At 35.1% G+C, this 72089-nt stretch overlaps 1 protein-coding gene across 1 annotated transcript; it reads right to left on the reverse strand.

Annotated features, from left to right (window-relative positions):
- Nucleotides 1-14608: 14608 nt before the first annotated feature.
- On the reverse strand, nucleotides 14609-47106 carry LOC149898716 (zwei Ig domain protein zig-8-like). The gene is made up of 6 exons (XM_090114823.1): nucleotides 47031-47106; nucleotides 31960-32171; nucleotides 29473-29686; nucleotides 21291-21468; nucleotides 15221-15357; nucleotides 14609-14691 (listed from the first exon to the last, which is right to left on the reverse strand). Exons 1-6 carry the CDS (start codon nucleotides 47104-47106, stop codon nucleotides 14609-14611), a joined length of 900 nt encoding a protein of 299 aa, XP_089970949.1.
- Between the last annotated feature and the right edge of the window lie 24983 nt (nucleotides 47107-72089).

The following is a 72089-nucleotide window of genomic DNA, read 5'->3' on the forward strand; positions in this document are numbered from 1 at the left end:
CGTACACACATTATTTGGGAAAACTTTATAAAAACTATTATGTACCTTATTTTATTATTGACGACTTACGTTTTTATCTTGGTATAGAGTGAATATTATTTTACTTACCTTTGTAACTTTTCTCGAAATGGCCATAGCAGCATGCTGAAAATCTGCTATTAAAATTCGTGGAACCAATAATATTATCTGCATAATTTATATATAATATATATATATATATATATATATATATGTCGGAGTATTGATTTATTCAGTTGGTCGCCACGCCATCTATTGGTAAAGTTGTGAGTATTTTTAATATTGACGCAGTAAGACTTGAAGTTTTAACGAATGAATTTATGACAATGACAAGTGACATTGACATTTTCCTTGAGTCAGTAGTTTGGCTGGTTGGGGGGTGTCAGTTCGACCGACACTTGCCGCCCGACAGCCAACCGCGCCAGTTGTGCGCACTGATTCTTTCTTTATTATTCACGATCATGGCGGACGTTGAAATTAATCGCGAGGAATCTCCGAAAGCAGCGGTGGGATCTGACCATCATTCCTCCAGTGTATTTAACCGACACCCTGCTACTACGAGCGAGACATATTTCCGTGAATCGGCGAACCAATCCGCCGCCTCCACCAACAAGCTGGCGATGATCGATCGACTGGAGACAGCGTGAGCGAGGTGAACGAGATCGAAGTCGTCATGTCAGGTATCTCTGACGATCAGGTACGAACAGATTTATTAAAAAAAATACCCCCACGGACTTTGTAACATTAGATAGACACGTTGCTACCTACCCTCAAATTAATAAAAATAATAAACGACCTTCAACTTCGAGCTCTTTTTGTAGTGACTTTAAGCAGCGTTAAATTGAAACAAATGACCATGTTATGTGCCACAATTGCGGCAAAATGGGGCACTATAAGCGAAGTTGTAAATTCCGTCCGCACACTAAGGTTTCACATTCGGAAACGTTTTAATTAAAATGTTCCCCGCCTGTCGATAAAAATGTTCAGTGCACTTATTGTCGCAAATTGGGGCATACAGAGCAGGTGTGTTTCTCCAAACAACGAGACGAAAAATTAAAAAAAAAAAAAACAATGATACAAAGTCCGTTAATATGTGTGTGTCTAGTCAGAATCGCCGCTTATTAAAATTATTGTTGTAAGATTGCAATTACAAGCCGTCATAGATAGTGGATCTAACTGCTCGCTCATTCGTAAACCTATTGCTGACATTATGACCGGTGTACGAGATTTTTTTTTATTTACGCGTTTAACTGGTATTGGTTCCACTTTCACTCATTCTCTTTCCCGTATTTCTTTGCCTATTGATATCGATGATGTTAAAAAAAAAAAATTTGATGTTTTTACGCGACTCGGGGTAAACTTAATAATTAAAAATAAAGGCGTTCACGTTTCTCGCGATGTTCGTGCGCACGTTTGTGCTTTGCAAAGTGCCGATATAGAAGCAATCGATACCTACCTTACAGACATCCAAGATATCGCTTGTTTACGTGCTATTATTGAAAATTTTAATGAGAACTTCGTAAAGGGGAACTCTCAGACGGTCGTAACAACAGGTGAGATGGAAATTAGATTATAAGATCAGAACAAAATAGTGCAGCGTCAACCTTATCGCCTGGCCCCCGCGGAACGCAAGGCCATGATTGACATAATAGTTGACATCCAGTCTAAAAACATTATCAGCGAGAGTACGTCACCATTTTCAAGCCCGGCGATCCTCGTGAAGAAGAAGGATGGCTCTGACAGGTTGTGTATTGATTTTCGTGAGTTGAATTCGAATACCGTGCGCAATATGTGTGTCATGAAAAGCTGAGTAAATATCCTATGAGTTTACCAGAAATGTCTAATCAATTTGATGATTTGTAATAAGAGTGAGTTTTATTTTTCTAATCGGCTTTAAACATTAATAATTAAATATTGAGTTATGTTAAAATAAAATGAGTAGTCGCCAAAGTAAACGGCATTTGTTGAGATACACGATTGTATTTATTATGTTGACGGTTGCGATATGATGATTTTCCAATATTTTTGTTGTTGGTGTTTTGGTTAGTAGAAATGTTTACAATTTATTTTGTTGATCAATGCTAATAAAGGATCGCATCTCTAGACGCTTGTTTCTTTTTCCTTTCCTAAGAGGAGCTGATGGCGTAAATTTAGCATTGGAAGCTCCGCGCTTCGTGCGAAAGTTTAGCGTTGGAAGCCCTGCGCTTCACGCGTAAATTAAACATTGGAAGCTTCGCGCTTCGTGTGTTGGCCTTACATTGGAAGCTCCGCGCTTCATGTGTTGGCACTACATTGGAAGCTTTGCGCTTCATGTATTGGCTCTATTTACATTGGTATTACATTGGAAGCTCCGCGCTTCGTGTGTTGGCTCTATGTACATTGGAAGCTCCGCGCTTCATGTGTTTGCTCTAAATACATTGGAAGCTCCGCGCTTCGTGTGTTTGCTCTAACTACATTGGAAGCTCCGCGCTTCATGTATTGGCTCTATCTACATTGGAAGCTTCGCGCTTCGTGTGTTGACTTTACATTGGAAGCTCCGCGCTTCATGTGTTTGCTCTAAATACATTGGAAGCTCCGCGCTTCGTGTGTTTGCTCTAACTACATTGGAAGCTCCGCGCTTCATGTATTGGCTCTATCTACGTTGGAAGCTCCGCGCTTCATGTGTTGGCTGAATCTACATTGGAAGCTCCGCGCTTCATGTGTTGGCTCTATCTACATTGGAAGCTCCGCGCTTCATGTGTTGACTCTACATGGGAAGCTCCGCGCTTCATGTGTTGACTGTACATGGGAAACTTCGCGCTTTGTGTAGGTTCTACGTTACAAACTTTGACGCAAAGTTGTGATCAGAGCTAAATAGGCTTAGAAATCGCGCGAGAACGCGCTTATTGTCAGAATGGCCGTGTCGGAGTATTGATTTATTCAGTTGGTCGCCACGCCATCTATTGGTAAAGTTGTGAGTATTTTTAATATTGACGCAGTAAGACTTGAAGTTTTAACGAATGAATTTATGACAATGACAAGTGACATTGACATTTTCCTTGAGTCAGTAGTTTGGCTGGTTGGGGGGTGTCAGTTCGACCGACACTTGCCGCCCGACAGCCAACCGCGCCAGTTGTGCGCACTGATTCTTTCTTTATTATTCACGATCATGGCGGACGTTGAAATTAATCGCGAGGAATCTCCGAAATATATATATATACCTTATAACAAATAATAACTTTCAAATGAATCCCAAGCTCATCAAAATAAGTTCAGCAGTTTCAAGTTTTTAAAAATGCAATAGATATTTTAAAAAATGTTATAACTATAGGTGTAAAATAAAAAACAGAATGCAATGAAATGTTTTATTTCCTTGTTATTGTTATCACTTTAGTACAATGTAAGATTAATATAGGCATAAAGAAATTCCTTCCATGGAATATATTGTTGAAATTTTATATTACAATTTACAGTTAATTTTTACAAACATACCTACACTTAAACTTATAAATCTTCGGTTGTAAAAATACAAAATATACAACTACTATTTTACAAAACCTAATCGAAATGAGTCTGGATTTGTAGATGTATGAAGGAAATGAAATATATTATTATACAATATTTAGATAAATTATTTACAATATTTTGTTGTTGTGCATAATTGTTACAGAAGAAAACGCCTTTACAATTCTCAATTAGAAAAAAACGAGCTTAATATCAATAATACGACCTATTTAAGGTCCAGATCTTTACTATAAACATAAATTATTTAACCTTTTTAATGAACTTAAAAATGACCTTTATGTATACCTGGGTTCATACACATAACAACTTTCTGTTTGGCAGGACACAGAAGATAAATCCCCCCTATATAAGAACAATGATCGCTTTCAGATGATACCTAAAATAAGTGATAGTCCCTTTGGTACAGATATTGTCAATACAGTGATTATCTCCTGAATATATCTAGTGATAAATGAAGACATAAAAAGCCTCTGCTTTCAGAGTCCCTCTTATATAAATAAATCTATGGCTTGAAAAACTCAAACATTGAAACAGACGTACAAAGCATCTGTCCCAAAAGGACAAAAAACAACAATTTCTAACTTTTACAAACAAATATCACATACATTTAATAAGAATTTGCTCAAGCAATCCTGGCTAGTGAAATTCGCAAATAATGCTCGACAAACTTTATCTGCACAGATTGTTTGTGCAGTTAAGTTTGTCCAACTAACATAGCGTGGAGGAACTTTGAATGTCCAACGCTGTGACTTCTAGCGTAATGAAAGCATTTGCTGGTTTTTCACTTGAATATTAGAACTTCTGTATGTTATGTTCTCCTGGTACCTAGATGTATGATAGTACGATGACCTTTCGTTATATTTTGTTAAAGTAGGAAAGATCGAGTTCGCGTTACAAGCTTCTGAACTTAATGCTTTCCTGGTAGTTTTCGTATTTAAATTTTGTTTTACTTATTGCACCAAAGGTTTTCAGGATCATTAATTTAACTGCTGTAGGAGATAATAACAGTTTCCGGAAAATGTAATTGGGAATAATACCTTCTTGAATTATTTTTTTATTTCTCACAAAGAATAAATTTACATTTCATCAAATAGTAAAACACAATTTAACAAATTTTCACAAATTGTATTAAAATAACAATACTTAAATAATAAATAGCAAACAATGAAATTGTTGTGGACTGTATAATTTTGTTGGGTTCGTGGTCGAAATAAAACCCTTCCTTCGACATACATAAGTACATATATTTTCTCTTTACAATTACAATTCCTAATCACTATTACTTATTAACTACTTGTCTGTAATAAGCACTTGCTCGAACTGATCACTATTAGTACTTATTCGCTACTGGTCTGGAGTAAGCACTTGCTCGAACTGAACTCCATTAGAAAATTTGTGCTATTTATATGCGTCGCCGGCGGGGAGATTCAAAGCGGCCGCCCGGCGGCGAGGCACAAAGCGGCGGCGGCATCCAAAAGGCGGCGAGACTCAAAGCGGCGGCGGCATCCAAAAGGCGGCGAGACTCAAAGCGGCGGCGGCATCCAAAAGCGGCGGCGGCTGTCTTGCATTTGCCGCCTAGGCCACGCCTCCTCCACGTGTAAACGCAATACACGTGGCGTACTAAGTACAGCGCGATAGGCGAAACCGCGGTGCGCCTCGTCGAAACCGCGGTGCGCCTCTCTTCCACGTGCAGCGTTAATATTCCGCCCCATACACGTGGAGCCGCTGCGCGGGGAGCCCCGTTACCGCCTGCGTGTGCTCGTCCTTTACAGTCCTCCCCCCGGCGTAGCTTGCGTAGCCTCCTTCATCACGACGAGCTTGCTGACGGGGCGTCTGAAGATCCCGCTCTTTGTCTTCACTTCGGCTACCCGCACAGCGTCGTCCGGCCCGGCGTGAACGCGCACCACGACCCCCATGGGCCATGTGTTGCGCGGCAAGACGTGGTCCACGATGATGACCACGTCACCTTCCTCGAGGCGTCGCGTGTCCTTTCGCGCCTCCCCCCGTGGCACGAGCGTCGGTAGGTACTCCTTGATCCATCTGCGCCAGAAGTGGTCGGCGAGCGCCTGGCTGGCGCGCCAGGTCCGTCGGTCTGCTTCGTCGCACGGCCCCGTCGTCGGCAGTCCCGTTGAGGAGCCCAACAGGAAGTGGTTGGGCGTGAGGGCTTCGGGGTCGTCTGGGCTCACGCTTACGTGAGTCAGCGGCCTCGCGTTCACCGCGAACTCCGCCTCGGTGAGTAGAGTCCGCAGCACCTCTTCTGGCGGCGCCTTCTCCCGTAGTGTCGCGCCGAGCGCGGTTTTCACCGACCGCACCAGCCGCTCCCATGCACCGCCTTGATGCGGCGCACCCGGCGGTATGTAGCGCCACTCCATCCGGTGGCGCAGCGCTTCTTCTTGTAGCGCCGGCGCCCACTCGTTGTACGCCTTCTTCAGTTCTTGATCGGCGCCCCTGAAGTTTGTTCCGTTGTCCGAATACATCAGACGAGGCCACCCTCTGCGCGCTGCCATCCTTCTCAGCGCCATGATGGCTGAGTCCGTTGACAGAGATGCGACGAGCTCCAGGTGCACGGCGCGCGATGTCAGGCATGTGAACAGCGCGCCCCATCTCTTCTCTCTTCTTCGTCCGATCTTGACCATCATTGGCCCGAAGTAGTCGACCCCGCAGTTGGTGAAGGGTCGGTGGAACGGGTCGAGGCGAGCGCGCGGCAAGTCCCCTTTGGCTGGGACCTGCGGCATGGCTCGGCGTACTCGGCACAGCGCGCAGTTCTTCTCCACGGCGCGCACTGTGGGCCGCAGGTGGATGACCCAGTAGCGCTGCCTCAGGTCGTTGGTGACGCGCTCGCGGTTGGCGTGTCCGGCGGCACAATGTTCCTGTAACACTATTAGTCTGGTTATTCTGTGCCGGCCGTCGAGGATTACCGGCTTCTTCATTGTGTCGGGTGCCGTGGCTGCGTTTATGCGGCCCCTTACTCTCAGCACGCCGTCTTCCATTACCGGGTCCAATTTGTACAGTCTACTGGATCTGCTGATGGGGCGCGCGTCCTTGATTCGCTTTATGTCTTCTCCAAAGCTGTCGTTCTGTGCGCGCTGTACCAGCAGTCGTTCGGCTTGCTCTAGGTGGCGACATTCTAGTCTCGTCGCCGTGTGTCTGATGCGTATGTCGATGAATGCGAGCACCCTTGCTGTTGCTCCCACCAGTGTGCGGAATTTGGAGAAGCGCTCTGGATCCGGCAGCCATTCCATCTTCCGTGGCAGCTCGCTTACATGCAGTACATCAGCCTCATCCGTAGTTTCTCGAAGTTCCTTCTCCGTGGGCCACTGGTCCTCCGTCTTTGTCAGGAATTCTGGACCCTGGAACCATCGATCATGTCCCGTGGTGAAACTTAGGCGGGTGGCGTCGTCGGCAACGTTTTCATGAGTCGGCAGCCACCGCCACTCTTCCCTTTGTGTTAGTTCTCCAATCTCACCGAGGCGATGCGCGACGAACGGCGTGTATCTCTTTGCATCGTTGCGCACCCAGTGCACCACCGTCGATGAGTCTGTCCAAAACCAAGTACGAGATATGTCATACCTGTGCTCTCTTCTTATATGATCGGCGAGTCTGGCGCCGATCACCGCCGCCTGCAGCTCTAGGCGCGGGATTGTCTGCGCGCGCCGTGGTGCCACCTTCGCTTTCGCCGAGACGAGTCTCACTTGTACGCTGCCGTCCGTTCGCCGCATACGCCAGTACGCCACGGCTGCATACGCTTGTTCACTGGCGTCGCATAGCACGTGCAGCTCGATGTCTTCGACGTTGTCCCTTGCGTAGCATCGCGGCAAACGTAGCGCGCCGACCGCTTCCAGCTGCGCCAGCCAGCCCGCAAACTGCTCGCCCTCTTCTTCAGGTATTGGTTCGTCCCATGAAATCTGGAGGCGCCACAGGCTCTGCAATATGATTTTAGCACGGATGGTGAAATAACTTAAGAGGCCTAGTGGGTCATAAATTGACATTACCGCACTTAATGCTTCGCGCTTGGTTGGCGGGCGCCTGCGATCTCGCACCTCCACCGGTACCCTGTTCATCGCTGTGTTGAATCCTAGCGCGTCCTGCTCGGCGTCCCAAATTAGCCCGAGGATCTTCGGGGCTGGCTGCGCTCCTCCCAGCTGCGTTGGTGTGCTGGCGTGCAGTTCTCGTGGCACGTCCCTCAGCACGCTCCTGTCGCTGGCGTTCCATCCCCGTAGCTTGAAGCCTGCCGCCGCGTGCACTGTCCGTATTTCTTCGATTGCTTGTTTGGCTTCCTCTGCGTCGGCGTAGCTCACCACCAGATCGTCCATGTAGTGGCTCTTCGTTATCGCTTCTAATGCCATTGGATATTGTTCTGCGTGCTGCTGCGCATTATGATTACGGATGTAATGCGCCATGAACGGAGAGCTCGCTGCACCAAATATCATGGACGTCATCTTGTAGTGCTGTGGTGGCGTGTCGCGTCGGCTTCCCCTCCATAAAAACTGCTGCGCTGGCTGGTCTTCGGGTCTTATTTTTACTTGTAGGAACATCTCCTCTATATCTGCCGTGACTGCCACTGCCTTTTCCCTGAATCGAAATAATATACCCGGCAGTGATAGTAGCAAGTCTGGGCCCTCAAGCAGTTCGTCATTTAAACAAGTCCCGTGGCTTTTGGCTGCCGCATCAAAAACCAATCGCTGCTTCCCTGGCTTGTTGGGATTGGTCACAGCGAAATGCGGCAGGTACCAGCACACGCTGCTCTCGCCTTCACTACCGTCGCATGGAACCGCATACCTTTTCTCAAATAAGTTGTTCATCTGCTTGGTGTACTCGGCTGCGAATTCCGGCGCGGCGTCCATCTTGGCTTCAATCTTCAGAAGTCTCCGCAGCGCGGCATTGTAGCTCGGCGGCATGCGGACATTATCTCTCTTCCATGGCAGGCCGATTTCATACCCGCCCGGCGTCTTCTTCGTAGTCATCTCGACGATTGACGTCGCTCGTCGGTCGGCTTCACCTATGCGCGGTCTACTGGCTATGTTCAATGATTCTATCTTGAAGTGTTCTTCCACCAGGTTGTGTAGCCGTAGGTCCGCTTGCTGCTGTTCTCGGACATGAAGCACGTAGTCCCTTTCGACGATCATTCGACGCGGCGTTGTCCCATGTATCACCCAGCCGAGATTTGTCTTGGAGGCGGCAGGTTCGTCGGCGCCGCCCGTCCGAAGCTCTCTTGACACGATGTGCTCCCAGTGGTCAGTACCCACCAGGACACCCGCGCGTGCTTGTTCGTAACATACCTCATGTTCCGGTATGTCGCGCAGGTGTCTGTACCGAAGCAGGGAACCCGGGATGGACTGCTGATGCAACTGCAGCTTCTTCATCGTGCGGGCGCGCAGGTCGTGTAGTGTCCCGTCGCTCTGCCCCCGCAGCTGCACAGTCACCAGTCGACTTCCTTCTTCAATCTGCTCCATGTTCGCCCCGTGGATGCGGAGCGGCGTGGCGGGACCTTCGGCGCCGATCTGTCGCGCCAGGTCCTCATCAATGAGGGTGATGGTGGAGCCCTCATCGAGCAGTGCGTGCGTCGATACCTCCCCCCGTGGGCCGACGACGGTGACTGGACACATCTTCAGCAGGACGGCGCGGGGCGGTGCGGTTGCGCGGTCAGCAACCGCCATGACGGTTTCTTCGGTCGACGCAGCAGGCTCTTCTCTTCTTACGTCGTGCAGTGATGAATGATGCGGGCGGCGGCACTGGTTCACGCCGCATGGTTTCGCTCGACAGTAGATGCGCCGATGTCTCTTCGTGGCGCACTTGAAGCAGGCGCCCTTTTCCCTCACCAGCGCCCACCGCTCATCCACCGACAGCTTGGCGTAGCGCGGGCAGGCAACCATGGTGTGGTCGCGCCCGCAGCACAGGCAGAAGTCTTCTTTCTTCTCTTCTTTCTTCTCTTCTTTCTTCTCTTCTTTCTTCTCCTCTTCATCACCACTGCTGGAAACTATGGCGTATACTGCCGACTTCCTTCTTGGTGGAGCAGGTCGCACTGCCGCTGCTGCCGCTGCTGCCGTGGTGTCTCTGCGCGCTGGCGCAGTGCTGCTCGTCGGCGCGTATGTATAGCGGAGCGCCTGGTCCGCCTCTCTCATCAGGAAGCGGGACAGCACCACAATTTCCGGATCTGCCGTTCCTTCCTGTGAATATGCATAGTCGCACCATCTGGACCGCAGGTGCGGACTTAGTTTGTCCAATATCTCCCTTGCTAGCATAGGATTGTATAAATACCCTTTCCTATCTATGGTTTGAAGTATGCATACCACGTTCTGTACCTTCACAGCGAAGCTGTTGATGTCCTTGGCCGCTGCTCCAGGTCGCGGCAGCTTCCTCAGGTCCTCCATGGCCCTGTCGATAATTATCTCGGGCCTCCCGAAGCACTGCTCCAAGGTTTTCATGACTGCTTCAGGTGATGAAGCAGTGTGAAGCAGCGCTGCCACGGCGTCCCTTGCTTCCCCCTTCAGGCATGTACGCAGCCGCTGGATGTTTTCTGCGTCGGACACTTGGTACATGCTGCTTGTGTCCCGGTAGGCTGCTCGGAACGGCAGCCACTCTTCGATCGCACCTGAAAATATAGGAAGGTCCGCGTGGCGTAGGCGCGGTCGCGCCATCTTCTCTAGGGACGCCGCCAGCTGCTCTATTCCTGTCTCCGGTCTTCAACTTCCACAGCGTCACCCTGGCTGCGGGTTACCACCATGCCTAAAGAGGTGACGCACCGCAGGCTTATACCGGCAGACTCGTTCCGCTGACCAGCACCCCTGATTCCCGGCGCGTACCACTAGGTCACCACTGGCGGCCCGTGTCTGCCCGTAAAAAACCTTACGACTCACCTTATTGGACTAGTACCAACAGCGCGGCCCCGTCGGTAGGTACCTGACTCACCTGGTGACGATCAAAAACACCAGCAGGCTAGTACCAACGTTACCGGTTTGCCGATATTCGTCCCTCGAAGGTGAGCTCGTTGCCGATGTGTACCTCTCTTCGGCAGGATCTGGTCTTCCACGTGCAGCGTTTCTTCCTTGAAGTATCCGGCGCTCGTTAGATCACACGTTGTTATCCGGCGATCGAAGGGTCACACGTTGTTATCCGGCGATCGAAGGACCACACGTTGTTGTGGACTGTATAATTTTGTTGGGTTCGTGGTCGAAATAAAACCCTTCCTTCGACATACATAAGTACATATATTTTCTCTTTACAATTACAATTCCTAATCACTATTACTTATTAACTACTTGTCTGTAATAAGCACTTGCTCGAACTGATCACTATTAGTACTTATTCGCTACTGGTCTGGAGTAAGCACTTGCTCGAACTGAACTCCATTAGAAAATTTGTGCTATTTATATGCGTCGCCGGCGGGGAGATTCAAAGCGGCCGCCCGGCGGCGAGGCACAAAGCGGCGGCGGCATCCAAAAGGCGGCGAGACTCAAAGCGGCGGCGGCATCCAAAAGGCGGCGAGACTCAAAGCGGCGGCGGCATCCAAAAGCGGCGGCGGCTGTCTTGCATTTGCCGCCTAGGCCACGCCTCCTCCACGTGTAAACGCAATACACGTGGCGTACTAAGTACAGCGCGATAGGCGAAACCGCGGTGCGCCTCGTCGAAACCGCGGTGCGCCTCTCTTCCACGTGCAGCGTTAATATTCCGCCCCATACACGTGGAGCCGCTGCGCGGGGAGCCCCGTTACCGCCTGCGTGTGCTCGTCCTTTACAGAAATATTAAAACAAAAAAGAACATTGCCTGTATTGCTGTTGGTATTAAATAAAGAAAAATTAAAATAGTGACTTATGATCATCGTTTACAGTCTGTTTATATAACAATAAAAACTTTCAGTTAGTTCTAGTGTTAAACATACACAAACTATCATACAAATCTTACTTACGATATAATTATATACACTTATATTGTTGTTTTGTAAACAAATTTACGTTTATTTTACAATTTTTATTAATCAAAGTTTTATAACAAGTTGTAGAGTGATTTTAATACATAATAAGTAAATTAACATTTTTTAAAGTTGAAGATATTTTAAAAATCTTTTACAACCCATTTGTGTTTAAATTTAGACATTGTATATTATGAGAAATAAACACAAATTGCATTGTTATAAATTAATAGATAGGTACATCATAAGTATAGTGCATTAAGGGAATTATGAATTTATTTTAATTCTGAAAAGTTTGATATCCATTTCATGTTATATCCTTATACTAGCTTTCCGCCCGCAGCTTCGCCCGCGCAGTCAAAGAAAAACCCGCATAGTTCCCCGTCCCGTGGGATTTCCAGGATAAAACCTATCCTATGTCCCGGGGCCAAAAAGTAGCCTATGTCCTTTCTCGGGTATCAAAATATCTCTATACCAAATTTCATGCAAATTGGTTCAGTAGTTAAGGCGTGATTGAGTAACAGACAGAGAGACAGAGTTACTTTCGCATTTATAATATTAGTATGGATTACACCATAGGTTCAATGCAAACAATACTATTTCCATACAGGTGAAAAAGGTATTATTAAATACACGGAACATCATAATAATATGGTCTTTCTGTGTAATCCACCAATATATTGAAAGTAACATTATTAGAGTAACAAGAATCAGTATGAATTGTATAGAAAACCAAAATTTTTGGAAGTATCCTGCCATTCACAATTACCTCAATGCATAATATATAATATAAACAACAATAAATATATATTAGCACAATCGCACACAAATTAAAAATTCCACACAAAGATATTATTCAATTGAAACGTTATTTCCTCAGTTGGAAAAAGCTGTAGAATTTAATATAAATTATATTACATTTGGAGTTTTTTAAAGCGGTATTATTTACGACTTCCGCCATATTATTATGTTCATGTAACTGAAATGAAATCAAGGTTTTGTGCCTCAAATTTATTTTATAAATATTGCAATATAATGAGATCAGATGAAGCCAACAAATAAGGTTTAACTAATGAGGCTTTGAAAATAATTACACATTAATTGCAGTAATTTTGTAAATATATTTAATTAAATAAATTAGATTTAGTATCCGAATGTGGTGCTTCATAATAATGATCACAAAATGGAGTAAGTTAAACAATAAAGACGAAACTGCAATTTCAAATTTTACAATTAATGTGTAATTTATCTTTTGTGTGTTCATAGAGCATGTAAATATTGGTCTTGAAACCATTATATTATTAGTAAAAAGGTGTAGGTAGGTTACCATCAATACAAAATACGATCTCCAAAAACGGCACACACGCACACACGATAACGTCCAAGTAACATGACATGATTGAACTATCGGCACTAATAACACACCGAGACATTTTTAAAGTGAAAACTTCTTTAGCGGCGTTGAGCACTTTTTCTGTAATGGGTATAAAATCTTAAACTCGCGTCAGGACACGTGATCTGATCGAAAAAGCGTAAGACGGATGGATATCAAACATGCTCAACGTTAATAATCAAGTTTTCACTTCTGCCGGCACTCCCCCAGTGCAACCCGTCTTTTTTTATTATAATATCATTGACCTGAAACCACTCTTAAAAATCAAGAAATGGCATCCTCTAAGAAATTTAATGAAATTAATTGCATTGATAATACTAAATATCATCCAGCATTAATAGCCAGTAATTCAATAAGGATGCTAATATTATTACTAACTAGCTTTCCGCCCGCGGCTTCGCCCGCGTTTTCAAAAAAATCCCGTTCCCGTAGGATTTTCGGGATAAAACCTATCCTATGTCCTTTCTCGGGTATCAAAATATCTCCATACCAAATTTCAAGCAAATTGGTTCAGTAGTTTAGGCGTGATTGAGTAACAGACAGACAGACAGAGTTACTTTCGCATTTATATTTATAATATTAGTATGGATTAAGCAAGAACACTTTTTCATTAACTCCATAATTTGTAGCACTCATTAGTAAAACCTCATTCTTGTAAATGTACTGAAAGAAACACGTCAGCCATCTTTTTCCAAATGTTATTCGTAAAGTTAGCGTATCTTTATTTAATGTTTCCTTTAAACTTAACCGACAAAGACGCAAACTTACATTTAAGTTAAGATATAGGATCGAAGCTCTTTGTGGTAAGTTTTAAAACCTGAATGGATTGTGTAAAACATGCTTTATATTTTATTTAGCCGTTTGTGTATTCGATGCTTTACTTCTCTAGTCTAGTAGAAGTTATGTTTTGAAGTTTAGCATGAAAGGATTTCAAATTGGTTTTATTTTGACTGTTAAATTTTTAAAACAAAACATGTACTGCGCTTTTCAGTTATGATAAAAACAGTTTTGATTTTACTTCAAGGCGGAATCACGGATATGGCGTAGAGACAGACGCGGGTTCGATTCCGCCTCCTGCTCACTCACTGTTTTTTCTATTCTTTAAAAATTCCTCATCCTTTTAGTAATCGAAATAATTATAATTTTCTTGTATTCAGAAATACTCATAGTTATTTGATACAATATCTTCAATTTAAACATTACTTCATTAGAAAATACTTCAATACTTGATTCTTATTTAAAACTTGCTTTTTACAAGCATACTACAAGTTTTTAACTCGTGAACAGATGCTTGAAGAATTTATTCACTTATGTTAACAGAAAGAGGAAATGAAAAACTTTTGCAGCTTGCAACTCGATATGTAAATAATAGTTTCATATTGAAATTATATTTCTTCTGTGAGATTTTACAGAGTTAAGAAATATTCTATTATTAAACAAATTAATACACTCAAATGTTATTATCACCAACACGACATTTCAACTTTAAAAGTAGAGGCTGCTATAAACATATTGTTTAAAAGCCCGTAAATAAATGAATTAGTTTTAAAGTGTTCTAATAAATCCCTCAAATGCTATCACAAACTGCTTTTTCCATAGACACTAGATTCGACACAATTTTTTTTACCCAAGAAACATAAAATTGTCCCAAAATATCACGTAAAACCCATTTTAAAACTAAAAAAGTAGTTCTCAAACGGAACCTAACCACCAAAGAGCTCCAATCAATACAATCTATCTACGACTATTTATACACAGCGCGTACATTACGCGCTTAACAAACGTCAGCTGATACATACAAAGAACAAAACAAGCGATGGATGTAACATCGACGCGTTGCCGCGCTGCATCGCTAGAGGATTCTCGCCTGTAAGGATTTGAATAATGGTACCAAAATCGGTTTAGTTGGCATAGAAGCGCTTTTAGGTACGTATTTGCTTAGATTATTGCGATATGAGATGGAATATATTTAAGGGATTATCCGTTTACTTGGTATGTTGTGATATTCCGGAGGTACATGTGAGATGCTTAGTATTAATTTTGAATTAAACTATTTGGTTATAGCAATACTTCAAGCTGATATTAAATGTTTGATATTATAAAAACTCTATTACACTATAAAATGACGACAAAAAGATATAAAATAAATTATATAAGACTGCTGATAGATAAATCATAGCAGAACTAGATTAAAGCTTTGATTAGTATAATCTAATATATAAAGAAATTTAACTGTTGATAATATTATTGAGATCAAATAAGGATTAAATCTCCATCTCATAGCTAACAAAACCAGATAAAAACTGTTATTTCCAAAAAATCTCAATTGAAATACGAGTCTCATAATTAAAAATTTGTATTAAAAACAAATTAAATAATAAAAACACCATAATTACCTCTCAACACATGAACAGAAACAGCTGACGCGGCAACGTCAGCGAGCGAACATGTATAGTTCCCAGAATCGTTTCTATTAGCGTTAGCTATATAAAGTCTGGAGAGAGCTCCGTTCGCTGTGGCTTCCGTCTTCACACTGAAAGGAAAGGCAGGTTACAAGGCTATAAAAATCATAAATTTACAAGTACCCACATAAATATATAATTTCCAGAATCATTTTTACTAGCGTTAGCTATATATATACACTATGCAGTCTGGAGAGTAAAGGTTATTGCGGGTAGTTCGAAATTTATGAGGCAAATATGGATAAACAATTCTTCGAGATAGCAGTATTCATATTTTAAATAAGGGAAAATAATGACCACTTGTGTTTTCCAACATTGGCTAACAATTAACTTTTCACAACAAAGTCAAAAATGTGGTAAAGACATGATTTTAATATTGCTATTTATTATTATTCATTGATTGCTTCAACTATTTTTATTATAAAAAGAGTTAATATTTTACACGAACAGAACCACGGTCTCCTTATAATATTATAACACATCATATTCATACTTGAGGTAGCATTTAGCTACTATTATGTATTCTGTGCTTGAGGTTTATAAATTTTTTGAAATATATGACAAGTACGAACAACAAACTTAAACCAACCTCAACACACTCGTGAACACGTGCTAAATCTTCATCTATGTCGGCTTAATCTCCCCAATTACCAAACAAGGGCACTTAACACCCCGTAAATTTAATCTGGATCATTAGCAGAAGGGTTAATTCCATTGGGTACTTTTCATATTTATTCAATAAGCAGGTTTTAGACTATGATTCTGGGCATATACGGTCGTTTCAGCTGACGCGATTACGCGCCCGCGCGCGCCGTCTACATTAAACGCTTCTAAATACATATATTATTATAATGTACATACGGAACGCCTGGCAGATGTGTAACATCGACATATTTTTTAGGACGAATTTAGTAAGAACACAACGACTATTAGAATATAATAATAACTTATTTTATTGTATTATTATTATATAGACTATGTATATGTACATAACATACAATTGGCTACATCAGCCACCTGTAAGCACAGGACAGGGCAATATTGACCCACACTATTGAGCTAGCAGCCGTTGTAGCCGAAATCGGCATGGAGCAATTATTATTATAATATAGCATGGCAAAGCGTCGCCACGGCATGCGTCTCCAAGCTAGAAATCGGTTTTACATGCGCTTATATGTTTAAAAAAACTGAAACATTGCTCATTCGCCGTCAAATGAGAGGGAGATTCTGTACGAACTTAAAAGCGTACCCACGTTCGTACGAGTTGCGCGTGTGACAAAAGGTAACCTTTGAAAAATACCCTGTATTGCCTACATGCGTTTCCAAAAACGCTCTTTAAACGCGCGTATAAAACGCTAGTCTATAACCGCTCTAACAGTCTGTCAGAGTTTTATTTACTTAGGCGTAGTCTCTAGACGATTGTTATACATATTTATCGTTCAACTTTTAAGGCTTTTAAAATGTTGGCGAGTTGAAATAATGGAACGATTATTGTTATTTATTATTGGGTTTCTATTTAAATGGATATGAAAAAGTTGATTGCATTTTATAACGTACGTTTATAAATTTGAATACACACCATTTTTTAATAATTGAATTTTTAGGGTGCGTTTATGACTTTTTAATTTAAGCAAAATCTAACTTTAGTAGTATTTTTTTTTCATTTTCTATATTGTTATTACGTATCTTATGGTGTTAAGTATTAATAATATATTAAAGTCTTATTACACTTGAAGAAGTATGATGTAATCCATCCAAAATTGTAAGTCTTCTACTAAACTTAAAATATAAACAATGAAACCCCACATACATTTAATTATCCACCCATGTTGATATTACTTGTGTCTCTCATCCCGCTTTTCCGTAGAAACTTTGAACAAAATATTTTCCACACTGTAAAGTCGAATTGCTTTGCATGTTAATTCCTTGGATATTAGAATGAATATTTTAATGCAAATACGCGATATGCATATTTTGGGGTGCTAGTTTAATATTTAGATAGTGAATTATTTATAAAAGCAATTGGAATTTGAAGTGCAAAAACGATATATTATAACAAAATCCTAATTAATATTATAAATACGAAAGCATCTCTATCTGTTTGTCTTGAACCAATTTGGATGAAATTTGGTATAAAGCTTGATACCTTCCTTATTTCATTATTCACTTACGATAGATAATCCGGAAATCCTACGGGAACGAGAACTATGCGGATTTTCCTATGACTACACGGGCGAAGTCGCAGGCGGAAAGCTAGATGTATCAGGAAAATTCTAAAATATTATTATCAATCACAACAGATCTTATTACATCTAACTAATCTTTATGTATAAAAAACTCCTTTAAAACGAATAAATTCCGAAATAACGAAGGCTTGCCCGCGTTTTCAAAGAAAAACCCGCATAGTTCCCGTTCCCGTGGGATTTCTGGGATATAACCTATCCTATGTGTTTATCCAAGTTAACCTCTATATGTGTGCTAAATTTCATGTTAATTGGTTCCATAGTATTTGCGTGAAAGTGTAACAAACATACCTACACACACACATCCATCCTCACAAACTTTCGCATTTATAATATTAGCAAGAAGTGGCGTTACATCTTAATTTTTTCCGTCTGGTCCCCTTTCGCGTTGCGTAATAAGGAACTTCGTTCCAATATAAACATCATCACTTTAATATACCTTTTAATTTATCACAAAATACTCCCAAACTGGTGTTAAAAACATAATTGTCCCAAAGGGGTTTTCACGGAAAATGATCCAGATTTTAATTTACGAGGTATTAACAACCCCTATTTGTTATAATTGCCAAGATAAATGGGGGTGCGTCCTAATTAACTTTAAGATGCAAATAAACATTACGGACCTTAATTAAAGATGTCGGAATATTGTTTTTTCCTTTCCAATTAGCTTCTATCCGTTATTTATTGTGTCTATTTACGTTTGTTATTAGTCTTGACAGTGTATCTATTTAAATAAAAGAAACTCGTGTAAGTATTTAGTTCTTTTTATAAGAGAACAGAGAATTGTATCAACTTTTCTTGATATATTTGGATTTATTTTACTTTTGGTCAAGAAATTAAATTTGAAAAATTTACATGATACATATTAACAAAACGAATGGCATATAATTTCAAAAAGTAATTAAAGATAATAATAAAACCAACATAAAATATACCTATGTGTTTATATTATATCAACTAAGCTTGATATAACTCTATATACATATTTAAAATTATCTAACAGCTATACAGCTATTATGTCGTGGTCATTACCACTTCATCATTTGCAGATGTTATCGTTTGAGATGCTTCATCTAACCCTTCTGGTGTAAATTCATATTATATATGGTTAAATTTATATATTAGTTGAGTAAAACGTAAGAAATAAAATAGTCTAGGATTATAAGATTTCTGTTCACGACTCTGTTCGCGTTTAGTTTCAAATCTGAAAGAATGTGATACGAATTTACTTCACCATTTTGTCTCTAAAAATGTACATTTTATCTACACTAAGGAACCGTGGTAAAAAACTTAATGTTTAACCACCTTTATATTATATTGGGCTGTAGGTATATTTTATTGTTTATATTTGTGTTATGATTATTTGAGAGTCTGAATAGTATGAAATAAAAATTAAATAATTATTTAAAACAATCACACGTGAAAATCGATCAGCGTAACGTAAAAAGATCTACATAATTTTTTTGTTTACAATCCAAATTTTCGTTCGTTATTTGTTTATTTTCACGGATAAAAGTTACACTTTATAATATTATAACAAAACAATAATTATTAAAAAACCTGGCACACCTGTATTCATATCATTATTTCCTAAACACCTTTATAGAAACTTTCCTTACCTCATAACACAAAACTCTACGTCATAAGTAGCTTTTACATGTAAACAGAAAACCATTATATTTTACAATCTGGTTGTAATATTTTATGTATACGATAAATATACAGAAACACCCCGACATTATTAAGGAATTTTCGTATTTTCTCAGAGAATTTCGAATGACTAAGTTTCTGGAAAACGCTATTTCACAAACATAGAGTCATCGTTTTAAAATGTATTCTTACAACTGAGAAAGTTAGCTTTTAAAATAAATTTATGCTATTTTATTTTATTCTGTACGAAAATAGCGTTGGCGAATTTAAACATCGGTGTTTTGTTTCAGTAAATATATTTAACGTTGAAATATATTAAACAACTGAAGAAATAATTTTAAGGATAAATGTATTAAAAAATAAACCTGGTCAATATAACAATATTATTAAAAACCAGAAATATAAGTAGGTATGTATTTCTCATTTAGTTATTACAGTAATTTGTACCATACCCGGTGTTATACATTTTCTATTTTCTATGACTATTCAGACGCCGTCCAAAAGAAGTCCATTTGAATAAATAAATCTTAAATTTGAATAAAAAAAGAGCCTATTACAGAAAACGCCTTGCCTTGAGAAATAGCGTTTTGTCCTATCACAGATAACAGATAATGTAAACCCTGATCGTAAAATAGGACAGTAAAATAAATACTCTTATGAGCCCTCTTCACAATGGGCAGCGTTGGCCCAACAAATGATCGTCGATGTTTGCCGCCATCACGGCGATTATGAATAAACATCTACAATGACGGCCGATCATACACATAGGCCCTCTACAGTATCGTGATTGCTTACTCGCCCAACGCTGTCCATTGTGAAGAGGGACCATTACGTTCATTTACAAATCTATTAAAGAATCTGGCTGATTATTATCATGTCATTATATTGATAGTGATCAAGGGAGATTAGGAAATTACGATCTTTAAACAAATAAATTCAACATTAAAATAGTTTCCAATCAAAATACGTAGTAGTAAAAGTAATTTTAAGAGAAAACCTATGTCAGGAGAACCCGCTTTTCCCCAATTTAAAGTAGCAGTATCTGCATGAAAATCTCAATTAACTGTTTATTACCAAACATTAATATTATAAAACAAATACAAAAAATAAGACATTAAAGAAGGTTGTCTTCATGTTATTCAAAGAATTTTCATTTCGGTCTAAATAAGCCTTGCCACCTTGTTTAAGTAATGAATAATGAATGAACAACTCAGAGTATTATAGGAAAAGAATGGCCGAATAAATTCCCTTTGAGTGAGTTCTATTTTGCGTAAATTAACTAGAATTACAAACAATTATTGGAATGAGGTTTCCGTTTTGTGTTCGCGTGGAGTAAATTTCTTTATAAAAGCTGTGTTTCGTGAAAATATCTAGGTTACTCTATTTCTACGTATTGAAGTTTCCGCTGAATTTACTTGGACTGAGAAAGAAATATCGAGACTTTTGATAAAGAAATAACAAACTTAATTGACGCAAAATAATCGCAATTAAGCTTAATTAAACTCAAAGAATCGCAAAAATAAATAACGAGAAAGTAAAAGAAAGGTCTGAATATAAACAATATCGAAAAAAAATAGTTTATTATTGAGAATCTAAAAGGTTTGAAGCTGTTGTGCTGGTAACATCTTAAATAATGTGTATTTTACTTCATTCATTTTATTTCATTTTTGTGAAAAGTTTACTTTAGCCAATATTTTTTAAAACGCAAGTGGTTCTTTTGTTTATTAAAGATCCCTATAATATTTCAACGAAACCATTTTCTATATCTATTTCTTAAGAAAGTATAAAATACCGCATTAAATTCCTAGAATTTTTACGTATGGATACGGTGTAGCGTAAATCAACTTTAATTCGTGCCGAAACTCAAGCTCCACATAAAAAAAAACGTTGTGTGGTTTTATGAAACCACGGTAAAAGTGAAACTGTTCGAACGGTTCCGAACACTGCTTTGTGTAGCGCATGTCGCGTGACGGTCGGCTGCCGAGTAGGTATACCTACTCGGCAGCCGCGATACACGCGACATGCGCTACACAGACCAAACAGTTTGAGACGATGTAATAAAAGTTTCACTTTAAAAATAATCAATAAGATATAAGGTAAAGTTAACTTACCTAACCCCCCCTCTCTTCGTATCATAGTTCAGTAACCTCCCCCCATGCTTCCAGTTCACCTGTCTTGTCGGTTGTGGCACCTCACTGACGATACAACGCAGTTCTATTATAGAACCTTCTTTGTAGAACTTGTCTTGTAGGGGTCGACCACGCTCGTCTATGATCTCGACTTTTGGCACTGTTGAAGAGAATATATTATGTGAATTATTAATGTGAACTAGCTGTGCCCCACGGTTTCTCCCGCCTTGCACCGCACCTGTTGGTCTTAGCGTGATGGTATAAATAGCCTATAGCCTTTCTCGATAAATGGGCTATCTATCACCGAAATAATTTTTAAAATCGGACCAATAGGTTCCTAAGATAAGCACGTTCAAACAAACTCTTAGTGGCCCTGCCTTCCAAGCCAGAGGTCGTGGGTTCGATTCCCACCCGGGGCAAATATTTGTGTGATGAACATAGATGTCTGCTCTGTGTCTGGGTGTTATCTATTTAAGTATTTATTTAAAATTATATATGTATGTTTATCAGCCATCTAGTTTCCATAACACAAGCGAAAGCCTTAGTATGGGATCAGATCGTGCCGTGTGTGAAAAATATAATATTTGAAGATGCATTATTGTATCCTTTTTTTAGTAGTTAAAATATTCATATTATGAAATATATGTAGATATGTATTGTTATCAATATTATGTGGGAATTTCACAAAATTTGAAACGTAATTGGCATGGTTATATTTAACATCTATGAACGGTCTGTTATTAACTCTTGTATATATTTAATTTAATTTTATTCCAAACTAGCGGTCCGCCCCGGCTTCGCCCGTGGTACATATTTACGTTTTCTCTACATAAAAACCATCCTCGTACTTCACGGAATATAATAAAAAAAGAATTATCGAAATCGGTTCAGCCGTTCGCGAGTTATGCGCTTACCAACACATTTTGCGATTCATTTTTATATATAAGACTAGCGGTCCGCCCCGGCTTCGCCCGTGGTACATATTTACGTTTTCTCTACATACAAACCATCCTCGTACTTCAAGGAATATAATAAAAAAAGAATTATCGAAATCGGTTCAGCCGTTCCCGAGTTATGCGCTTACCAACACATTTTGCGATTCATTTTTATACAGGGTGTCCCAAAAAGTAGTGATGAACGGAAGCTGGGAGGTAGAGGACCAAGAGGGCTATCCGAATCACCCCCATGTGTGTTATACGATTTTTCGTACTTTCGGAGTTATGACGTTTTTTTCGATTTTTCATCTATCGCCGAGTACGATCAGATTTTTATTTATGGTGACGTGAATTATTGCGCTAGATGCTTGATTTTTTTTGTGTGCTAAGCTGAAAGATAGGCCAATTCAGTATGGTAACATTTACTATCGTTAGATCTTCGAATGGAATAAAAAAAAAGAATTAAATGCCAAGGAAGATAAAATTACCCAGTATGTTCATAACTTCAAGGGCCCATAAAAAATAAAATCACATAAAAAAGGTTTTCCATTTGGCTTTTAAAAACTTGCTCTATCGATCAGGTAGCTACCCTAAAAATTTCGTTTTATTATTCAGAAGGCTTCAATCGAAAAATTGAAATCTAAATGTGGTAAGTGCAAAATTTTTATTAACATGATGATCATTAAAACCAATAAATAGGTGGTTAATTACCAGAATTTTTTTTAAAATAGCCCCGCTGTTGCTCAATGCAAGTGCGACATCACCGTAAAAAGTTGTCTTTTAAATGTCTGAATGCTCTTTTATCACTTTTAATGGTTTCTTCTGCTACTATGAATTTCCGGGTTATTTCGTTCAAATTGTGGCATTCTCTCAAGTAGCCGAGGTCTTTTTAGTGTCCCATTGAAATAAATGAATGGGGTTTAGGTCGAGGGACCGTGGAGGCCAGGCTTTAAAGCAGGCGTCACCGGCGCATGCGCAGGCTGCAACGACCAATCCATCTTTCAGGGTATTTTTGCCCTTTAGCCTGGCCTCCACGGTCTCCGGACATAAACCCTATTGATTTTTTTCCGTGGGGATACTACAAAGACGAGAGACTGCCACAATTTGGACGAAATAACCTGGAAATTCATAGTAGCAGAAGAAACCATTAAAAGTGATAAAAGAGCATTCAGACATTTAAAAGACAACTTTTTACGGTGATGTCGCACTTGCATTGAGCAACAGCGGGGCTATTTTAAAAAAAATTCTGGTAATTAACCACCTATTTATTGGTTTTAATGATCATCATGTTAATAAAAATTTTGCACTTACCACATTTAGATTTCAATTTTTCGATTGAAGCCTTCTGAATAATAAAATGAAATTTTTAGGGTAGCTACCTGATCGATAGAGCAAGTTTTTAAAAGCCAAATAGAAAACCTTTTTTATGTGATTTTATTTTTTTATGGGCCCTTGAAGTTATGAACATACTGGGTAATTTTATCTTTCTTGGCATTTAATTCTTTTTTTATTTCATTCGAAAATCTAACGATAGTAAATGTTACTATACTGAATTGGCCTATCTTTCAGCTTAGCACACAAAAAAAATCAAGCATCTAGCGCAATAATTCACGTCACCATAAATAAAAATCTGATCGTACTCGGCGATAGATGAAAAATTGAAAAAAACGTCATAACTCCGAAAGTACGAAAAATCGCATAACATACATGGGGGTGATTCGGATAGCCCTCTAAGTCCTCTACCTCCCAGCTTCCGTTCATCACTACTTTTTGGGACACCCTGTATATAAGATTGAGTCACATTAAATTATTCAAGCTTAATTCGTCACACAATACTTATAATTAGATAATCATACATTTGAATCCATATAAAATAACATCAAATTGTTTGAATTTGAACGTGGATCGAATGTTAATTATCGTAATAGATAATAATAATCGATTATAATGAGCTTTATTTATTAATTGCTCGTAAGTGTCTTTATGTAATAAATATGTCAGTCAAAATAACAAATACAAGCAGTTTTTTATATATTTTTTGTTATTATAATATAATTTCAATCACCATAATATATACATAGATAACAATAAGTACAAGTTATCAGACAGGCAGCCAGCCAGGAATTATGTGTATGTCAATAAAGACACAAATTAAGTTTTTGCTCACCATGCAGTTTCAAATTCTCAACCCTTAAATGCTATGTTTAACCATTGAACACCTACAGAATTCACATAAAACCTAGCATTGCAAGCTGTACTAGTCTAGAAACTGCATTAAATTGAAGTCACGTCTGTCTCACGAAATACGTGTGAGGATCCTTTTAAAGAAATATTTTATCCAAAGAAAATGGTAATACATTCTGGTTTCGCTTCACTGCTATTGTGTAGGACGTCAATATTCGTGGTGAGGGCATTGTATGGAAAATTAAATTAATACGCCAATGTTGAATCTCTGTGAACATTTTCTTTCTAAATTTAAATTTTAACAATATGGTTGCCGTCAGTTTTTATATTGTGTACATAAAATATGTATGTTTATTTTATATTATAGTAAAGAAAATAAAGACCGCATTTTAGTGTTAAACGAAATTTGTTTGGACAATGCCTTTTCCTAAATATTTGTAAGCTATATCTTAAAATATCATTTATCTGCCAATGTGTAGGAGTAAAATTCGATCCATCTATCTTAAAAACATTACTGATTTATTCATAGATGGGTATATGCAGATGCATTTGAATTATTTAGACATCAAGATACATAAATTATGTATACCGAACATAGTGAATACAAATTTATATATCCACGGACGAGTCCCAATCAACTACAAATCTAATTCCCACAAAAGCCTCGAAACCGAAGCCCTACATCAAAACCTATCACTTGATGAAATCAGAATTTTACTAGCACACATATATGGGAATATATGTTAGGTTAGGCTTAAAGGCTTATCTGTGTGACGTAAATGCGTAATTAAAGACAGCCCGGATTACATTCGGGTGTCCATGAGTTCCAATTGATCCGGGACAGTTGGGAGCCGGTTAACTTTAATCCGGGTGACAGTTTTTATTGAACTTTCCCGGATATTTGTTCATGGTGGGATTTGTAGTTTGTCGCTTTCTTGTTAAGAGATGCGATTAATAAAGTTTTTGTCTTGTAGGTAATATTGTTTTCGATGAATTAAATACACTTTTCAAGCTACAATTTTAATGGATTCTTAACTCATTATATCTTCGATTATAAGTAATATAAATTATACTTTGGTCGTATTTTTAACTGTGAATGTCTTTTAAAACCTTGTTATTATGAATGAATCGAGTTTAAAATCGTTAATTGCATTTTTATACGAATAAAAAAACACTTGTGTTTTTTAACACATTAAATATTGTTTGATGTTATTATAAATTTTCTAAACACATAACACTACACAAGGTATAAATATTTGATATTTCATATTAAATTAACGAATTCTCTACGTGAAAATTTCTGGAAATATGCATTTACGCTTTGAATGTGAAAATTTTATTATCGTAATATTTTAATTACATTTATTAGTTTAATTAGTGACGTGAAATTGATATCGTATTCTGTTTAACGTGGTAATATGATTATCGGTATTTAATGTTTTTGGTGTATACAGATTTATACAAAATCGAAAGAAAATCTATACTAATAGTATAATGTGGAAAGATTTATATTCTTAATGCTTCTATTAAACTCAAAATTAACGAGGATAAAGAATCTATTTCAATGAATTTTCAAATTATATCGTTTACTTCTTTTATATGCCTATGTTGCCGAAACAAAACTCAATCAAAATACGTCCAGCAGTTTTGCTTGAAATCCCAACAGATATTAATTCTATAGTTTTATTATATGAATAGATTAAATTAGTCTATACATATAAAAATGAAACCCGTATCGCGTTGTCACGGCATCACGCGTGAACGGGTGGCCCGATTTCGATAATTATTTTTTTATTATATTATTCCTTGAAGTACAAGGTATTTACGTTTTCTCTACATCAATTTTTAATAATAACGCTTAGCCTTCTTTCTTCTTTTCATTTATTGTGCGCATATAACGGCTGGTCTTAAAAATAGCATTAGAGCCACATATTGCAAATAGCATTGGAATAAAAGAATTCCTATGGTATAATAGTAAGAACGTGACTAAGAAATAAGCTGTGGGTGAATTCTCGAGTTATGTCAGAAATCGAGTATTTAACTTACTAGGTATATTACTTCACTACATCCATACTAATATTATAAATGCGAAAGTAACTCTGTCTGTCTGTCTGTTACTCAATCACGCCTTAACTAATGAACCAATTTGCATGAAATTTGGTATAGAGATATTTTGATATCCAAGAAAGGACATAGGCTACTTTTTATCCCGTGAAATAGGATAGGTTTTATCCCGGAAACCCCACGGGAACGGGAACTATGCGGGATTTTCTTTGACTGCGCGGGCGAAGCTGCGGGTGGAAAGCTAGTAGTATTTAAAACAAAGTCGCTTTCTCTGTCCCTATGTCCCTTTGTATGTTTAAATCTTTAAAACTACGCAACGGATTTTGATGCGGTTTTTTTAATAAATAGAATTAGACAAAGCGGGCGAAGCTGCGGGCGAACAGCTAGTAATGCAGCTTTGAACACTATAGACATTTAAAAAGTCATTCTATTTTATTGCAACGTATCAATAATCCATTTCAAAAGTATCACGTTAAACCTAAAAACTACGATCAAAAACAATTTTTACACTTCCAATATAGTAGGGAGGGATAAACGAAAATCAATAGAAACACCCTATTTGAAAATCGTCGGCTTATAAGCTTATATCGGTACCAATGGGCAGGAAAAAATATAATATTATATATAGCTTTAACTATATTTCGTGTTAGTGTTAGTAATTTTATTTATTTTGTAACAAATCGTATTTTGGACTCAATTCAATTGCATACAATATATTTTGATAGTGTTTTGTTTTATTTTGTACTGTGTAGTGTTGATTTTGAGTAAATTATAAATACTATGTCCAGAATTGAAATGCCGATCTCTTTTCTTAACCTATCCTTAGTTAAAGTAATACAGTTTTTTGAACAGGATGTTATTTAACAAGGCAATACATTACACATAGTAAAACAAAACACGACTCTACTATATTTTAACCTATATTTCCGATACCAATTTTTAAAAGCGTTCTTAAACACCTTATAATATTATGTTTCTACGTATATGAGAGTTACTTCTCTTGACAACACTATTTTTTGTGAAGTCGTAAATTTTTATATGAAGCCACAGCTCATACGGGGTGATGTTAGTGGCCAGTAAAAGTCATAAAATGTTGTATAACCTCCGTTTACGACTCGTAAATTGAATAAACCTAGTGCATATAATTGCTGGTATAATCTCGGTTAGGGAATTTTATATTTATATGAATAATATTGCTTCCCGTTTAAAAAAAATATTATATTATTATGCCGATTATTTTGAGAGAGTGAAACGAAACGTAAAATTTCCTTAAGAGCCTATTTTTGCTTGTTTAAATTTTGATGTTTACATGTTATGACTTTTAATAAATTAGTTCTTAAAAATGAGATTCTATTTAGGTATGTAGAACTTAAAAAACATTTAATATATTAAAACAGTTTATATGGTTAACAATTAACTAAGGTAGATTTTTAAAATACATATTGAAATACCCTTTCTTGTGTTTTTCAAACGAAAATGAATTTTTCATGTCGTCGACATCGTTAATTATTACTATTATTATCTACTGAGCAGTAATAAGAATGGACGCATCATTTATGACCCATAAAGAGTACCTATTAATGACTTTTCAGATATTATTTCATCACTATATTATGTTACTAGCAATCCGCCTGCGGCTTCGCCCGCGTTTTCAAAAAAAAACCCGCATAGTTCCCGTTCCCGTGGGATTTCCGGGATAAAACCTAGCCTATGTCACTCAGAAATGATGTAGCTTTCCAACAGTGAAAGAATTTTTCAAATCTGCCAAGTAGTTTCGGAGCCTATTCAATTCATACAAACAAACAAACAAAAAATCAAACCTTTCCTCTTTATAATATTTGTATAGATGAGTAATGAAAAGTGACTCTGATCTAGTTTATTATCGTGTTTTTAATTGAGCAGCTTCTTCCTTTATTTAACTAAAAAGGTTAAAAATATTTTTAATGCTGTAATCATTTTACAAAGTCCAAAGATGTACTTTCATTTGAACTTGAAGTCCAACACTTACGTCATTATATCAAATATTTTATAACATGTTTATCATAATATAATATCACTTTATTAATTACTCTCATTAGGATTCTGTACGGAAAAAAATATTAAAAAGCCAACTGCAATATGGAGCATCCCTTATAAAGCTCGAAAAGTCTCTCAGCTTAATAACGCTGACATCTTTAATAAAATTATATGATGTGCTAAGTGCTTATTACTCTAATTGCCTCGTACGTGGTCGTAATAATATCCGTTAAAATTTATTTGCAGGTGGATCTGACTCTTATGAAGTTAGCAGCGGAATTTAAAATAATGTAGCTTATTAATTTTGCTTGTAACACATATTAATTACAAAATTTAAGCTCCTGAGACTCTTTATAAATGTGTGAGTATTATGAGTTATATCTTAATAATTTTAAACATTACAATTTATGAATGAATGGTGTCTGTTAAACTTTTATACAAACACGGTTGATTGCATAATGCGTAATATCAATGGGCGGATCGTGAGAAATTTCTTATACCTACGTATATTGACACTTTATAAAAATTAAATTTTATAGTTAACTACCACGCTATTGGTCCGATTCGAATGAAATTTACAGATAAAGCTTACAGCATAAACATTTTACAATTAAGTTTCACCGCAGATATAGATTATACATACCATCAAATTAGATTAGAGGCAACCCAAGCAAAACCATTTACTAAACTAGCTAGTTTAGCAAGTGGTTTTACTTTTGTTGCGGTGTTGTTGTTGTAATTGTTTGCTAAATTAGCAATCCCTACCAACTACTCTTAAATGAAAACGTCAAAACGACGTAAATTTAATACGTAACGTTAACTGTATGAGCTCGCGCTAGTTGTTCAGCTGTTCAAAGGCGAGTGAATAGAATCGCGAGTTGGTGGAGTACGTGTGTAGTAAGTATAGGTAACAAAAGCCTAGCAACCTAGTATTACCTAGCCACTAATACTAGCTTCATACTCACCAACTACACTCAAATGCACGCGTCGAACGAGCGGCGGGTGCGTGGATATCTGACACTCGTAGTATCCCTCGTCTCTCTCGCTCACGTACTGTATGAGCAGGCGCCAGTCGTTCGGCTGCTCGAAGGCGAGTGAATAGCGAGAGTCAGCGGAGTATGTGTGCCGACCAAAGGAGAGTAGGTGTAAGTCTTCGCCTTTCCGACGTACCCAGGATATCTGATGAGATATTGTTATTTATAACTCTGTTGCGCATAAAATTAAAAAAAAAAAAACAGTTTGACAACAATCGAAAAATACAACATCCACTTAACAAAAAGGTATGGTACCTAGGACAAAGTAAAGAAAAAGTGTTAAGCTGGCGGCCTTATTCTGGTAACGCTAAGGTTTAGTAGCTATTTGAAAAGAGATATAATATAGAGCAGTGTATGATATTTAAATGGAACAGAAATAAGATCTGTAACTCAATCGAGACACATTTTTTAGGTTATAATTAGGATTAAATGTTCCTATTACTTTAATAATTTTCAAAATAAAAAGTGGCTCCAAATATCGATGTAATTGTAAGAAAAAGCTTACAGTACGTTCATTAATTGACGTCAAGAAAAACAATAAAATTCGCATCCCATTTTTGCACCATATTTCAGCAAATACAATAAACCCAACATGAGGCGATATATCATTCCATAAACTCAATACCAAACAAACACTAAATTAAAACGAGCATTTATCATCATAACTGGCTTTACAAAATATCACAGTACTGGTTTCATCCAGTTTACACCATAAATATAGAGACGTATTGGCTCCAATCCAAATTCCATTGTATGAAGCGATTATTCTTCTGTTTACATGTGGACACTGCTTGATGTATTAAGTAATAAACGTCTTTAGGAGTATTTAGTTGGCTTCCAACCAAGAGCAAAGCGGGCTTGTTTCCGCTAAGACACTATGCAATTTTCGTGGTTAGAAAATGCCAAAGAATGTTGTCAATTTTATAAAATTCTTCTCCTGGGTTTTGTGTTACTATCGATTTTAATATATTCAGAAGAGTTAGATGATAGGTCAAGTGTAGGTCTTTAGTATTAAGGAACTTTTCTTTTACAATATAAGGGCAAAATATATTTTATTTAAAGCCGGTTATTATTGAAGATGATTCACTTTTTTATTTTGTTTATGTTCTTATTGTACGAAGAAGAGTCAATCTACAAATTATAAGGAAATCTACATACTGCCTTTAAATAGACATCTATTCATTACCTGAATGCCGAATCTCTATTATCTATAGCAATAGATATAATGGAACCCAAACTCCATTGCTTTACATGCATTAGCTCTTTATACTGTCACTGTATTTAATTGCACATTTCAAAGTCAGAATCTACATCTTGGTAAGCTATCCATTACGTCACATATCCAGTGACGCATTTCATGGATAGAATATTTGATTTCACAGATTGAATAGTCTATAAGATCCATAACAAGGCTTTGTGGAGAGATCTAGTGTGCAGATTTCGCTTTGGAAATCGCTATATGTCGGCTATTCATATGTATTTGTATGAATAGAATGTTTTATTTTCTGTCCACCTGATGACAATTTCTATCGAAGAAAACTTTTCTGAATAATTTAATTTTCCTAAAATGGAAACCTGGGAAAATAGAAACTCTATAATCCATCTCTGTACCAAATTTCCTAATGAACCAATCAGATGTTGTTGGGTAAAAAAGAAAAAGACATCATCTATACATGATTTCAAACATACACGTACATAATATTAGAAGGATAGGTTTGATTAAAAAACACGTAATTATTTCTTTAAGATTTCGATCACCACCTTCTTCGATATTTCAACTCAAAACTGACATTTCTATTCTAAACCCGCAATTAAAGACATGGAACAATTCTCGGCCGTGAATAAAACCGATAGCTGCATTGAGTTAACCACAGCGTAAAACCGCTCATTCAGCTACACGGGCGGTTTCCCATGATTGCATTCATATCGTCGAGCCACATGTTCGTTATGAGGGTGCGGGTTGAGAAAAAGACCCCGTGTGGGTCGCAGTTACGTTGCTGATGAGACTGCTTTTAATTAATCGATTAAAAGCAGAATTTATTTAATCGATCATATTAGAATTATTGTTTGAAATATTGTAAGAAAGTTTTATGAGTAATGTGCAAATAGAAAATCTAGGAAATCTTACTAAAAGTTTGGAAATAAGGGGAATAAACTGGGAGGTATTTAAATAATTCTATATTATTATCACTGTCTTGTACTATTCAAATTAATGTGATATCAATTTGTACAAATTTTAAATAATTTAACGATAGACAAAACAGATTATGATTATGAACTTTACCCTAATTCTCATTCTGATATTGGCCCTGATTCTGATCATTACCCTGATTTTAACTTGGCCCTGATTCTGATGATATTTTTTATTATTATTTATAATGGTAATAATTATAATGATTGATTATAAATTCTACGTACCGTCTTCTCTCCCAAGTCATGAACTCTGCAATGCAGATGCACACGACTCCCCAACTGCGCTGTGACGTTATTCGTCGAGGCATCGTCTTCGAAGAACGGTAGCGGTTCAGACGTCGTCGTTGAAACGTCCTCCTCAGGGTCCTCGTATATTTCCGTGAACACTTCGTGCCAGAACGGCCCGTTGATTATCTTGCTGTCACCGGTTTTGAAGTCTGTAACAAAAGGAATAATTATAAGTAACCGTCTATATGGCCTGGTATATTTCCTAATTCCTTCCAAATAACTGGGTATACTTTATACTATGCGAGTATTATAAATAAGACAGACGTAATAAAAGTAAGAGTACAGTGTTATGGACTGGCTGCAGGTAGAAATTTTCAAAAGGGCCTACGTGGTGGCTCTATAAAGTTCCCTATTTTAATCGTCTTCCTTCTCTATCTAGAGTCTTCCTTATGAATAATGCTACACTCAAAAAGGAACAGGAACATTTATTTATTCAATAAGACTTCTTCTAGAAGCACTTTTGAAGCGTCATAACAGTTTTAACATTTACCACTGATTCGGAAAGTAGTATCTATGGAGAAGAAACCACATGAAACTCCATTGCTGTAGACATTCCTCCTGTGGTAAGCTAATAAAGTATTTAATTCTATAATTCGATGGAACAAGGATTTCTTGTTAATAATTATCCGAAAAATTAATTATCTTTTCTATATTTTTTAATCTAAAGAGATTAATGTACATGAAAATTCGAATTTTGTTGTGGCCACTTTGATCTTAACAAAAATGCCTTTCTCGTTAAAAATATCCGCACCCATATCAATATTTGTAAGAGATTTTTTAATTAAAATTGCTCTTTCGACAAATACAAAGCTGTAACGGCTGTTATTCCTAGAACTTTGTATTGAATAACTATTGATTTAGTATGTATTAATGTACCTATTTATACAATCCGATACGACTACGAAGTCGGATATTCACTTGATGTTTTTAAATCAGTTGTTGTTTCAAAAAGTCATCATTTGGCGGCTAATTAACTTTAAAATCATGTTAAATCAATTTATGAATGAAGTCATGTTATGAAACACATAACTAGCCACATATTTTATTCAAAGTAAACATAAAGAGAGCAACATCTATATATATTATATAATAGTATCTGCATTTAAAATTAACAGTACCATAAATCAAACAAGAATTTTTAAAAACAATACAGTTGTGGGATGTTAATTATTCGCTCGATCTCTGTTCAATCATTTGAATTAGAAGAACCTTGTATTATTTTTCCAATCCATGTGAGACTTATAAAAGAAATATTGGAAACTAATTACAATACACCAGCAGTTGATATATTGAAGACTGTTACATTCTAATCAATGCAAATTGAATGCCCATATGATATAACATTATTTCTAAAGAATAGTAATAGAATATATTTGAATGCAACTACATTGTACCTTTTAGAACAATTAAGTATTGTGCATAATTCAAATATTGGTAATACATGCTTCAAAAGGCTCCTCTGTACTACCAGTTTTACATTACATTGCCAAAAACAAGAAAATAAACCCTTAAACAAACGCTTCATGTTCCTCCTATTTACTCAAATCATAATATCTCCAAACAATACAAGAATTTCATTAAATGTTACAGACTTGTTTGCCATTTATATAATGCAGAGAAAAAGATTTCCAAAACCCTTCGCAATATTAAAGCAGAAGTAAATACAATGTCACAACTTTACCAAACCAAATTGGAGACTTTCAAACTGTAATTGTAACAGACGACACTGGCAAGGAAATTGAGAATAGCAATACCAACTGATATTATGAAAAGAGCATTTAAGGAATGCTGTCAGCTATTAGGCTGCTCACAGACTACGCGTTTCGACGTTCGGAGCGCGGAGAATTTGTAGTAGACAACTTCGTGGGGTTGGAATTTAATTGGTCTGGTATTAATTATTATCATCAATCATCAATGTGATCTTTTGAAAAATGTGCTTTTAAAGTAAGAATCGATATCTACACTATTTCAAACTTTCAATAAAAAATCAATCCAGGTAGATAAAATAAATCTAATAGCCTCATCTTTAAATACTGACACAGTACATTTTTAATTGTTGATTTTGGTCTAAATACTTAATCAACTTCACACATAAATGATATAAAAACTGTAATATTAAACACATGATTAATTTATGCTTCCTCGTACGTTTTCAACGCTCGCATCTAAAACTCCTTATTCAAAATGTTTAAAGTTATTTCGTAAATGTACTACACTGTCATATAAAAGTTGAATATTTGTTAGAGATAAAAGTATGCGTACCTCGTTATCAGATGAACAAATTCAAAGCAACTGTTCCCATTCCGGTTGTTACACGAAATTCTACTGTGACATTGTTCTTGTTATTATTAAAATATCTTGCAGACATTCTTTAAACAGAGTATATTAGGAACACGGAAGTCGTACGACACACGTGTCCTTACGAGAAATGCTTGGAGCTAACTACCCTTTATTTGACTTCTGTTTCCACATTTTTTGTTATAAAATTTGTAACAAATACTGGTTCGTAGAAAACTTTAGGTGAAGTGTCGTCTTCAAAATTGAATAAGTTAGTTTTGTATTTTCAAAAATTGTACAATTTAGTTCAGTCTATGTTTAAATGAAGACTTTGAATGTCAAAGAATAATAATATTAATTCCTATTCACTTTAAAATAAAGAAGTATTTCTTTAATTTATTTCAAACACAGCGTAGTAATAAGAAAGAATCGGAATGAACTTGAAATAAAATTTATTGCTGATTATTCCAACGTCAGTTAACATTGTTTGAATAAAAATTCTTCTTATATTTTGAAATATATTTATTTGGACATTGATACCACAGTTGATACAGATCTCATGAATGTCTTAGTTTAGATTTGATTTTTGTGTGTTGGATGGTTATTGATGTAAAATTCTTAACCGATTTCGAAAAGGATTGGCTGATAGAGAGTTATATTATTTTCCCGTGATATTTATAACCTTTTGGCTTTTGCCTTATAAACAATTTTTGCCTAAACTTGATTACAGCCTCTAGGCATATTTTAAATTAAACTTTAGCTTATCTTGACCACGTCTGATCTTTCCTTTTCATACCATCATTAAAAATAAACATGAAAATACGAGCCAGCAATATTTTATCTGAAACATTTTGGACGAGTATCAAAAATATAAAAGTTTGGAATTCGTGTCAAACTTAGTCATGGAAGTGTGAATGCATTCGAAATCATAACATTTATAGATTTTATTCGTAACACTTTGAAACTTAAGCAAGTCATATAAAGTGTGAGTAAAAGATGTGTACATTTCATCCCTGGCATAACATTTTGTAAATTTTCGGAATAAAAACTGTATATTAAACACTTGACCGTAATTTGAAGCTTACTTCATTGAGAGAAGGTACCTAGCTTTTTCCGCCTATTTTTCCCTCTCTTTCCGTTGTATATATGCTATCTCTCTCGCACACCTCTCCACCAGGTGGCGGGGCGCACGATAATGTCGGGCGCTGGATGTTTTTCATTGGCGTCTAGCTTCCGCCGCGAGAAGGTTGTCTACAAGACTACAACCTTGGTGCTATTAAGTATTAAGTACTGCTTAAAGCAAGTGCTAAAAGTGTTAAAAAGTGTATCCCGTCGGATCGGTACAGTGAGTTATTTTTACATCTATTCTAATAATATTTTACTTAAAAATGAGTAAAAATCTTTAAAGTCAACGGTATAATCGTTGGACTTTATTTAAAATGCTGAGGTTTTTAATGAATCCTTCAGCAATAGTTTATTTTTCAATATGCTTAAATACTTAATAGCATGAATAAAGATATTTAAAATTAACGATACAACCGTTACATTTTACTTGAAATAGTAACTTTTCTTTTGAAATATTTCATTATGCAATATGTACTCATTAATATTTGAATTTTTAATACTGTGAGTAAAGCTATTTTAACGGTGTTACCGTTCGGCTTTACTCGAATCGTTAATATTACTTTTGTGATTATTTGATATTACTAGATATATCAAATACCCTCTCTTGTATATAGATATTTTTAATATTTTATTTCATTTTTAATAATGTGTTTTTATTACAAGGGTACAAGTGAATTTTTCGTGGAAAAATTACAATTAATACTTAGTATGGATATGAGCCAACTCAAAGCTTTACAGGCATACAATCCATTGCTACGACTTTATTACATTGTCGTTATCGCTAGGAACGGTTCGGAATTCCTATCATAGTTTATTACTAAAAATTATCGAACGAGATGAGTCAGCTCCAAGAAGTCACGACATGTCAGAACATGTTGTGATTTTATTTTATAAATCGTACGGGAGTTACCGCTCAACTGAATAATGATGGAATTCGCTCATGTATAGTAGATACGTACCATGAATGTTCCACACATTCAAAACTATCCGTAGTCTATACGTGTCCTTTTATGAGTATTATTCTGATCCGTTTTTATGTGAAAATAGACATATTACACACGGCTAATTTGATTGAAAATTACGTTTCCTATGTTCAAATGATGCAACTTTTTTGTTAAAACGAGTAAGTACCAAAATTTTACAATTAAATTCTTTGGTTTACTGAACTTGTGCTGAAAGGGTTATCGTATAATAATTATCGAGATATCTTAATATAAATTAGATTTAGATACACTTATTTCAAAGGATTTACAATTCACTTCTAACGTTTTAGAATAATATTATAAACTTGTACACCTTGACAAAAAGTAAAAAATTGCGGGTGAGTGGAGATTATTTTGTGCAATTAAATATAACGTCCTACGACGGTATGGTTGCGTTCGTAAGGAATGTTAACGGATATAAAGCAACTAAATGTTACATCGATTGCATGAACAAAAATAAATATGAATCGAAGTTCATTTTAAAATTTAGTGAATTGATTTGAATTATGAATTTATTAAATGTCGCTAACATTGGAAAATAAGTTAAAGGACCTTGTTAATTGCTATATTATTTAAATGATTATTTACTGCTATTTTTATATTAGCACTAAGGTGTATTCTTGCTCGAAGCAGAATACATAAATGCGGCCACTACTCCTCGCAGGGGTTAGCCAGGTCAAATTCACCCTCGCAGGGTGTCTCTTAAGCATTTTTTGGCAGGCCCTACTTATTTCTAGTTACAAACATCCCTCGCGCAGCTGTCGCTCGCAGGGAAATGGTGCAAATATATATCGGCCCTCGCGGGGCTTTGATTACAATCGTCCCTCACGGAAAAGATGGTGCGAATATATATCAGCCCTCGCGGGGCTTTGATTACAACCGTCCCTCATGGAGAAATGGTGCAAATATATATCAGCCCTCGCGGGGCTTTGATTACAACAGTACCTCACGGAGACATGGTGCAAATATATATCAGCCTTCGCGGGGCTTTGATAACAACCGTCCCCACGGGGAAATGGTGCAAATATATATCAGCCCTCGCGGGGCTTTAATGGCGATTGGTGCAAATATACAAAGGATTGATCATTAAAATGATCATAGATATTTGCTTTTGTCAACGAGGACCCACGAAAGAAGTTTTGGATATGACCGTATCGGATCTTCACTCTTCTAAGGTAGGTAGAAAAAGGTTTTGAAATCTACTTCACAGTGGGCAGTATAGTAAATGACCTAATAAATACAATAAAGGTTAGATACGTCAAATAATGGGCGCATGAAATTGATACTTCGTATCCTAAAAGTTTACGCTTCAGGAATCAGGAAACCACCATTGGTTTACCAATTATGGAAATTGGAATTGAACAAATTGTATTTACCAATGCAAAGCCTAATCACAACAAAGGAAGGCGAGTCGGATCAAATATCATCTCGCAGATGATTTGTGGCGGTGGTTTCGAGGATTGTCACCAAGCCTTGTGTCAACGGTATGTTTGGTATCGTAATTAAATGGCACTAGCCGACCAATTTACATATACAAACATCGGAAGAGATTTTTTAATCGCAAAGCGATTGAATGTAACAAATGACGATTGATTACGTATAGTTGACCTCTCATAGGCCTATTTTAGTTGCCCGGTCTTGTAGGCAATTTATTTGACTCGTTTTTCAACCCATTTGACCTCATTATTGCACCCATGAGATTTTTCTTCGGGGCTCAAACAATAAATCGCTGAGGGATTAGGATAATCGTTTGTTAGACAAGTTTTTTGTCATCCCACCAGGATTATTATATTGTATAATAAAGTTATATACAACTATTAACGTAAAACGTTTAAGTACTCAACGAATGCTGAGAATACTGACTGTTGAGTTACATAGGATAGAGGATAAATAACGGAAAGTCAATCTTTCCAAACAAAAGCCTCTTATTATTAGATATTACTTGGAACCCCTACCCTTAACGAGAAAGCTCTGCCAAATGACTTCTCATTTCTTTGCTTTGAGGGGGGGGGGGGGGGGCAATAAATGAAATGTACAGGCTATACGGCTTTTAAAATATAAGTCTGGTAAGCGAACTAAACTTTGCTGGTTTAGTTCTTGCTATCCGTGCCTGCTTCTCGTGTTTACGGGTGAATTAAGTTTATCAATAGTCATAAATGCAATGCTATTCAGAGGATATACTGCATTTAAAACATGACAAAGTCTGGTAAGCGAACTAAACTTTGCTAGTTTAGTTCTTGCTATATCGCTGTCCGTGGCTGCCTCGCGTGTTTACGGATGAATAAAGTAATGTCCTGTCTTCGCATCCACAGCTAACTGTCCTATACTGTCATAATCTTAACACAGATTCATTCGACATAGCTCCCCACGAGCTCAGTTCTTCATTTTTGCACTCGCACAACTGTGGACAACACAAGAGCAATGCCTCCATTGGTAGCAGTTACAATCAAGGGATAACTAACCTTAGGCTAGCCATATTACGGATGTTGGAACAACCGACTATATTCAGGGCAATTTTCTTTGTTCAGTGTAACGTTTAGACTGTCGTAGCATTCCTACGGAACAAAGATGGGATCAGATCTGCATCCTTAATGCAGTTAATCGAAAGGAGATACTTTCAGACGACGATAGTATTCAAAACCCACCATATTCCTTAACATAATATTGCATAGTTAAGCTTATAATCTCTCTTGCCATTACCCTGCAGCAGAATTCCTTGGCGATAATTTATCCTCGTTAGAACGAGCGAGGGTTGTTACGATAATATGAGAAATCCTAGTCAGTTAGAGACCTGAACGACGCGATAGAGTACCGCTATTTCAGTAGTAGTAACACCTAGAAGGGTGAAGGTATTCTGGAAAGCGGAACTGAAGGCCCGGTCAGCAGCATCAGCCACCTAATAGACAGTGTTCAGTGCTGCACCACTATAATCTGCAAAATGACTCTGACGGTATGAAAATGTGGAGTACATTTTCAAAATATCAAATGATATAGTTGGAATAAAAATCCTATTTGCCTCCGTCTATCCAAAAGACATACGGAGTAGCTAGTAGTAGTTGGTTGAATTAGAATAAAGTAACTATAGTTAAAATCCTTTGTTACTGACTGGATAAATTTGGCTCTTTTCCTATCTGACGTTCATATAGCTGTTGACTGCCTAGTGTTGTGCACAAACACTATTATTATAAACTAGCGGTCCGCCCCGGCTTCGCTCGTGGTACTTACGTTTTCTCTACATAAAAACCATCCTCGTACTTCAAGGAATATAATAAAAGAATTATCGAAATCGGTTCAGCCGTTCTCGAGTTATGCGCTTACCAACACATTTTGCGATTCATTTTTATATATAAGAAGATAAGTCACGTTATGTAGTCCCGAGGCTTTCGGTATATAAGTTCTTATGTAAATCATAATTATATCTTAAAACCGAATTGATTAAAAGTAACGTACTTGGCTGTAGTAATTGCAGTTTTGGGACACAGATAAGCTCCTTATCATTTTAGTCTCTTAAGAGTTAAGTTCAGTATATTTGTTTCCAGTACAGAGTTTATGACCTATCAGTTTTAAATAAATAATTCATGCATTGTACTGAAAGTACTAGCCATGTTTAGATTATGATTGGTGGCGTTGGCTCTAAACATTAATAGATACCGCACGGTTTGGTTTGATGTTAAAAATCTGTATTATAATTAAAACCGTTTACCTGTTTTGATATTTTATTGCCTTATTCAAGGGGTGACCTTTTAAATTTATTTCTGACCCCAAAAGTAAGGACCAAGTTCTCTTCTTGTCCGCTTGTAGCAGGTTGGGTTAAAACTGTGTGAGTTGAGACAGGTGGTAATTCTATGTAAAGATGATTCAATTGTGCTTCTACAGAGTTCTAATTGAATAAATAAAGGTTTGAGTTTGAGGTATTTTTGCCTCGTCGGGATCAGCTGTTGCTTCATTTTGTAAGTAACATCTAAATGCGTAATTGAAAGTCGTTACTGGCGCTTTCGCAGATTTACGCTAAAGATAGTGAAAATTGTAGTAACTTTAACTTTTCAAGCCCAAAAGGTTAACTAAGGTACGCTTGAACCAATCTCATAAGTTCTAATACTTTTAATCATTATGATTAACTTTTTGGTTCTTATTTGATTAACTTTTTGGTTCTTATTTGATTAACTTTTCATCTGGGATTGTTAATATATTATATAATATAAAAATTTGTGTGATTTATTGGTAGGTATACTATCTGCACACCTTACTCTTTCAAATAAAGAAATAAGTAATTACTTATGTATTCAAATTCACATTGGCGTCCATATATTGTACACCAGGTGGGTAACAAACAGGTCTCAATGAAGTAAGCTTCAAATTACGGTCAAGTGTTTAATAGCTGTGTTTTACCTGAAAATAAAACACATATTAAATACTTACCTATATTTGAAGCTTACACTTAACGTCCACCTGTTGTGGATTTCGACTCAATGAAAAACATCCAGCGCCCGACATTATCGTGCGCCCCGCCACCTGGTGGAGAGGTGTGCGAGAGAGATAGCATATATACAACGGAAAGAGAGGGAAAAATAGGCGGAAAAAGCTAGGTACCTTCTCTCAATGAAGTAAGCTTCAAATATAGGTAAGTATTTAATATGTGTTTTATTTTCAGGTAAAACACAGCTATTATAGTAGCTCAGTAGTAGTTATAGATAATACAAAGATTCCTAGTCTTTAAATGTTTAGCCACAAAATAGCTTTTGAAGGAAGTCCAGTTGAATAAATAAAAACAAATAACAGGACATTAAACACTTGACCGTAATTTGAAGCTTACTTCATTAAGCTTACTTCATTGAGAAGGCACCTAGCTTTTTCCGCCTATTTTTCCCTCTCTTTCTGTTGTATGTATGCTATCTCTCTCGCACACCTCTCCACCAGGTGGCGGGGCGCACGATAATGTCGGGCGCTGGATGTTTTTCATTGGCGTCTAGCTTCCGCCGCGAGAAGGTTGTCTACAAGACTACAACCTTGGTGCTATTAAGTATTAAGTATTGCTTAAAGCAAGTGCTAAAAGTGTTAAAAAGTGTATCCCGTCGGATCGGTACAGTGAGTTATTTTTACATCTATTCTAATAATATTTTACTTAAAAATGAGTAAAAATCTTTAAAGTCAACGGTATAATCGTTGGACTTTATTTAAAATGCTGAGGTTTTTAATGAATCCTTCAGCAATAGTTTATTTTTCAATATGCTTAAATACTTAATAGCATGAATAAAGATATTTAAAATTAACGATACAACCGTTACATTTTACTTGAAATAGTAACTTTTCTTTTGAAATATTTCATTATGCAATATGTACTAATTAATATTTGAATTTTTAATACTGTGAGTAAAGCTTTTTTAACGGTGTTACCGTTCGGCTTTACTCGAATCGTTAATATTACTTTTGTGATTATTTGATATTACTAGATATATCAAATACCCTCTCTTGTATATAGATATTTTTAATATTTTATTTCATTTTTAATAATGTGTTTTTATTACAAGGTTACAAGTGAATTTTTCGTGGAAAAATTACAATTAATACTTAGTATGGATATGAGCCAACTCAAAGCTTTACAGGCATACAATCCATTGCTACGACTTTATTACATTGTCGTTATCGCTAGGAACGGTTCGGAATTCCTATCATAGTTTATTACTAAAAATTATCGAACGAGATGAGTCAGCTCCAAGAAGTCACGACATGTCAGAACATGTTGTGATATGTCACAATGTTAGTCTGCATACTCCTCCGAAACGGGTGGACCGATTCTCATGAAATTTTCTGTGCATATCGGATAAGTCTGAGAATCGGCCAACATCTATTTTTCATATGTACCACGGGCGAAGCCGGGGCGGACCGCTAGTTATTTTATAAATCGTACGGGAGTTACCGCTCAACTGAATAATGATGGAATTCGCTCATGTATAGTAGATACGTACCATGAATGTACCACACATTCAAAACTATCCGTAGTCTATACGTGTCCTTTTATGAGTATTATTCTGATCCGTTTTTATGTGAAAATAGACATATTACACACGGCTAATTTGATTGAAAATTACGTTTCCTATGTTTCAAATGATGCAACTTTTTTGTTAAACGAGTAAGTACCAAAATTTTACAATTAAATTCTTTGGTTTACTGAACTTGTGCTGAAAGGGTTATCGTATAATAATTATCGAGATACCTTAATATAAATAAGATTTAGATACATTTATTTCAAAGGATTTACAATTCACTTCTAACGTTTTAGAATAATATTATAAACTTGTACACCTTGACAAAAAGTAAAAAATTGCGGGTGAGTGGAGATTATTTTGTTCAATTAAAATATAACGTCCTACGACGGTATGGTTGCGTTCGTAAGGAATGTTAACGGATATAAAGCAACTAAATGTTACATCGATTGCATGAACAAAAATAAATATGAATCGAAGTTCATTTTAAAATTTAGTGAATTGATTTGAATTATGAATTTATTAAATAGTTAGTTAACATAATAATTAATTACCATGGTCAAATCAATTCTTATTAATTCATCCTGGACAGTTGTCGCTAACATTGGAAAATAAGTTAAAGGACCTTGTTAATTGCTATATTATTTAAATGATTATTTACTGCTAATTTTATATTAGCACTAAGGTGTATTCTTGCTCGAAGCAGAATACATAAATGTGGCCACTACTCCTCGCAGGGGTTAGCCAGGTCAAATCCACCCTCGCAGGGTGTCTCTTAAGCATTTTTTGGCAGGCCCTACTTATTTCTAGTTACAAACATCCCTCGCGCAGCTGTCGCTCGCAGGGAAATGGTGCAAATATATATCGGCCCTCGCGGGGCTTTGATTACAACCGTCCCTCACGGAAAAGATGGTGCAAATATATATCAGCCCTCGCGGGGCTTTGATTACAACCGTCCCTCACGGAGAAATGGTGCAAATATATATCAGCCCTCGCGGGGCTTTGACTACAACAGTACCTCACGGAGACATGGTGCAAATATATATCAGCCCTCGCGGGGCTTTGACTACAACAGTACCTCACGGAGATATGGTGCAAATATATATCAGCCCTCGCGGGGCTTTGATGGCGATTGGTGCAAATATACAAAGGATTGATCATTAAAATGATCATAGATATTTGCTTTCGTCAACGAGGACCCACGAAAGAAGTTTTGGATATGACCGTATCGGATCTTCACTCTTCTAAGGTAGGCAGAAAAAGGTTTTGAAATCTACTTCACAGTGGGCAGTGTAGTAATAAGACCTAATAAATACAATAAAGGTTAGAGACATCAAATAATGGGCGCATGAAATTGATACTTCGTATCCTAAAAGTTTACGCTTCAGGAATCAGGAAACCACCATTGGTTTACCAATTATGGAAATTGGAATTGAACAAATCGTATTTACCAATGTAAAGCCTATTCACAACAAAGGAAGGCGAGTCGGATCAAATATCATCTCGCAGATGATTTGTGGCGGTGGTTTCGAGGATTGTCACCAAGCCTTGTGTCAACGGTATGTTTGGTATCGTCATTCAATGGCACTAGCCGACCAATTTTCATATAAAAACATCGGAAGAGATTTTTTAATCGCAAAGCGATTGAATGTAACAAATGACGATTGATTACGTATATTTGACCTCTCATAGGCCTATTTTAGTTGCTCGGTCTTGTAGGCAATTTATTTGACTCGTTTTTCAACCCATTTGACCTCATTATTGCACCCATGAGATTTTTCTTCAGGGCTCAAACAATAAATCGCTGAGGGATTAGGATAATCGTTTGTTTGACAAGTTTCTTGACATCCCACCAGGATTATTATATTGTATAATAAAGTTATATACAACTACGTAAAACGTTTAAGTACTCAACGAATACTGAGAATACTGACTGTTGAGTTACATAGGAGAGAGGATAAATAACGGAAAGTCAATCTATCCAAACAAAAGCCTCTTATTATTGGATATTACTTGGAACCCCTACCCTTAACGAGAAAGCTCTGCCAAATGACTTCTCATTTCTTTGCTTTGAGGGGGGGGGCAATAAAAGAAATGCAGTAGGTACAGACTATACGGCTTTTAAAATATAAGTCTGGTAAGCGAACTAAACTTTGCTAGTTTAGTTCTTGCTGTGGCTTGTGTGGCTGCCTCGCGTGTTTACGGATGAAGAAAGTAATGTCCTGTCTTCACATCCACAGCTAACTGTCCTATACTATCATAATCTTAACACAGATTCATTGGACATAGCTCCCCACGAGCTCAGTTCTTCATTTTTGCACTCGCACAACTGTGGACAACACGAGAGCAATGCCTGCATTGGTAGCAGTTACAATCAAGGGCTAGCAAGGTAGGCTAGCCATATTACGGATGTTGGAACAACCGACTATATTTCGTTCGTAACGTTTAGACTGTCGTAGCATTCCTACGGAACAAAGATGGGATCAGATCTGCATCCTTAATGAAGTTAATCGAAAGGAGATACTTTCAGACGACGATAGTATTCAAAATCCACCATATTCCTGAACATAATAATGCATAGTTAAGCTTATAATCTCTCTTGCCATTACCCTGCAGCAGAATTCCTTGGCGATAATTTGTTCTCGTTAGAACGAGCGAGGTTGTTACGATAATATGAGAAATCCTGTCAGTTAGAGACCTGAACGACGCGATAGAGTACCGTTATTTCAGTAGTAGTAGCACCTAGAAGGGTGAAGGTATTCTGGAAAGCGGAACTGAAGGCCCGGTCAGCAGCACCAGCCACCTAATAGACAGTGTTCAGTGCTGCACCACTATAATCTGCAAAATGACTCTGACGGTATGAAAATGTGGAGTACATTTTCAAAATATCAAATGATATAGTTGGAATAAAAATCCTATTTGCCTCCGTCTATCCAAAAGACGTACGGAGTAGCTAGTAGTAGTTGGTTGAATTATAATAAGTATAGCTGTTAAAATCCTTTATTACTGACTGGATAAATTTGGCTCTTTTCCTATCTGACGTTCATATAGCTGTTGACTGCCTAGTGTTGCACAAACACTATTATAAATAAGTCACGTTATGTAGTCCCGTGACTTTCGGTATATAAGTTCTGATGTAAATCATAATTATATCTTAAAACCGAATTGATTAAAAGTAACGTACTTAGCTGTAGTAATTGCAGTTTTGGGACACAGATAAGCTCTTTATCATTTTAGTCTCTTGAGTTCAGTATATTTGTTTCCAGTACAGAGTTTATGACCTATCAGTTTTAAATAAATAATTCATGCATTGTACTGAAAGTACCAGCCATGTTTAGATTATGATTGATGGCGTTGGCTCTAAACATTAAAAGATACCGCACGGTTTAGTTGGATGTTAAAAATCTGTATTATAATTTAAACCATTTACCTGTTTTTATTGCCTTATTCAAGGGGTGACCTTTTAAATTTACTTCTGACCCCAAAAGTAAGGACCAAGGTCTCTTCTTGTCCGCTTGTAGCAGGTTGGGTTAAAACTTAAAACTGTGTGAGTTGAGACATTTGGTAATTCCATGTTAAGATGATTCAATGATGCTTCTGCAGAGTTCTAATTGAATAAATAAAGGTTTGAGTCTGAGGTATTTTTGCCTCGTCGGGATCAGCTGTTGCTTCTTTTTGTAAGTAACATATAAATGCGTAATTGAAAGTCGTTACTGGCGCTTTCGCAGATTTACGCTAAAGACAGTGAAAATTATAGTAACTTTAACTTTTCAAGCCCAAAAGGTTAACTAAGGTACGCTTGAACCAATCTCATAAGTTCTAATACTTTTAATCATTATGATTAACTTTTTGGTTCTTATTTGATTAACTTTTCATCTGGGATTGTTAATATATTATATAATATAAAAATTTGTGTGATTTATTGGTAGGTATACTATCTGCACACCTTACTCTTTCAAATAAAGAAATAAGTAATTACTTATGTATTCAAATTCACATTGGCGTCCATATATTGTACACCAGGTGGGTAACAAACAGGTCTCAATGAAGTAAGCTTCAAATTACGGTCAAGTGTTTAATAGCTGTGTTTTACCTGAAAATAAAACACATATTAAATACTTACCTATATTTGAAGCTTACACTTAACGTCCACCTGTTGTGGATTTCGACTCAATGAAAAACATCCAGCGCCCGACATTATCGTGCGCCCCGCCACCTGGTGGAGAGGTGTGCGAGAGAGATAGCATACATACAACAGAAAGAGAGGGAAAAATAGGCGGAAAAAGCTAGGTGCCTTCTCAATGAAGTAAGCTTAATGAAGTAAGCTTCAAATATAGGTAAGTATTTAATATGTGTTTTATTTTCAGGTAAAACACAGCTATTATTCACACACGGCACGATCTGATCCCATACTTAGCTTTTCGCTTGTGTTATGGAAACCAAATGGCTGATAAACATACATAATATTTTATACTTTGAAATATATACAGATATAGAAGATACTAAACACCCAGACACAGAGCAATCATCGATGTTCATCACACAAATATTTTCCCTGGGTGGGAATCGAACCCACGACATCGAAGGCAGGGTCACTACCCTAAGCAGTGCGGTTATAAGGAAATTAAATATCACAAACCTGGTATTTGCGGTGCTATAACACATAATGAGCTCGTCAGCAGAGAGCAGAATATAAACAAACCAGGAGGCAACATTTTGTCAGCCCCTGGACGCGGGAGCCATAGATTTCATCTGGCCAGCTTCTTCAGTACCTGAAAGATAACATATTATTTATAAATTATCATAAACAGCATAGTAGTAACTATATCTTTGGCCATAGTAATAATAGATAAATTATATGTTTGGACATTGAATAAAAGAGAAATAAACTGACTACGATTTGTTCTTGTTATATTTTAAACTGTATTATATTTTGTTACTAAAAATGGCTTTCAGTTTTTGGCGCAGTTGTGTAGTGTTAATACATTTTATATACATTAACCAATTCTTAACAAACACATACATCATATAAATTACATACATTTATAAGTGCAATATAGTTTATGTTTATCATACCTATTATTCCATTCATGGTATCTTGTGACCAAAATAAAGCTTTCCACATAAATTAATAATCCATACTAATATTATAAATGCGAAAGTAACTCTGTCTGTCTGTCTGTTACTCAATCACGCCTAAACTACTGAACCAATTTGCATGAAATTTGGTATGGAGATATTTTGATACCTGAGAAAGGACATAGGCTACCTTTTATTGCGAAATATGTACAACGGGCGAAGCCGGGGCGGACCTCTAGTTATAAATAAACACGTTCCTAAAACACATCACCAAGTAAGTAACATTACAAATGTATTGAAGTACGTGTTAATTTGAGAGGTTTTACCTTAATTACAGACTTTATTGTGTATGTTTATTGTCACGTTCTTATACACTCACAATGTGTGTAAGGCCCTTTATAATTAACGATGTGAGATTTCGTTTATGCATTTAAACACAAAGTTAAGTGCAATTCCACATACATATTAGGATCTAGTTTAAACATGATCGGTCTCAAATCATATTTTAAGCTAATAATTTTGCTGAATAATCCACACTAATATTATAAATGCGAAAGTAACTCTGTCTGTCTGTCTGTTACTCAATCACGCCTTAACTACTGAACCAATTTGCATGAAATTTGGTATAGAGATATTTTGATACCCGAGAAAGGACATAGGCCACTTTTTATTGCGAAATATGTACAATAATATTATGTAGTAGTTAGTTAATAATATCAAATCTTTTTTATTTCTTACTTTTCCGTTTTTGAAGTCGGTTGTTTTTAACGCAGTTATTTTTATTTAATACTTTTTAGTGTATTTTTCAACACGAATCAAACGAGCCCAAACTCGATAAAGTTGAGTCAATATATTACTGAGTTCCTATGGCCACCTTCCGATTGCATCATCAAATCAGCTTCATGTCATGATAATGTTTCATCGCTATCAAATATATAATAAATATAACATACGTATACAAAATTTCAGCTCAATCGGTTACCGGGAAGTGAATCAAAGTTACTTGCTACATATCCACTTAGTCATCGAGTACAGACAAAAATGCTCATAAAATAAAAACTACTGGCCCTATCCGAAAAAAAAAATTATGGGACCAATTCGACACCATCCCGCATCGAACAAAAAAAGGATCACGTAAATCGGTTCAGAAACCTCGGAGTAATCGGTGTACATACATAAAAAAAAATATACCGGCCGAATTAATAACCGCATAAAATCGCATGGAGAGCTTAATTTTCATTAAAGGCTCTAATCGCACGGAAAGCTGAATTTTCACAAAAAAGCTCTAATCGCACGGAGAGCTTAATTTTCACAAAAAACTCTCATCGCACGGAGAGCTTAATTTTCACAAAAAGCTTTAATCGCACGGAAAGCTTAATTTTCACAAAAAGCTCTAATCGCACGGAGAGCTTAATTTTCACAAAAAGCTCTAATCGCACGGAGAGCTTAATTTTTACAAAAAAGCTCTAATCGCATGGAGAGCTAAATTTTCATAAAAAACTCTAATCGCACGGAAAGCTTTATATTCACAAAAAGCTCTATTCGCACGGAAAGCTTAATTTTCACAAAAAAGCTCTAATCGCACGGAGAGCTTAATTTTCACAAAAAGCTCTTATCACACGGAAAGCTTAATTTTCACAAGAAGCTCTAATCACACAGAGAGCTTAATTTTCACAAGAAGCTCTAATCACATGGAGAGCTTAATTTTCACAAAAAGCTCTAATCACACGGTAAGCTTAATTTTCACAAGAAGCTCTAATCACACAGAGAGCTTAATTTTCACAAGTAGCTCTAATCACACGGAAAGCTTAATTTTAATAAAAAGCTCTAATCGCACGGAAAGCTTAATATTCACTAATAACTAATCGCATGGAGAGCTTAATTTTCATTAAAGGCTCCAATCGCACGGAGCTTTATGTTCACAAAAAGCTCTAATCGCACGGGCTAACTAAATTTTCACAAAAAGCTCTAATCGCATGGAGAGCTTAATTTTCACAAAAAGCTCATATCGCACGGAAAGCTTAATTTTCACAAAAAGTTCATATCGCACGGAAAGCTTAATTTTCACAAAGAGCTCTAATCGCACGGAGAGCTTAATTTTCACAAAGAGCTCTAATCCCATGGAGAGCTTAATTTTCACAAAAAGCTCTAATCGCATGGAGCTTTATTTTCACAAAAAATCTCTCATCGCACGGAGAGCTTAATTTTTCTCATTAAGCTCTAATCGCACGGAAAGCTTAATTTTCACAAAAAAGCTCTAATCGCACGGAGAGCTTAATTTTCACAAAAAACTCATCGCACGGAGAGCTTAATTTTCACAAAAAGCTCTCATCGCACGGAAAGCTTAATTGTCACAAAAAGCTCTATTCGCACGGAAAGCTTAATTTTCACAAAAAAGCTCTAATCGCATGGAGAGCTTAATTTTCACAAAAAGCTCTAATCACACGGTAAGCTTAATTTTCACAAGAAGCTCTAATCACACAGAGAGCTTAATTTTCACAAGTAGCTCTAATCACACGGAAAGCTAAATTTTCACAAAAAGCTCTAATCGCACGGAGAGCTTAATTTTCACAAAAAGCTCTTTTCATACGGAAAGCTAATTTTTTTCCAAAAAAGCTCTTATCTCACGGAGAGCTTAATTTTCATAAAAAGCTCTATTCGCACGGAAAGCTAAATTTTCACAAAAAAGCTCTAATCGCACGGAGAGCTCAATTTTCACAAAAAGCTCTAATCGCACGGAGTTTAATTTTCACAAAAGCTCTAATCGCACGGAGAGCTTAATTTTCACAAGAAGCTCTAATCGCATGGAGAGCTTAATTTTCACAAAAAGCTCTAATCGCACGGAGGCTTAATTTTCAAAAAAGCTATAATCGCACGGAGAGCTTAATTTTCATTAAAAGCTCTAATCGAACGGAAAGCTTGATTTTCACAAAAAGCTGTAATCGCACGGAGAGCTTAATTTTTACAAAAATCTCTAATCGCACGCAGAGCTTAATTTTCATTAAAGGCTCTTATCGCACGGAGAGCTTAATTTTCACAAGAAGCTCTAATCACACGGAGAGCTTACTTTTCATAAAAAGCTCTAATCGCACGGAAAGCTTAATATTCACTAATAAAAATAACTGCGTTAAAAACAACCGACTTCAAAAACGGAAAAGTAAGAAATAAAAAAGATTTGACATTATTATTTACTACATATTATTTATATGTGCTATTTATTAAAAAGGTTTGATGTCGGTGCACGGGCTTAATACTAAGTGCTTAAGGCCGTGTACGCGTTCCGTGCGCTGTTTGGCTCAAATATGTGATTTTTCAAACCAGATTGTCCATCAACCACTTATCTTACAAACATATGAATTACTAATAATTTTAGGAAATTTTATTGTCTATGTAGTTAGTTAAGAGTTTTTTTCAATTAATACAGTATTTGTGAATACCATCAAGATAACTGAGCCGATGATTACTTGATTTCACTTTAAGTGTCAATTTCGAAGCTAAAAATATCTGAAATTGCTGACAGATCTAACACACAATTATTTTTAACTAACTGCAAAAATCCTTATTAAAATAGTTAGTTAAAAGATTTTTTTATTTTGGACTCCTAACTTACGAAATTAAAATCCGAACAATGTGAATTTTTTTAGAAATTATAGTCGACAAAATGATTATTTTCACCAAGATATTTGACTTTATTGATTATAATTTATACATATTGCAATAAAAGAATGTCTTACTTATAAGATAAAATTTAAAAAAATCAACTAAGGTACCTCTATTATTTTTCTACAAATTTTTTTAAAGTACTATAAAACATTGCGCGCGACCCGATTAAAATCAGTCGGCAGCGAGCCTTTCCAGAGAGAGGACATGTTGCTCGGCGCTCTCCTGTGGACCTATGCTGTTATAGTAAAAGGATAGCGCAAGCCGCGATCTATCGTAATAGATCGCGGAGATTTTGACTTGCGTTAAATTGAATAAGCGCTCTTAATGTTCGGCACCAACTTCAAACCTATTTAATAAATAGCACATCCATACTATATATAATATTATAAATGCGAAAGTAACTCTGTCTGTCTGTCTGTTACTCAATCACGCCTTAACTACTGAACCAATTTGCATGAAATTTGGTATAGAGATATTTTGATACCCGAGAAAGGACATAGGCCACTTTTTATTGCGAAATATGTACCACGGGCGAAGCCGGGGCAGACCGCTAGTGTGTGTATAAAATTGTAAATAAGTTTACTGTTTAAATTAGGTACATTTCATTTTATCGCAGTGTTCAGGAGATTTGAAAATCATATGAAATGAAATGAGGTTTATGATTATTATGCTTTTTAGCCTAAATCAGACCTAAGTAGAGTATTATATTTTATATTATTTGTTTTATAAAGCTTTAGTTTTGCATATATACAATATCAAGTGAACCCGTTCAATATTATCCAAGTGTCATAACAAATAACCAACCACATCGTTCATAACACAGAATAATTCAGATTTATAATATGAGTATGATCTAGGTAATACCGAAATAAATATGTCTGGAAGAAAAAACACAATTTTAGAAATCGACGGCCATATTTAGTCAGTTCGTGAGCTAGCAACAGAAATATCTTATAAGTACCAAAGCTAAGCTTAGAAAGGATCCTTGATGGAAGCACATTTTCACTTTATAGAAGAAAGTCTTCCATAAAAATCATAAAGAGAATTGATTATTGCAATATACGTGAAATAAATCATGAGAAGATTTACTTATTTATTTTATTTATTTCACTCTTTAAAACAGTTGTTGGTGTTGTACAATTGTACATAGAGGAAACTTTACAAAGTAAAAAGAGTACAGCTCATTTGGCGGCCTTATTACCTATAAGTGATCTCTTGCAGGCAACCAGGGTAAAAGGTAACAAGCAAAAAGATCTTTATAGCCGGAAAGAGAATATAAAAACCGCCTCCAAATGTTAGAACTAAGCCAAATTTTAATAGGGAAAGGGCCTGCCCCTTTCAAATAAAAAAAGGATTATCAAAATTAGTTCAACCACTTGAAAATTCTCAGGTAACAATTTGAGCACCTCCTTTTTTCAAGTCGGTTGAAAATATACCTCATTTATGTGACTACCTACTAAGTCCTACAAACAACCCATACATGAAAGTTAGTATTGATCGATTGAAGCCCAAAGTAATCAATCAAATATTATTGAAAGGCGAATTCCTATATTATTCTCATAACACATACATAAGTACGATAATTTGTAAAATGTTTATCGTTTATGTTATATTTCTTTTTAAAGTGAAACTTTTATTACATCGTCTCAAACTTTTTGGTCTGTGTAGCGCATGTCGCGTGACGGTCGGCTGCCGAGTAGGTATAAAGCAGTGTTCGGAGTCATTATCGTACAAATATGATAATTTTGTGCCTAAGTTTCACTTTTACCGTGGTTTCATAAAACCACACAACATTTTTTTGTTTTCAGACGAGTATTGACACATTGGTTTTGTTAATATGACTAAACTGCACCCCGCGGTTCCACCCCCGTGGCTCCACTTCTGTGGGTCGTAGCGTGATAGCCTATAAGCCTTCCTTGATAAATGAGCTATCTATAACTGAAAGAATTTTTCAAATCGGACCAGTAGTTCTTGAGATTAGCACGTTCAAACAAACAAACGATTTCCTTCCCATAATATAAAGAATTGTTGTACATCTATAAAACAAAGCTGAATGCTGAATCTGACCATCGAATTGTCAATCACGATGTATTCGCAATCAACTGATGCCAAATGTTTATGAGCAATGAATGTAATCAATCACGCATTAATGGATCGGTCTAATGAGTTGAATAATGGTATCCCAATTTGTCAAGAAGTCACTGCGTATTGTTTGGTATGTTCACACACATACATAAGGCTCAAACTCAAACATTTATTCAATTAAAAGCAATTCTTAATTGTCATTGAATGAGAATGTTCGAGTTTGCAGTTAAAATATTACATGAATGTATGTGAGTTACAAATAGAATCTAGTTTCAAACCAGCGCTATTTAACTATGATATTACCTGAAGTATATAGTTCCTTATCTAAACATTATAATTATAACTAGCTTACCGCCCGCGGCTTCGCCCGCTTTGTCTAAAACGTAATAAATTATATTCTAAAACCTTCCTCTTGAATCACTCTATCTATTAAAAAAACCGCATCAAAATCCGTTGCGTAGGTAGTTTTAAAGATTTAAGCATACAAAGGGACATAGGGACAGAGAAAGCGACTTTGTTTTATACTATGTAGTGATTATTTGAACATTTTTTGTATTACTACATTATAATTTTTAATTAAATAATTATCATCTGTACAAAAAGCTATTACTGTTAAATAAGTGATCATACATTTTCCAAATTCTTCAATAATATTACACACATCTATCAATCTCAATAACAATTGCATATCTATGAAGTAAATAAATAAAAAAAGTATGTTTCTTTTCTTCGAATATCATAAGAACATCACGATAAATTGGACATTGATAAGGATAGAGTTACAATAACAATAAAATAAACCATTTCACAAAGATCTTCATTACACAATATAAATATTGAGTTCAAGAAATAACATAAGTTATATCTATACTAATCTATACTAATATTATAAAGCTGAAAGAGTTTGTTTGTTTGTTTGAACGCGCTAATCTCAAGAACTACTGTACCGATTTGAAAAGTTCTTTCGGTGTTGGATAGCCCATTTATCGAGGAAGGCTATAGGCTATATATCATCACGCTAAGACCAACAAAAGCGGAGCCACGCGGGTGAAACCGCGGAGCGCAGCTAGTAATAAACATTGAGCTCAAGAAATAAGATGTTATTTTAAATATAAAAATTCATACATGATACTCTATTCATCTGGTTCTAATCAAGTTTTTAGGACGTATTTCAATGTATTTAAATAACCCCATTAAAACCTTTTGAACTAAAAATGTTTTATGTTACTTAAATTAAGGTGAATATTTTTATAAAGACATGTATGTAGGAGTAAATTATGTTTAGGAAATCTCGAATAATCTTAATATTTGTGAATGTATTCAATGTAGAGAGTTTTATTGGGTTATTTTGTAATCTTTCATAATTTCAAATAAGGCATTTTTTTAAGTAATATTTTTAACGTCTAATTTTCAAGTTTTTGGGCAATATGCAAGTAAACTTTTTTCAGGTAAGTAATTAAGGGCTGATTTTTCAATCCTTAGTTAAAACTTATTCGTCGAATAATGTATAAAACTACCATTTTAAAAACGTATTCTAATTGCCCGTATATGACAGTTTACGTAACATTTTAATATTATCGTGTAATACAGGTAAATTAGCTTGGAGAAATTTTTGCATATGTAGTGGTGTGTATATTACTCAGATCTTAGAGCGCGTTTCCACTATATCGTTCTGGCCTATACAAAAATGTTTCGATATCCTAACATTACTATTTAATTTTATACTTATTCCTAGCAACACTTTTGTTTTCAATAAAAACAAGTTTTTATTTGAAAGAAAATGGTTTTGACTTTATAAAAAAAAATATATCATTCAATTTTACGTCCTTGAGCAAACGACAAGGCGACTAACGTGAAACAATAAAATATCGTGTCCATAATAATTTGTTTCATAATTAATATTTGACCATAATAATTACGAAACAAAACAAATAAATAAATCGTCACTTGATAGTGGAAAGTGGAAACACGCACAAAACCAGAATAAACCAGTTTACGCTGTCCGCAGGTGCCACGTGCAGTCGTTTGGTAGCGTTAGAACATAAAGCACATTTCATTCAAAAATTATAATTATTATGTACGTAGTTTAATTGATAAATTTTGTATTTGTTGATTGTTGTTATTATTTGTTATTATTGTTATAATATTTGTTGAAGTGAATTACATGTCCCGCAGCCGGAGGCCCCAAATGAAAACTCAGATGTACTTAAAAACTACATTTAATAGCTAAAATGAGACTTTTACACCCATGTCTGCACGATGCAGACCGGAGTTAAAGAATGAATTTATACAGTTTAATAATTATAAAGACGTAAGCAGGGAAATCGCATCCACATTCTATTCCCGTGCGAACGGCGTATTCAGCAGTTTTGTATGAAGGCAGGGCCATAACTAGTGTTTAATTTGTGTGTAAGTGTTGTAACTTTATATTGTTAATTCAATATGGCTCCAGTGTTAAAACATGGTCGAGGCAAGCCTTTGACTTCTCAAACTAAAGAATTAAACTTTAAATGTCGTTTCTTTTTCAGGTTAGTAAATTTTTCATTTTAGTAACATTGTTAATGTAAAAGTTATATGTATGTTAAATGTGCAAATATTAAAATAAAGTCTCATCTTTTTCAGAGGAGAAACACATATAGTTTAATTTAAAATCCCTTATATATACAGGGTTACTTGTAAAACACCGGCAACCTCGCAGGACAAGATAGCTAACATCATAAGTAACAACATTTCGACTTTTGATAATTTGTTAGATTTTATTTTCATACAAAAATAAATATTCATTTAATTTTCCGTCTGAATATTATAAACTCTACACCTCCCAAAAATTACGTAAACAAAAAGCGAACGAGAGGGGGAAGGGGGCGTCGCGTCGTCCATCCGATAATTAATAGAACATAGACTTACAAATGTAAGGAGAGTACAATAAAAGTTTAAAAAATCATTTAAAAATAATTTATTGCGTTATGCCAAAAGTCGTAGAACAAATGTTGTTACTTATGATGTTAGCTATCTTGTCCTGCGAGGTTGCTGGTGTTTTACAAGTAACCCTGTATAAAATAAAAACTAAAAATAAAATGTTGTTTTATTTTATTTGCTGACCATACACTACTACAAACGCAAAAATTTCTCCAAGCTAATTTACCTGTACTTTATTGGACGGATAAGTTTTATCCAAGCATTGAAAAATCGGCCCTAAGTTGAGCAGTTTATAACAGGATACCTATACAAACGAATGTTTTTGACAAAAACAATTTAAAGTGAAAAAGTACGTAATATAATATTTTAAATTTCAAAGTACCTAATATAATATTCTAAACGTCTTCCTTCAAAGATACTATTTTGATAAGAGTTTTAATTAATTCTGTCAATCCATACCATAGAAATCTAAATAACAAGACACTAGAAGTCACATGAGTAGAAAGACGGAACAGAGACTAAGCTTCAAACAAACGCGAGAATCGATTGCACTACTACAAGTACGCGGGGCATGTGTGTGTGACCGCAGGCCGCTTGTCGCGTACGCAGCGATTCTGGAAAAAACCGGTTTGCGCTTGCACAGGCATAGGACAGTCTCAGGGTTGATACGACGCACGTTGTTTGTTTTATTAGTTGCAACTTGCAAGTTTGAATATTTTAATATAAAACGTAATATTTCATTGTCAAAAATGGTTGTTTATTGTACTGTGTGTATGAATAATAGTAGAAAAACTAAAAATATATCATACTTCAACTATCTCAAGGAGTACAATAGGTGAGTAAATATTTTGATTAGTTATTACTTTTTCAAGTAAGTACCTACTTGCGTTTATTTTATTAGGTCCTTTTTTAATAAGATGAGAATTGTACACGGTGTGTTTTTACCTTTCATTATTATTACAAGTTTAGCATTTGTAAGTATGTATGTATGTATTGTAAGTGTGTACATACCTAGGTTGGGTTGTAGTAGGTAGTTTTGTTTAATTTGTCTTAACCTATTGTGACAACCCTACCAAAATAGGTAACAATTTTGCAGTCTCTGTTCCGTCTTTCTACTCATGTGCTAGAAGTCGTAAGCGTGCGTGACCTTGTCGCCACTCAGGTGATTTGCACATCACCAGTGCATTCGTCACTGTTCAGTTGCTCTGGAGACGTATGAGTGTATACATGGTGTGTTTCAGCAATTCCCATTGCGGAAATTCTTCCACAAGTTGTAATTATACTTATAAAGGAATAATATTTCATCGGAAAATATATTTTTTTAGAAATAATGCCGTTTTTCCTTAAAATTATAGAATATTTACAAGTATTACGAGTGTCACCATAGTAATCGAAATAACAATGAATGACACAGTCGACCATTCTTATTATCACGTTTGTTCGTATTGGAGCAAAAAGTCTCATATACTTAGGGATGTTATTCTAAAATAAACCGTAAATTCGTGCGTTAGGATACATATTCAAAAGCTTAATTTAATAGATAGTTAGTTTTCACTAAAATCAAGCTGTCCAATAAAAGGCATTGTTTACTTGTGTGTACTGTTTAGCTTTCGGTTTGAATGTGTTGATTTTGGCGACAGCGGTTTTCATACGAATTATGACATTATAGCCCTTCTATGTGTCTTGTTATTTAGATTTCTATGATCCATACAAAGACAATTTGATAAATTAGGCTATTATTTTCTTTATTTATATAACCGTTTTTTGTCCTGACCCTTATCAAGTTGGAAAAGTCATGGATTAATTAAAAATGTTACAATAGATACAACTTGTCGGATCGAATAATGAAATTTCAATATAGTTAATTGTGTCATTTTTATAATATTCAATTGAAGTACATTTGTATTATTGAAACTTGAAGAAAAACATAATATAATTAAATTTAAATTTTAACACAATATTAGATATTTAATTTAAAGTTTAACCTTTAACAGGAATTAAATTTTTCTACCTACATAGAGATCTATGTCCCCAAATAAATTCCTGTTTCCCTTGGTCACGGCATCACGCGTGAACGGCTGAATGCATTTTAGAAAACTTAGTTATAAAATATGTGCTATATTCATATTCATAATAGCTGACCCATCACTGGGCAAACGTTGTTCTGACTAGACATTATTATCACTTATGGATATAATTATAATACGACATCTTTTCAGACCTATGAATACACAAAAAATCATAAAAATCAGTCAAGCCGTTTAGAAGTAGTTGGTTTACTTAAATGTGACACGAGAACTTAATAATCTTCTTATATATAAAATTCTCGTGTCACAATGTTAGTCTGCATACTCCTCCGAAACGGGTGGACCGATTCTCATGAAATTTTCTGTGCATATCGGGTAAGTCTGAGAATCGGCCAACATCTATTTTTCATATGTACCACGGGCGAAGCCGGGGCGGACCGCTAGTATAATATAGAATCTATAATAATAAAATGTGTTTGAATAGAAATATGAATTTTCTATTTCATATTCAAGATTAAATTATAAGCTACTTATATTAGATATATAAGATTAAATTGTACTCAAGATTCTTGAAACATCTTCAGTCGGAATATTCATCTTTAAAACAAATTAAATATTTTATGAATGCAAAGATTGTATTAATATGCAAAGTCATATTGTATGCAGCATACCTAGTTTAAATAAAACAGTGGGGTCAATGAACTATTTCACATATTAAATTCAAACCTTATGCTTGAGAGCTTAACCAGCTTAACTAGAAACGTCAGCATAAATCATTGAATATTAGTTCACTGACTAACATTAAGACTACGTTTATATTAGTAGTGAGATAGATAAATGAGTGAACGGCAACTGAAGGAAAATAAGTTTTCCTTCAGTTGCCGTTCACTAATTTCACACGTTCACAAACAATTATTTATCACATTCACTTGAGGCAACGATAATTAAAAAGGGTAGGTTACCACAACAACATTCGATCTTCAAAAACGGCACACTAATGCACACACAGGCATGCACACACAAAATGACGTCAGAGAGGTGGCATGATTCAACCATTTTAAAATCATTAAAAAGACAGCTGAAAATATAAAATTTGGCTAATTAGCCACATTTTGACGTGTCCTAGCTACAACTTTTTATATAAAAGCTCCGCCCCAGTTGTAATTTTTTATTTTATTTTATGGGTAAAAAGTATCCATCCTTCTCCTGGTTCTAAGCCACCTCCCCAACAATTCAGAAAATCAGTTCAGCTGTTCATGAGTTATAAATAGTATAAATAACACGACTTTCTTTTATATAATACTAGCGGTCCGCCCCGGCTTCGCCCGTGGTACATATGAAAAATAGATGTTGGCCGATTCTCAGACTTACCCGATATGCACAGAAAATTTCATGAGAATCGGTCCACCCGTTTCGGAGGAGTATGCAGACTAACATTGTGACACGAGAATTTTATATATAAGATAACCTGAGGCATATTGCTGCCCGCCCTAGCTATTTGCAAACAACATTAAATAGGGCTGGTGGTCTTGGGAATTTGTTCCACCATTAGGGCTGCGGTAGATTAACTTTGAGGAAAATATGGTATGAATAAACTTGGTCCGGAACGCCAATTTATTATTTAAATGGGAAGGGTATGTGTGAAAATATAATTTATAAGGTTGTATTGGGAATATGGTGTTTTGCGTGGTTTAAATGTTGTTTAGAGTTTGAAATATGTTCGTAAGCGTCTGTTATAAAAGTGTTTTATTCTTTCGTATTTTAATGTAATTAATTGTATCGAGTGAGTTATAGTGGTACTTGTGTATAATCAAAAACATGTCCTTTATAAGCATAAATATGTATGTTTTCCCTACTATTATTATTTATTATTGCACTACCCATTTATTTTATTTTATACTTTTTCCTCTACTGTACCAAAGGTTGTCTGGAAGAAATCGCTCTAAAGCGATAAGACCGCCATTTGTACTTAGTTTAAGCTATATTTAAGTGTCTGTATTTCTTTTTTATTCTCTTTAAGTGCAATAAAGAATTTATAAATAAATAAATAGATAAATTTTTGATTCGTAATTTAATTTAGTAACATTAAAAATTTTAGTCGTACTCTTGTTTATTGCTTTCTATATACCAAGACGAAGGCATATTAATGAGTAAAGTGGCGAAAAGAAGATAATCATGACACAATAATTCATCACTAACATAGAACGACAAACCAATCTTCAATAAAATACACAATAGCACAATTAAAACGCCTCCATAACTAACAAAATCCTCAAAAAATATTGTACGAAATAAAACAACCCTGCCTAACCCACAATTGAACGCGAAACGTTCCAATGATAATATTATATTTTTCCCTCGAGCAAGAAATGTCCTCTTGGATCCCTTCCAAGTTAAGGCTCTATGCAAACAGATTACAGATGGTATCTTAACAAGAAACAGAGGTTTTTTGCTTCAATTTTTACGGGTGCAAACGAGCCGACCTTGCTATCAGATAGGTAAGCAAATTTGGCAAATAAACAGCTGTTATATGTTGAAATGTTTGGTAAAACCCATTGTTGGGTAATTGATTAGATTATAGGATGTGAATGGTCATAGAATACTACAGCATTTGGAGCTTGATACTATTGTGGATCTTTCATATTTGGTAATGTAGAATCATTATAAATGGATAGAGCTACTTGTATTTTAAACTATAATGCAAGTAACCGATAACATTTTGATCCTTGTAAATATTTACTTCTTATTAAATGATCTACTTTTATGACAAGGGGAAATCCTAACCTTCCAATCGTAAATTTGTTGCTCATGTCCATCATCATTACTAACATCCTTATTATCGTCATCGATAGTTAAAAAGAGATTTAAATGACACGCGGTTCATGTTTGATCGTCACAGGTTCTTCGAAGATTAAAGAATAACTTTACTCTGAACATGAATACAACCAGACTTTGTGCACTAGCTCTCGAGCAAACTTGTTCATTTTACGTTCCTTAGAAAATTGCATTATAAGGAAAATTGCACCCACACCTTCAAAATTTATCTTTATGGTGGAGCTTTCCTTAAAAAAAAGTGTGCGTGCTGAGCACACGCCTCAGAAGTGAAACTTCTTTGACAAGATTTATCGATATCAAAATCGTCACCTTTCTTCATGACGTGACGGTATTGCCATGACGTAACCTTGAAATATTACTCTCAACGCGCCTAAAAGCTCCGTAAGCTATTCATTTCAAAACCGTAGTACTCTATATGTCTCCCTGAAGGTCGCATTTCATTATACACAAGGTTGACACAAGGCCTTATATTATGATTATAAAAAAGCCTAATGAGGCATTGCGTCCATTAATTATAATATAACGCTAGACTTGTTACAACACGAAGAAGAATTTATTTCAGAATTTCTTTAAAAATGTGACTTTAAATACGTACAGGAAGGAGTTGGTATTCATGGCTTCCCAATTAGAAATAGCTAAGAAATGTTCCAAAAGGAACTTTAAGTATTTTCGCAGTAAACTTGTCTTGGTTTAAATAAACGAATGCTAAATTAATTATTAATTTTGTTAATGTTTGGACATTGAAGCAGATATTTGAATAAAAGATATTTTCAACATTTTACAAAAATGACGACGAGGTCATGATATTATATTGTGTGTTTCTGTGACCTGCACAAAGGTCTTTCAACTAACTTACTTATATATTATTTTGAAAAATTTACTTTCAGTAGATAACATATTTTAATTTACAATTACAATGTATGTAATTACTTAATTTAAAATTTACAATGTTATTTAGGTTTTCCCTAATAGATAATATATTTTTATTATTATCAATTCGTTTTAGTAGATCAAAATAATATTATGCTTAATGTTTTCGAAATGTATAAACTCTTTTAGATTAGACAAGAAGCTTTAAGTGTTTAGGGATTACTTTAAGGAAAATGGTTCATAAAAGTAAATACAAAATAACATGTGGGTGTTGGATAATATTATTATATCGAAACAAGGAAAAAACGGATAATTGAGGGTATATTTTCAGCATACGATTAGGTATGTAAATTAATTTTAAGAGCAGAATTTTTATGAACAATGAAATAATTTTTAACTACAAAAAAGCGCTTATTTTATGAAATATCTTAAGTCTAGAATACTTCAAATTTAAAAAAAAAATTCTAAAACTTGAATTGTGTTTAAAATATGTCTCGTAATTTTGATAGTAAAGAATTCATAGAATTACAATAAATTAAGCATTTTTCGTAGAAAGCTAAGTAGATCCCAAATACACTCAGCAAACTCAATAATGTTGGAAAATCTTATCTTGTCTGTCGAGGCAGTCATAACACGTAAGTAATACAATGGTAATTATTATACGTGCAAACTGAAATGTATTATTTCGTGAGCGTAACACCTAGGGGTCCTGGGTTCCATTCCCGGTGGAGACGAAGAACAAAAAATGTCTTGGTCTGGTAGGACACAGAAGGTTGATCACCTACTTGTCCCTAAAGAAAATCGATCAGTGAAACAGATGTATAATGCATCTGCCCCTTACCCCACTAGGGGACATGGGACTTCACTTACTATAACTAGCTATCCAGCTGCTAACTAGAATATAAAAGCAATTATATCTAGTTAGTTGAATCATCAAGCAATTGCCATTTATTTTATACGAAGGAAATCCGATAGGATTTTAATCGTCGTTCGCTTTTAACGAGTCTGAAAGCCTAAGCTTACTGTGACCTTATTCAGCCTTTAAATCAGTTTTAAGTGCATTCTATCCTTAAACCGAGTGGTAAAGCTAACTTGAATTATTTATAAGACCTATAAAATAACTTTGAATAATATATGAGTATTCTTTTGCAAAAATGGGAGTAAAATAAATCTTAATCATAATAATCAAGCACTTTATTGAACAATGCATATAAGAAATACTTATCAAATGAAAGACTTTGTAACTAATGTAATTTGGCAGCCCTAACACTTAGAAGCGATTTCTTCCAGGCAACACTGGGATATAGGTTAAATAATTTATGGAAAAAGGTTGCTTAATTAATATTCAAAGTATTTTTTATACGCATTTGAAAATGAACAGAACCGGTTGTTTTTTTTTTATAAAATTAAATTAATACCAAGCATATAAAATAATAAATGCCCATTCATTCAGAAAAGTAAGCAATAAATACAGTTTTTAATATCAAGATTTACTACCTTATTATTATAAGTTTTCTTTTTAACTACGAAAATTGCGAATACATTGGTTAATTTTTTTCATAAATAGCTGCTATTGCCCATAAAAATATATCTCTAGAGTCTTATAAAACTTGAAAATTAAAATGAAAATTTTATTTTAATTTATAGGTGTTTGATAATAACTTTAAATATCTGATATCCCCTTATAAAATATATCGCTTCAGTCTAGATATTATTTTAATTAAAAATAGGTCCTCAATTATTAATTCAACTATACTTCAGTCTTTGTAAGTAGTTTAGTCAAAACTAGCGGTCCCCCCCGGCTCCGCCCGTGGAACATATTTCGCAATAAAAAGTAGCCTATGTTCTTTCTCAGGGTCTAAAGATTATCTGTGCTAAATTTCATCAAAATCGGTCCAGTAGTTTATGCGTGAAAACCATACATACATACAAACCTTTCCTCTTTATAATATTAGTATAGATACATAAATAACATAATATTAACAAAACAGTTTCTACAGAGACGAGCCAACAACAAAATCTGTAGTCACTTTGCTGATAAATACAAATATGGTTGATTTCTAGCAAGATTCAGCAACTGATAACTCTCAACTTCCTATTAATATTATAAAGGCGAAAGTTTGTAAGGATGTATGGATGTATGGATGTATGGATGTTTGTTACTCTTTCACGTAAAAACTACTGAACCGATTACAATGAAATTTAGCACACATATAGAGGGTAACTTGGATTAACACATAGGATAGGTTTTATCCCGGAAATCCCACGGGAACGGGAACTATGCGGGTTTTTCTTTGAAAACGCGGGCGAAGCCGTGGGCGGAAATCTAGTAATATAATAAATCAGTAACTTTATCTACCTGCTTCATCATACAGGACATACACATAAAACTTTTACCCAACTGCGCAAATAAATTGGAAACAAAATGTTTGTTCGTATCGTGAAATCTTTGAAACAATATGTCAATAGTTTATCTAGTTCTACACAAAGGCAATAAATCAAAAAGTTCACAAATAACAAATGAAGGTTGTTAGTAAATATTAAAGCGATGGGTAAATTATGTTTTCAATAGAAACAAATAATATGAAAACAAATTAAACTCACCATATTTTCAGAATATCCTTGTTTAGCACGTTATCCTGGAACAAGAAAAACAATTTAATCCTAAACTTTAAAAACGTATTATTAGATAATAATTCTTTAAAAAAAAAGACAAAACAATCTAAGAAAAACATTCGATTACAATCGACTGCATCCAATAAGAAAAAAAAATTCAAACCAAATTCCAAACTTCCACAGATAACGAAAAAAAAAACAAGAACATACGTCCACAGACTAAAAAGACAAGACCGCGTGGAAATGAACGTATTTAATTTAAAAATAGAAGAGCAGTGTTCCATTGTGCATAATGCCGCATTGCGTCCCGTTTGTGGGCAAGCTGTGAAAATTGCGCGAAATATATTATTTCTTATCTGTCCCGGCGGAGCTACATTCGTTTTGCAAGTCCTCTTATGACGTCACATTGTCTGGGCATTCGAATGCTAATTGCTTGATCTTTGTGCGTGTGTGTAATGTAGCGTAAAAGACAGGAATTAACGGAGCATATAATTCTGTTCTTAATAATATGAATAGGGAATATGATTTTCAATTTATATTTTGAAGTTGAATCTCAATATTTAAATGTCTTAAGGCTGCAGTCTAGCAAAATTGCGTTTTCAACAAGTTATTTGACAATTTTTTCCCGGCTAATGAAATGATAAACTGAATTTTTTTTTCTTGTTTATCAATTAGTGTTATATACGCAATGCGCGTGAATTTTTTCACATTTATAAAGTTACTTTATGTTACCTTAATCAGGCCTTCAAGATAAGTCTCTTTCCCCCAAAGACATTTCGAGCTAAGTTTGTGCACTCACTACGTTGCAACCGATTACAATTTATACAATCTGATCAGCGCATTATTATCCTTATATAGTCGTTATTAAAAACTGCTGAATACAATTGCCGAAAAACTTATGATTTTCTTAATTAGAACGTTATAAATTCATTAAATTTCCCATTTTTTGCCTTACAAAATCTATTGATAAATACTGCTAAAAGTTATTTTTTCCATTAATTTATTCGAGTTGGTTGAAGACCAATGAGTATTAATCCTTTAAAAAAATTTTTTTTTGAATTTTGATAATTCTTTAAATATTAAAAAAATATTTAAAATAATTAGGAAAAATCCTAGCGAATTTCTTTAGTCGCGCTCCTTGGGCCGGAGCGTTCTGACGTGTGCTCTACGCTCGATTTTCCTTCATACCGAAGTGAAAGTTGCTCTACTTCATTAAATTTAATATTTTTGTTAATTGATTATTTTTATCTTAGTTTTGTGCAAATATTCGTATTTTTAAACATTTGATTTCGATATGGAAAATAAACGAAAAAAATACGCGTGTAACTACTAGAAAAAAAATTATCTTCGAACATAAAGTTAATGAAACCAAATAGATTGCAAAGGTGATTGGCAACAATTTCTTTATTTTACGGGGTGTCAGTAAAGGGATGTATATTTCTTTAAAACTAAAGTAAGCTCATAAATTTTCTTATAATATTTTTTTTTTTGAAGTTCCAAAAATGTTTATTTTTCGTTTGAGAAATACGAAATATAATATAAACTTGTATTGAGAACTTGAACTTCCCAAGTTCATCCGGGGAAATCCCCATACGGGGAAAATGATTTGTTTACTCCAAAATTATATGCCGAGGTGTTTTAATTCTTTCTTCTAGTCATTTTCAACGTAGCGGCATGTTGTTTGATTATTAATTTTGTAACTTAAATACAGGATGTTGGTTTTATATTCTGATCTTACAGACGCGCTGACAAATTTAGTCCGCCATTTCTAGTTTAGTCCACCAACTCTAAGTACCAATATTAAAACGAATGGATTATCATCACATCATCAAAACTCAGATGTAATGGAAGATCACAATAACGTCATAGAAAATTCAGTGGGTGTTGAGAACTAAACAAACACAAGTAAAAAAAGAGGACGAAAACGATAATTCGTTGATGCTTTCCCTTTTCGACGTATTGTTAGGGTACATCACCAATCTGCAAAAAACATAACTGATGATTCCCAATTGCTGATTAAAAATGAAAAACAAATAATCGACAACAGTGGTGAAAATTTGCTGATCACAATGAAACATCCTTCAGTGGTAGCAGATTTACTCATTTAAAATGTATCGGTGAACAGCGTAAAGGAGAGGAGGACAGGAAAACATTAATAATGTGGATGGTGGATTGTATACAGGGTGTAATCGTTAAGTATGTGCAGGCGATTATGACTTTATTATTGCAGGTATCAAAAAACTTAAATCTGATATCGAAATTACTTTACCTAATGAGCAAAATGACAATAATAACTTTTTAAAAGTATAACGAGAAATATCTAAAAAATTTACTTTATACACTCCCATATCAAAAAGGGAAAATGGGACTAGTAGAAGTTAAATGTCTAATTCCGGCAAAAGACATGAATGCGGAAGATGCGGTTAAAAATAAAAAAAATTAATATTTGAAATACAATGCAAAAAATAACACTTTTGAAATACAAATAAGCAGACTTCTGCTTCTGCAACTAAACGTTGCAGAAGTCTACTTATTTGCTGTTTGGACTGGAGTGAATCATTCGTTAAAAATAGGATATATAAAAAATTATGTAACGTTTAGGCAAAATAAAATGATGGACCATTATCAAGATTTTACATAAATTGCCTACTGTCAGAATTGATTGATTTGAGACTTCAGCATTCGATGCCCATCAAGGACCCATCCTATATCATTCAAGCGATTGAAAAAAAAAAGAGATAAATCCAGTGCAACCGATAAAGCATCAGAATGCTAGCAAAAGATTTATTAGGTTTATCAATATAAATCTATATATTATACATAATATAATAAATCTGTAGAAGACGCGAAGACCGACATCCGCGTGGACGGAGTCGCGGGCGGAAGCTAGTCAGAAATAAATATCTTTGGTTTTCATTTGCGTATTTTTCTATTTTATAATTTTTTAACACAAACATTACATTTTTTTTATTATATACAAAATTTGTTTATCCGTTTTATTAGTTAAACTGAACAACTTTCACTAAGAAACTTAGGTCGAAAAAAATGTATAGAGTTATGCATTTTGTATGGAAAGCTTATTTTTTTTTTATATTTCGTCCAAATTTCTTTGTAAAAGTTGATCAGTTATATAAACATGAAGTTGAAGATATCAATAGAAAGTATTCGCAAATTTTGTGTACTGATAAAAAAAAATCACCCGGTGTAATTTTCACGAAAATTGTTTCAAATTGTCATTTTTGGTACTTATTACGAATATTAAATTATGCATACGAATGATTTAATTTTTAAAAATTAAGTGGAGCAACTTTCCCTTAGTACATTTGTATTATTTACATATAGGATGACAGGATGCATTTATTTGCACTACTAGACCAAGCCCTTAATGGATTGTTTTATCAAAATTTGTTTATGGCGTTTTGTATTAATAATATTATTAATGCAGAAAATGATTGATTACTATGATAAATATTGAATCTACCTACTTATACTTTAGGATATGAAATTATTATTGCATTTTTATAAACCTACATTTTTAAACATCTTATGCCTATTGAATAGTCCTACTAGGTACTGCAGATAAAATAAAAAAAAAAAAACAATATACAATCTATGTACGTATGTCATACAAATACATAGTAGGTTTACCTATGTTATACTTTTTTTACCAGTTTAAAATACCTTTATGTTCGAATAGTTGAAATAAAAATTGAAACAAAATATAATAGTGCTTAGTTTTATTCGTACTTTTTGTTCGATGATAAAATTCTATTGTATTCAGATAGTTTTTAGTAATGTTCAATTTTTATTGTTTGATGACCCGACAGCGAAGTGGTTTAGCCTTGAAATTTAAAGAAGAATGAATATTTATAAATAAAAAAGAGCGTGTGTGCCGAGCACACGTGTCAGAAGTGAAACTTCTTTGGCAAGATTTAAAGCTATGACAGCTCTGACGATATTGCCATGACGTAAAAGTATTTCTATAGATTATGCTATTCTGTACATTGGCTACATCACTGCGAAGTGTCATGTGTGTGAAGTGTCGTGAAAATCCGTACCTACCTACCATACATCCATATTCCATATCCATACACCTATCCATACATTCTTACACGTTTACAATATAAGTAGGATATACAATATCAAATCAATGAAGAATACTCAAGGGATTCAAAGGGTCTCTCCCTTAAATGTTTGTACAGCATACATGGGATAAATTTAAACTTATTTGTATAAAGCTGAAGATTTTGTTTGTTCGTTTGTTACTGGTTTGTGTTTGTGGTATAATGATATGTACTCGCCGACACTTATTTTCAACTTCTTATTCACTTCCTATTATTACTCGTAGTAAGGCAAAATTGTTAAAAGGGGAAGATGTGGTATAATGATATGTACATGTGAAGGTAGTTCTAAGATAATTAACAATAAACAGTTGTCTGCTTGACTTGGAGTTATTAATACGTGTTCCCTGTACATCACAGTGTTCTTTCAGTTAGATAGCCCGTTTATCGAGGAAGGTAAAGCCTATACCGGGTGTAATCGTTAAGTGTGCGCAGGCGATTATTCCGTAACTATGTATTACAGATATCAAAAAACTTTAAACTGATATTGAAAGCACTATACCCAAATAGCTTATATCTAATACACTGGAGATTTCAGTATGAACATTAACTTGTAACAAGAAAATATGACGTTGAATGACGCCGATGTTTTTTTATCCCTTTCACACCTAACTAACTACCTAGGTAAAGTACCATTGAGTAAAATTACAATAATAAGTTTTAAAAAATAAAATGACGAATATCAAAAAATGTTACATGAAACGCTCCCGAGGCACAGCTAGTAAATAAATAAGTCAACACGACGATCACAGTAAATGTAATTTAAAATAACAATTTTTCTTTCCCGCAATAATCTGACAACCATAAATTATTGCGTCATAAATAACCCTTCAAGTAAAGGTCGGCCTTTGACGGTTATTTATTGAAAAATGCCGATCTAACGACCTAACTTTTTATTAAAGAGCTTCAGCTATACTTAAAGCAGTTAAAACCAACAATAAACGAAGTTAGAAACAAACCTATGTAAAAGGTAAAGTTTTTAAATATTTCACGATATTGTTAGTCACATAAATATTTCAGGACATTTTTCACACACCGCACGATCTGATCCCATACTAAGCTTTCGCTTGTGTTATGGAAACCAGATGGCTGATAAACATAATATATAATTTTTAATAAATACTTATATAATATATAGATAATTAACACCCAGATCTAGAACAAACATCGATATTCATCACACAAATATTTGGAATCGAGCCCACGACTTCTGGCTTGGAAGGCTGGGTTACCAACTAAGCCAACCGGTCAGTCACCTCAAAATAATATTTTTTATATTAAAATTTTTAACATCATGTATGTTCAGAAATACATTGCATGTAACACGACGGGACACACCTAGTTTAAATTAAATTATTTCTTACATTGATAAATAACCGAAACATTTAACATAATATTTTATATTTAAACATTTAAATGGGTTGGGCAATGTAATTTTCAGTCAGCTTATGATAAATTATTTTAAAGTGTACTTGAAAAGTATTAACGTAACCGAGCAACCACTTTTAAATAAAACCAATAATATAATACACATTAAATTACGTAACAAATGAATTTAAATAATTAAATTTATACTCTATATTGTTCTTAATTCAACCTTCATCGTTCCAATTAATATCAGTTTCAGAACGATTTATTTCAATTGTATTTTATCTGTCACAACGTTATTTATCATCTGTGCTTAATTGCTAACGTTTCCCGCCATTTTATTGCGAATAAGCCTGAAACAAATGAACTGCTATTTTAATCACATAAATTATTTCATTGAGATATTCATTTTTCCGACTTATTTCATTTTACTGCGGTACTTTTTCATTTAAGTGAAAATAATTGGAACGTAATTAAGGAAGAAGTTTTTTTGAAAATATATTTTGTTATTAAGTAAAGATAAATCGTGTAAGTAACTGTCCTTCTAATGCTGAATTATATTTGCTATAGATTTTTCTTCGCTCAAAGATTTTTCGACATAAGTATAATAATATAACCATACAAATCTTAGATTAAATATACTGAATAATCTTATTGTATTTCAATGTTATATGCTCTAAACATTTTCTTTTTCATTTCTGTTTACCTTCATTACACATATTGTAAAATTACCTAACGGAAACAATAAATGTTCTATTATTTTAAATCGAAATTAAATTAATGTATTAAGTTTCCTACTTCTTGTTCTAAGTTCTTATAAATCACCACAAATAAATATAAGTCATATTAATAAAATGTTTCAAATATCAAATTTTTATATTCAAATATATTTTATTATATTTTCTTTAGGTCAACTAAATATAAACTTTTTCCCACAAATTCACTCGTGCGAAACACAATTCAAAATATTATCTTCATTGCAAAGAAAAATTTCAAATATACTACAAAATATCAAGAGCTCGTTAAACTTAATAAAAAAAATATTTGTGGGAACTTTTCAAAAATTTAATATTATTATAAGTTATTTAACTACTTACTTTTTAAATTTTGAACTCTTCTTATGTTTAGTATATGGTTTATAAGGAAGAAGTTTTCAATTGGACTGTTTTTTTTTTGGGTTTTTCCTTCCGAACTTTCGACTGGTTGAACCAATTTTGATGATTCCTTTTTATTTGGAAACTAGTGCCTGAAAGGTGCATTAAAATATCCACTTTAAACAATTCAAAAGCGGTTTATATGTTTTAATTTAAATCGTTCGTCAAAATCTTATATATAAAATTCTCGTGTCACAATGTTAGTCTGCATACTCCTCCGAAACGGGTGGACCGATTCTCATGAAATTTTCTGTGCATATCGGGTAAGTCTGAGAATCGGCCAAAATCTATTTTTCATATGTACCACGGGCGAAGCCGGGGCGGACCGCTAGTATTAAATATATAATTTTAAAATATAAATCGTAACATGCCAAAGTAACATAGCGTATAACCTTGCAACTTTACAAAGGTTACGTATGAAAGTTTTCAGATGTGTTTGAATTAGTTTTAAGTACAGTACAGCTAAAGTTGAAATATGTTTCAAAATTAATATCATTAGGACTGAGTGTAGTTTCATTTTATAGGACTAGTTGCAAGTTCTGACTTCACTCGCGTTTATTATACGTACATTTCTCATAAAATTTTGTCTATAAGATGGAATCGATTAAAACATTATTGTTAATTGAGAGGTGATGTCAGATGACATACGAAAGTAAGTTTTACCAGCGTTCCGCCCGTGGCTTCGCCCTTGTTTTCAAATAGGAACCCGCTATCCTATGTGTTAATCCAAGTTACCCTCTATATTATGTGTGCTAAATTTCATTGTAATCGGTGCAGTAGTAGTTGCATGAAATAGTAACAAACATACACACATACACAATATACATTCATCCTCACAAACTTTCGCATTTATAATATTAGTAGGAAGTAGCATAGGATTATACCTCCATGTAGTGGCATGGAACAAAATGGAAAAAATGTAAAACAACTGCAATTATATATTCAAAAGGTTCTACCGCCT

Source organism: Colias eurytheme, chromosome 22 (genome assembly GCF_061535395.1).
Source record: "Colias eurytheme isolate Ceu_HAF_F1 chromosome 22, ilColEury1 Martin Lab GWU primary, whole genome shotgun sequence".
In the NCBI taxonomy this organism is placed as follows: Eukaryota; Metazoa; Arthropoda; class Insecta; order Lepidoptera; family Pieridae; genus Colias; species Colias eurytheme.

Bases quoted from the DNA above. Each gene is read 5' to 3' on its own strand.
- LOC149898716 (XM_090114823.1), bottom strand. From the start codon at position 47,106: ATGTTGCCTCCTGGTTTGTTTATATTCTGCTCTCTGCTGACGAGCTCA. The intron at 29,687-31,959 runs GTACGTAGAATT...ATATCTCATCAG, and splicing joins ATGACTTGGGAGAGAAGACG to ATATCCTGGGTACGTCGGAA. The intron at 15,358-21,290 runs GTAAGTTAACTT...CTTTCCTTTCAG, and splicing joins ACGAAGAGAGGGGGGGTTAG to TGTGAAGACGGAAGCCACAG.